The sequence below is a fragment of the Miniopterus natalensis genome, chromosome 18 (assembly GCF_054644295.1).
Source record: "Miniopterus natalensis isolate mMinNat1 chromosome 18, mMinNat1.hap1, whole genome shotgun sequence".
NCBI lineage: Eukaryota > Metazoa > Chordata > Mammalia > Chiroptera > Miniopteridae > Miniopterus > Miniopterus natalensis.
This window is the reverse complement of record NC_142098.1, coordinates 19,215,172-19,276,119: the sequence shown is the minus strand read 5'-3', so window position 1 is coordinate 19,276,119 and position 60,948 is coordinate 19,215,172. Positions and strand designations below refer to the sequence as shown.

Genomic DNA, 60,948 nt, shown 5'->3' with positions numbered 1-60,948 from the left:
TTAACTAAGCAATTATCCAACTTGGATAAGAACTTAATGCTTTCTGTGGAACACCAGTAAATAGTGACCTAGTTATTCCTATTCTTATGAATTAGGAACCACTTTTTAGGTTGAAAATACAACCATGTCACCTGTCTGCACTATCATATCACAACAAAGAGCAACTATGTTGTAGTGAGTTGAATGCTAGCACCCCAAAAAAGGTATGTCTATGTCCTAATCCTCAGAGCCTGTGAATGTGACCTTATTTGGGAAACCAGTCTTTGCAGATATAATTAAATTGAGGGTCTGAGATGAGACCATTCTCGATATCCAGGTGGCCATAAATACTCTTACAAGTGTCCTTATAAGAGACAGAAGTGGAGACACAGAGACACAAGGAGGAGACTATGTAAAGAGATCTGAGTGATGCCAACAGCCACCAGAAGCTGAGAGAGACGAGGGACAGAATCCCCTCTAGAGCCTTCAGAGAGAGCACAGCCCTGCCAACACCTTGATTTCATACTTCTGGCTCCCAGAACTATGGGAGAATAAATTTTGCTGCTTTGAGACACCTGGTTTGTAGTAATTTGTTATAGCAGACACAGGAAACTAATACACATGTTCTCAAAAAAAGACAATCTGACAATAACCACACTGGACTCTTTAAGACCTTTCCCATTAATATTTGGTTTCCTCCCTATTTGTGGGTTTCCTTGCTAGTACTGATAGCCAACCATCAGGGTGGGCTATGAATGTTTAAGTAAAAATAGGAGGAAAACTTAAAATTGAGTAAATTAAGAAACACTTGAGTTTCGGGCTGATTAGCAAATGATTGCTGTGTGCTTCCATAGCAACCTATGTGGTAGTTAGAATGCTGCAAGACGATGGAAAATCCAATCCAAAGGAACTTAAACCTCAAGAACATTTACTGGCTCACATTCTGGAAGAGCAAAGGTGGGCTGGGCTTCGGAGCCGGAGTGATACGGTCGACAGATGGAATAATCTCTCCACTCTGCCATTTACAGGGCTGGTAGCTTTTTAAGGCTGTCCCCTCACTGCTGGAGGAAGGCTGCCATAGGCAAGCAGGCTGGCTACATGCTTCCTCTTTTAGGTCCAGGAAGAGAGTCAGAGAATGAGAGACAGAGATAGAGACAGAGACAGAGACAGAGACAGAGACAGAGACAGAGACAGAGGAGGCTTCCTGCAGCTCTAGCCTTAGAGAAGGTGCTTCCCAGAAGACTTCAGCAAACCTCTCCAAGTTCATTAGCCCCAATTGAACCACATTAGCCCTTTTTTGAACCAATTGCTGGTAAGAATGATGGGTCACCCTCAAACCAATGAGGGTGGGTCAGCTTCCTTGAGGCTCCCATAGGATGCATAAAATGGGGTGTGGCTCAAAGTAAACAAAACAGAGGTTCCATCAGGAAGGACAAGGAGGGGAACAGGTGATGGGTAGCTATTGTATATAAATGATAACGCAACAATACTAATGTGCCCACCATCCCATTTACCTTAAAATATAAAATACAGCCATGGTTGAAGATACCTGCATTCCCCTGCACAATTACATTCCTTCCTCCTCCTTAGAGTTACCTGCTGATTTAAATTCAGGGCTTATCATTCCCAAGTATTTGATTCTATTTTTACTATATGTTTGTATGCCTAAGCAGTACGTTTCATTCTTTTGTGTTTTCGAACTTAATAAAATGGGATCATACTGTACATACACTATTCTGCAACTTGCTTTTATTGTTCATCAGGTTTGTGAGACATGTCCACAGGAATATGTGAAGTTCCAGTTAGCACCTTTTCACGGATGCCTCCCAATGTGCGAACGCATTCATTCATTCTCCTGTTCGTGAACTTGGGTTAATGCTCCCCCCCCTTAAATACTACAAAAAAGCTGCTGTGACCATTGTCAGTACAGGATTCTGTGTATCCCTGAGAGTGTCTTTTGGGTATATAAGTAGGAGTGGCATTATTGAGGTATAAGGTATGTACATCTTTAACTTTTGTTATTCCACAGAGGCTATACCAAGTTATGTCTCCATCAGCTGTGTGAGAGTTCTCCCCCACCCCACACACACACCCTTGCCAACATAGATGAATTCAACTTTAAAATTTGTTAGGCTTTTGTTGTTGTTGTTGACAGTATTACAAATGTCCCCCATTCCCCCTCCCCGCTCCACCCCACTTTGCCCCTGTCCACCCAGCCCCTGTCCCAGCCCAGGCCTTCACCGCACTACTGTGTCCATCGGTTAAGCATGGAAGTTCTTGGTTAATCTCTTCCTACCCTCCACCCCCCTCGCCTCTGAGATCCGTTGGTCTGTTCCATGCTTCCATGCCTCTGGGCCTATTTTGTTCCTCAGTTTATTTTGTTCATTAGATTCCACATATAAGTGAGATCCTGCGGTATTCGTCTTTCTCTGGCTGGCTTATTTCACTTAGCATAATAATCACCGGGCCCATCCATGCCGTTACAGAGAGCCTTCCTTTTTACAGCAGCATAGTATTCCATGTGTAAATGTCCCACAGCTATTTAACCCACTCATCCGTCCACTGTTGGGCACTTGGGCTGTTAGATTTTTATCTTCCTTAAATAGTCTGTCGCTCTTACTACTCTCCAAACTCCGTGTGGGCAAAGACTAAGTTTGTTTCATTCATTCCAAGCCCCCACACAATGCTTAGCGCTTGATAGGTTTCACCAGGGAGGGCAGGGTCCCAGCCTCACTCTTCTCAGTGTAAGTCCTTTACTAAGTCGTTAGCAGTAAGAAGGGTCAGTGGACCAGGTGGCCCCAGTAAGATAACTTTGGAATTAATTGGTGTTAAGAATAGGCACCTGGCCCTAGCCAGTGTGGCTCAGTGGTTGGAGCATCGGCTCGCACTCAGGTTTGATTCCCAGTCAAGGGCGTGTACCTGGTTTGCAGGGTCAATCAGGGTCAATCCCCAGCTCCAATCAGGGCAAGTGCAGGAGGCAACCAACCGATGTGTCTCTCTCACATCGATGTTTCTCTCTCCCCCTCCACCCTTTCCTTCCTCTCTCTCTCTTTCCTTCCCTTCCTCCCTATCTCCCTTCCATCCACTTTCTCTTAAAATCAATAGAAAAAATATCCTCGGGTGAGGATTAACCAAAAAAAAAAAAAAAAAGAATAAGCATTTAAATCACTGAAACAGAACAGAAAGCCCGGCAATAGACCCACTCACATATGGTCGATTGATTTTTGACAAAGGCACCCAGGCAATTTAGCGGGGAAAGAACAGTCTCTTCAACAAATGATGTTGGAATAGTTGGGTATCCATAGGGAAAGAAGGAAACCTTGACTCACCATACACAAAAATTAACTTGAAATGAATCACGGACCTAAATGTAAAAGCTAAAACTATAAAATTTCCAGAAGAAAAATTAGAAAACCTTTGTGACCAGGAAATGTACAAAGATCTTTAGAACACACACACACAAACCATAAACAATAAAAGAGAAACTGGTAAATTAAACTTCATCACACGTTGCTAACAGGAAGGAGGGGGGCTCCAGGGGAAAATCTTGCTATTAGCTGAAGCAGCACACACCCAGGGTCTAGAGGATGGGAGAACGTGTCTTCACCCTTGCCCTCAAGCTGCTATGGGTCTTATCAAGGAGCCCTCCACTCCTCTCTCCTTCCCCCCCTCCTGGTCACTTAACCCCTCACTAGGCCTCCTGGCCAGGGTCTTCCTCCGTCTCTGGCTCACGCTCAGTTATTCAGGTCCATCTGGTTTACCCTTTGGTGGAGACTGGGGCTAGGGAGCGGTAGTGAAGTAGGTGGGTAAGCAGGGAGGAGGGGACGAAAAACACAAGGAAAGCAGCCTCCCTGGTCCCACCTCTGCGGGGAGCATATAAACACATCAACTTCTCAGTGCAGGACGCTGAGAAATGGATTTCGTTTTCCCTCTGCTTTTGCAAATACCTCCTTCTACTGTCCTTAATATGAGCCAAATTTCTAGAAAAGGACAAGTGTGTACCACACCCACAACGGTGGGGACAGCATCCAAACTTTTCCTGCTTGTTCCAAATCTCTTCCCTGCAGTGGTTCTCAACAAGGGGAAGTAGCGCCCTCTGGAGGCATGTGGGTGCAATGTGTGCGGGCATTTATGCCATCCCGCTTGGGAGCTTACTGGGGCCGGGCCAGGGATGTTGACCAGCCTGCAATAAGCAGGACAGACCCGCACAGTGAGGAACTGGCTGGCCTAAAATGCCAATAGTGCCTTCATTTAAAACACTGTGGATGCTGGGAGGCAGAGTGAGGCCTGTCATGTTCACAAGTATGTCCCCAACACATAGCGCAGGGCCTGGCACAAAGTGGGAGCTCCATAAATCCTTGGAGAGTGAAAGGCATACGTGAACGCGGCATTCTGTGGCACCAGCTCACAGAACTCAAGTGCCTGCTGCACTTCGAAAACGAGGGCGTTAACTTATAAGTCAGGAACACTAAATATCTGAAGAAAAAATATCCTCCCTGCCCAGAAGTGAAAATTTTATTTAGATGTAGGGAAGATTTTGTTCTCTATCCCTGAGAAGCTACTGAATCCTGTCTCCTCTCCCATTCAGAAATCTGAGTGGCACTGAATAGTTACAGTAAAAAAAATAAAGAATGCAGAAATGCGCAGGTATCACAAAACAGCCAAAACCTTATGCACTTTAGCCCTCCCCAAGGACAGCGATCAAGATTGAACACAGCAGAGCAAAACTTGCCACATGGGCTTTTGAGAGGAAGTAAAGGGAGCTCTCAAGCCCATCTTACTAGAGGAGAGGGCAAGTGACTAAGAGCTGAGCTCTAGATCAGAGGTCATGGATTCAAACCTCAGCTGTGACACCTAGTAGACTAGATACCTAGACTTTGGGTAAGTTGCCAAATTTCTCAGTGCCTCAGTTTCTTCATCTATAAAATGGGGGTGATGATACCCTATAGGGTAATGTGAGGATTAAATGAGATGATGCAAGTAAAAGCACAAAGCACAGTGCCTGGCACTTAATAAATGCATTATTATTGTTTTAATTATTTGAAAAGCAACCCTAGAAAAATGGCCAGTAATAAAACCACTGACCACTTGGGGAACAAGGAGACACTCAGCCATTTAACCAGAGGACATGAGCAGATGAACAGAACGTGGTGTTCTTCAGTGACACAAATGAAGTGATTTTATTCTGCCTCGAAGTCATTTTGTTCCCTGGTTGAACAACACAGTGTTATGACTCACATTAAATTATAATTGTGTTTCTATATCCCTCTGCTGATAAATATTTCATTTTTAGGACTCTTTTGCAAAAAAAAAAAAGACTTCCAGTCAGCTCATTCCTCATTCAAACTTGACAAATCCATTTTTCTTCCTCCACCCCCTGCCCCAGGCCACTGTTGACATTTTACTCTATCACGGATTAGATTTGTGTTTTACTCCAATAACTGAACATCGATAATAATGAAAAGACTTGGCATCTGTTTTCTGTTGAAATGTGAAAGCTTCAGAGCAATATTTACAAAACCCACTTCCCCAATCACTGCTCTCAGATTTAATTAAGTAACAGTAAAATATGACATTCCAAATCAGAGTTACAAGCTGTTCTTAGCTGTGGCAGGCCAATCCTTTATATGTTCAAGTTTATTAGTACGCTACTTGAGAAACATCACTTACCCAGCTGATCCAGCAAATGCTCTCTCCTCTCAATCACATGCAATACAGTTGGGGTTTTCCAGACTCAAATCCCAAAACCCCCTTCCACATGTTTTAGAGGCTGGGGGTGATATGGGGAGTATTTCAATATTGGTAGTGTATAAATTGAGGTATATTCATGAGCTAATCAATTGTTTAGTAAAGATAGTCTGGTATTAAATCAATCGAAGTAGGAGCAGGAAAGAATTATTTTTTATTAAACTCAAGTCCACATTCAGAAAGCTGAGAAAATTTTCCCTGGGAGAGCATGTGACAGGCAGCAATGCTCACACACCCAATTACACAGCCACAGTATGTAATTTAAAGCAAACTCACTATTATTAAATATGACTAGGTGTGGTAATATTTACACAAATAAAAAGCAAATCACAATAGAGTCAAGAATTTAGCACTGGAAAGAATGTAATCCAATCTTTCTTCTATTCCCATTTTACAGATCGGGAAGCTAAACAGGGGAGATCAAGTGCCATAAATGCACAGGCACAGTGGGAGGCAGAGTCAGGACCAGGTCTTCCGAGTCTTAGCTCTTTCTTAAGAAGGGAAGTCATGCCTTTGGCCTGCTTGGGTGCCCTTCTAACTTTCTCAAAATGTTTCCAGCACTGTCTAATATGGCAGCCACTAGCCACATGTGGCTATTTTTAATAAAATCTAAAATTCAGTCCCTCAGTCAGAGTCACAATTCAAGAGCCCAACATGTGGCTACTGGCTACTGAATCACACAGCACAGATACATGAACGTTTCTATCACAGGAAGGTCTACTGGACAATACTGGACCAGGTACATGGAAGGCCCCTGCCCACCTTTCTCCTCTCATCTCATTCCAGTGTCTCCCTTGCTCCCAGTGCTCCAACTCCACAGCATTTTCTCTTTCTCAAACTCCTTTCCCAGAGGGAGCTAAAAAGGTAGACAGGCCTCATATTGCCAAGGCCTTGAGTGTGTACTTTATTCTACAGGGATCAGGAACACCTGGAATATTCAGAGTAAGACCTTATCAGTCGTGTGGGGTGTTTCTCTGGCAGTACTGTGAGGGTTGTATGGAGGAAGGCCAGACAGGAGCAAGGAGAAAAGTTCTGAGCAGGACTTTGTGACCTTCTATATTTAGCCTTAGTGCTCTTGACGGATATGATACACTCCTGTAAGTAAAGGTGGCCATCCCACAGAGGTAAAAGAGGTGAAGATGGGGAGCTGAGACCAAGATGGGATGGAAATTTAAAGAAAAAATGACACAAAACAACAACAAAGCCTCGGGTAAGATTGCCTTTACAGTTACAGCATCTTTTATTGCAAACAAAGTTATCCCCTACAGATTATTTAGTGCTTAGGCCTGATATACTAAGGATTCAGTGGTAAACAAAACAGTAAACTAGTCCAACAATCTCATTTTAAAAATAAGAGTTGAAATCCAGACTGAGAACCCTGTCAGAAGTCATACAGCTAGGTAACAACTTATAGTTAGCCCAAGCCCATCTTTGCAGGTCCCAACAGTTCTTGAGATGGCTGGCTATCAAGGTGACATGATTATAAAGAAGAGGATTGTGCTCAGCAGTGGAGCATCGACCTATGATACAGAAGATACCGGTTTGATTCCGGGTCAGGGCATATGCCTGGGTTTTGGGGTTGATCCTCAGTAGGGGACATGCAGGAGGCAGCCAATCAATGACTGTCTATCATTGATGTTTCTCTCTCTCTCTCCCTTCTTCTCTCTGTAATCAATAAATATATATATTTTTTTAAATAAAGAAAAAAGAAGAGGGTTGAGGGCATCTGAGCTCTTGAACTCTGCTGCCAGGGCACAAATCCAACCATCCATAATGGCATAGGCAGGTCTCACTTCCTTCCTAATCTACCTGACATATGGTTATTTGCTCTTCTAGAAAATGACATGCCCCTGGAGACTCTTTGAACTCCAATGGTCCTCAACTACAGCTGCTGTCGCACAAGTCATAACAGTATTGCTTTAGCATACATTTTATATTACAGGTGCTTCAACTGACAAAACATTAGCGGTGAGAAAGGTGATCATCAGTGGGCAACCATTTGACTTGATTCTTTGCAATTCCTTCTGCACAGCAGTGGTGTGCCATGGGGGGCTGGACTCAGCTGGTACCAGCTCAGGAGAGCCTACTAAACATACATCTTCCCAACTACACCTTCGGTGACATCAGCTTGGTAGCTTGAAGTCTGCCTTGGCAGGAATATTTACAACACAAAAAATGGCAAATAGTACAAATTAGCACCTTTGATTTTGAGAGCCAGTCATTAAACATTTACCGGCATATCACTGGTTATTGGTGGCCATATTGGTGTATCTGAGATTCTGGTCCTCAGAGAGCAGAAACAGAGCCTTGCTCTTAATTCTTTGTAGAAGAAACATTACATCCTGCACAGAAAGGCACTTATTGCTCTCTGAAAAGAATACTTTACATGTCCTACAGTGCTTCAAGTTTTCAGTTTCTAATTTGTTTTCTAGAAAAAACATTATCACTGTCACCATGGGCCCTGAATCTCATGCATTTCTGCATCCTCAAATATTTCACTCCATAAATTAGTCACTCCCTCTTTTCTGGCATTCTTTCAACATACACGAATTCCCAAATGTCACTCACCATTTTCTTTTGGTTTTGTAAGAAGTCCTTCTCTCAATCCTACACTGTCCTTCCCTTCAGAGCCAAGCCTTTTCAAATGTGCTTATATCCTCCAGTTCCACTTCAGCTTCTACCCACTCCTTACCACACTAAAGGGCTCTAAGGTCACAGACAACAGAGAAACCCAATCAACTGCCACTTCAGCCCTTACTCTGATCCAGTGACACTCCCTCCTCCGTAACCCTCTTGGTAATCTATGGTACCAATCACTGTGGTTTGCCTTCTACCTCTATGCCTGCTCCTTCTCCATATGTGGGGCTCCCCCTCCAGTCCTGAAATATTAATATAAATGCCTAGAAGCCCCACCCAACTGTCAACTATAGATACTTCTGGGAAATTGTGATATTGGGATATACAGGATAACTTTTAATCTGTAAAACTTACAAATTGACTGTTCCATAAAAATGTAGTACTTATACAACTTAAAAATTAAGTACCCCAAAACTTTCATTCTGTTCTACAAAACCCACATGGTCCACTATCGACATTGGCCAAGGATTGTTAGCTCTGATCTGCATGCTGCTGTCGCCCAAGTCTGTTCCAGTCCAGGCGACTCTAGTAAGCTCCAGATCTGAATACTCAGAAGCCTAAAAGCCATCTCCACCCAGAGCATCCACACACCTCAAACTCAGCACTTCACACCACACCTCTCCTGTACTCCCTCCCCTCAGGGCAAGGCAGCAGCAGCTAGCAGGCAAAAACCAAACAAATACCTGAGACCTCCTAGGCTTTTCTTATATGCTACACCTTGTCCATCATATTGATTCTATATTCAAATTCCCTTCAAATCTAGTCACTCCTCTTGATCCCAAGCCACTGCTTTAATTCAGGCCCTCATTTTTTACCTAAACTAGGGCAAAATCTAATCCGTCTCCCTGGATTTAATCTCCAAACTATAACCAGAAAAATCTTACTAAAAATACAAATGGAAAATATTCGCCCCCCCCCCCCCCCCCCAACTAACCCCTCTCAAGAAACCCAAATCACCATATTAAAATTTGCAACTGGTCACCACAGTATTGAAGAAAAAATTCCAACAGACTTAAAAGCCATTTCTGATGTTCCTCAACCAACAGTTCTCGTATTCCAGTCATGCTAAATGACTTGGATGTATTCCATTTTCACTCCATCTGTCAAAGGTCACCTGTGCAAAGCAGCTTTCTTGGAATGGCTCCTTCTTCCTGAGGGCTAGGCATGGATGCTCTATGTTTTCTATGACACCTACCTAATCATGGCTCTTACTACATTACTGTAACAGTCAATTTGTCAGTTTACTACAAGCTTCTAAAGACAAAATGTCTCATTTCTGTACCTGTACTGCCTGACACAGGAGAACACATGACTGAATAAATATTCATAAACCTCCGTCTTGAAAGCGACCTCAGAATTAATTCTGCACTCTGCTTCTTCCTCCAACCCTTCATCAAATGTCTGTTATCCTGTGTAAACACCTCGCTAAGTGAATGTCCAGTCTCTTAAACACTTCTTGTGATGGGGAAATCACTCATTAAACACTGACACCACCAAGGTCTCATGCTGAACATACAAAGATATCACGAGAAGTTCACAGTTCACAGTCTGTTGACAACTTATCTGACAAGATCAAGCCCTGCTGTCATGTGGCTGGAAGTTGCTGACTTTCAGATTCTTACAGGCTCAGAAACACCAGGCAGAGAGAATGCTGCTAAAAATGAGTATGGGAAGAAGAGCCCTGTACCCAGCAAGAGAAGGCATGCTGGCCTAAGGTTAATGCCCAGGAGTTAACTGGCACCTAGGGTGGTGGGCACATCCAACCAAGCAAGAACCAAAGTCTGCCAAGACTTAAATCCTAATTAGAAATAATTTCATCAATGTTAAACATTTAACCTTTCAGAAAACAGTTCTTTAAAAGCAATAAAGTTGAAACATTTTCATATAGTTAACACAGCTGGGAATTTTCTCAAACTCTTTTTGCTTTAGCTTGTATCTTCAATGTTTAAACTTCAGAATTGCCACGTTGTCAAAACGGAAAGTCTAATGGGACCATTTTGCCCTAATTCCAGGAAAGTCTAAGAGAACAGAGAAAATAGGATTCAAGTCAATTATTTTATTAAGGGAGATAGGTTACTCGGATATTAACTGTACATTAAACATATTAAAAGTCAGGTGCGTTGGTAAAGGAATCAGAGTACTAAGGCTCTGCCCAACATATATTCTGAATCCAGGGTTTCCATATTTCTCCATGGCATGATTTCTCATGGGTCACTTGCTATTCAAAAGATTCTGGAGACCGAATGAGATAGGATTCTTTTGGTTTTATCAACCAAGAGTCTTCAGGTGTTCTCTCAGCCAAGACATCCAGTGAAAATACAATTTATGCTTCAGATTCTCCTGAAGAATTAGAAAGTCTCTTTCGCATCTGATTGCCATGCTCCCTGCTCCTGGTCCTCTTTTCCATGTACTAGAAAATAAAAGGAAGGGGGAGAAAAGAGCAGATTATAGTGCCATTTACATCAATTAAGTTAAATATTTTAAAATAATTGCAAAATAAAAATGTTTTTGCTGACAGAACTCGTCTTTTATTTCCCTGAATCTGAGACTGGAAACTGTGACCTTAGAGTCTAGTACAATTTTATTCAATACAGTACAGTATTTACATCCTAACAGATGCTGAAGTCTTTTCTGTACTGAATTAATTTCCTCTCAAAATATGAATTCAGGAAATATTTAAGATGAATGAGTTTTGTCCCTTTTCTCCAGGAGCTCAAAACCTATTGAATCACCCAACTTCTGATTGAATACTTCTAGTTATAAGGAGCTCACTATCTATTTAATTATTGTTCCAGAGTTTTTTATGTTGAACCCGTGTTTCCCAGTAAATTCTCCTACTGCCCTTTATTTCGTATTGCCTGCTATAGTCTTTCAAATATCTGATTACAGATAACCCACTCACAATCTCTGGAGGATGAAAGGACAGAAAAATGTCAATATATCAGGTAATGAAGCAACATAAAAACCATACAGAGGACATAGAAAATAAATTGAGGAGAAAATCTGAAATTTATATGAAAATATACTCAGACAAAATAAGAGTATGTACAACATTCTATCAAATAGTCACTAACAGCTCGGAACTACCTCAGAAGAAAATATCCTATGATCTAATCACCAAACCAATGGCAAAATCATTAAACAGTAAGGAGAAAAAAAATCTAAACTTAGGAAAAAAGCTATGTTACACAACTGAAAGCATGTGAGAAACAAACAGCTATACCAAATAAAACAGTGTGGGCTTCATCCTTCCATAATCTTATTAAAAAGGAACACAGCTCTATGTTTAGTTGCCATCTAAATGAGCCTTTGCATATAAGGAAAAACTCTTCTCAAATATCAGTTTAAAACACTTAAACACGTACATGTTTGTTCACACAAAGAAAATTATCACCCTTAACTCAGAACTCTGGAAAGTTCTTCAAACAGTAAAGACACTTTGGAAAGGGATTCCAGGAAGGAAGGGGGAGACCAAAGTAGAAAATATAAAAATGAAAGATAGATGCTGGACAGCTTCAAATATTATATCTAATACCTTTCAATACAAAGCTAATGGGGGTAAATCATTCAAAATCACAGAAAATGAAAGAAAATTAGAAGGCAGATTTTTAGTAGTTATAGATTTTTAAAGGTTCTAGATGTAAAACATCTGACGTACAAAACAAAAATGACATTAAATTTCTTTTCAACAATTTAAAATGCACCTTGTTTTGTTAGCAGTACCTGTAAAAAGACAATGAATTCAGTATTTTGGCTATCTACCCAAGTCCAAATCTTAGCCTAAAATTGGGTTCAGGAAATGAGTCTTTGCAAATAGTCAAACTAGATCCCTATGGTTTATACAGACCATAATTATAAAGAAATTCAAAATTTTAAAGCTGTAAAGAGCCTAAGTCCAGCCTCACCATGTTATATAAGGAAATTGAGGCCCAGAGAGTTTTAGTTACCTGCTGTAGCCAACTGCTGATTGACAGGTCCTTTTTGCTGAAAAGAGATTCAATTTCCCAATTTTTTTTTAATTGAACAAAGACAATTATAGATTAAGTCCTATGAAGAGAATCCTCTTTTCCCATTGCATCTATATTTTTTTCAGTTAGTTTACATTCAATATTATTTTGTATTAGTTTCAGGTATACAGCATAGTGGGTAGACAATCATATACTGTATAAAGTCAGTTTCCCAAACTTTAAAATTCATCCAGAGGAATTACAGTGATTATAAAAAGGAAGTTGTTTTCATTTATGTGCATGCTTAACAACAGTGATATTCTAAAATTGTCCCCAAAGGGGCTTTCATTTCTCCCCTAGGTTTTAGGGGGGTATATACATATAAAGTCAACTATTCTCTATTATACTAAAATTTTAGGGGGGAGGGGAATATAATAATAGCAGTAATATATAATATTGTTTAAAAATGTTCTGTTCTATTGGTAACCATTTCCATCCCGCAACACTTTTCTTACCTCATTCTTCAAGCATTTTCTCATCTCCCGATCAAGGTCATTGCAATGACCAAAAAATTTCAGAATGCTGTGCTAAAAGGAAGAAAAAGTGTAAAATACTTCATCCCATAATATGCTAAGGTCTCTGGCACATAGAATTTAAATACTTATTCTTATAGCATGGGTTTAATGTGTCACCTTGTTAATAAGCAAATAGTTAAATCACAAGTATAATATATACAAATAAACAGGCTTACCCTGGCATTCCTAAAAAAGAGGAATAAACACTCTATAGGTAGAAATAAAATAAAAAAAATACTTTTCCTTGCTAAATGGGAAGCCTACTTAGCTGCCAAACCTCATAGAGCAGAGTGTGAATTTTATTTCCTAATGTCTCTTTAAGGGCATGTTAAAGTCGCAGCACAGTTCACCCTCCATTACAGGGAGAAATGTCAAAGAGCAGTGGGGCCACATTAACGTGAACTTTCTTCACTAGCAAACACTGCCCCGTAGAAGAGCTACTAAATAAACACTTGGTGCCAAAGCCATTTTCTCATTTACCTCCTTTCAAAATGTTATCAAAATAAATCATAAACATGTAACACTGTTATTAGATGGCCTATATGGGTTACATAAATAAGCCACTAATTCACAATATAAGGAAATCTATGTCTGAAGTTCAGTCTGCTCTGTTTGAAAAGCAAAAATAAAAATCTCCTAGTGGTTTCAAGTCCTATAACTATTATCATGGCAAAAAGTACGCTCCAAGTAGATTATGATGAAGACTTAAGTCAATAACCTCAATTTTAGTAGGGCCATATCTAATGTGTTTGCATGTCGCCATTTTTAAGGGTGGATTGAAGAGAATGGTAATCTCCTATAATGATACCGTAAATGCTGAACTTGTAGTTGTAATAATAAGCACGTCTTTTCCTTTTCTCTCTAATTAAGGCTTTCATGAAAACAAGGCAACACATAATTAGTAAGCTATGCCTCATGCTATGACTTTTTTTCCCTAATTCATTACAACTTTAAATGTACTTTTCTGGTCCACACTGGAAAACCACCAAAGTTTTTCTGGCAATCATTTAAGATAGACTGACAGCTCCTACTGGTTACCTAATGACCTCTTCAGAATGAATAGTTTCTGTGTATTTTTCCTAAACTACTTCCTTAAAAACAAATAAGCAGGGACAATGCAGTTTCAAAACACACCTTCTGTCAAGTAGAAATAACAGAAAGGATTAAACTTTTAGAATGCAAGGCAATATTTCATAGTTTAGCTTACATTTATTCCTATCATCCCATATACATACATCTTATTTTAAAAATCCAAGAAAAACAACCAATTTATATTTTTGCTTTCACCTGAACATTAAGACCAAATAAGAATTATACTCTTGTGACATTACGTGAAAAACCCAAAATGCTCAATGGAATTGGTAAAAGACATGCCCATGTACTGCAATTCTCTTGTACACACATAGCACCTCTCACTAGTGCCTGATGTCTATTTCTAGAGAGCCAAACTGGCTAAGCAATTGACTGAATAAGTGAATCAATTAATCAATGTGTGGAAGACAATGGCCCAGGTGCTAGGATACAACAGTGAGCAAGGTGGGCCTAGGTTCTACTGTCATAGCAAATAGTCAAAGGGAGGAGACAAATAATGAAGTGATTGCTATAAAGCAATGGTTAGCAAAGTGTAGTCCAGGGATATCCAGGAGTCCTCAAGACCTTTCCAGGAGATGCATAAGGTAAAAACTATGTTCCTAATAATCAAATATCTTATTTGTTTTGTTCACTTTCATCCTCTAACATGGGTACGGTAGAATTTTCCAGAGGCTACATGAAGTGTAATGTCATCACAGATTGAATGTAGAGGCCGTTATGAGAATCCAGCTGTATTCTATTAAGTCAGACATTAAAGAGAATTGTAAGAATGCAAAAGTAATGTCACTCTTGTTCGTTTGTTTTAGAAACTAAGAGCTTTTATGAAAAATAACTATGTTAACATATGAGTTTATTATGTTTATGAGTTTATTATGAGTTTATTATATAATGATTTTTAAAGAAATCATTTTTTAATTTCTCAGTTTTAATTTCTAAATTCAGTAAATATTGATAGATACAGTCCACATAAACAAAGTTATGGTCCTCAATAATTTTTAAGAGTGTAAAGGAGTCCTGAGGCCAAAAAGTGTGAGAACAACTGCCACAAAGTAGGAAATGTATTATGTATGGTGTTACAGAGCGACTATCCCAAGAGAATCTAGGCCAGGAAAGAAGAAAAGGAAGAGGAAATGACAAATTAAGCTGAATAAAACCTGGAAGGTGATAAACGGGCATAGCAAATGGGAAGTGAAGATAGTAAGAAAGGCTCTAAAAGATAAGCAGAGGCCAGTTTCATGAAAGGTTTTATTCTATAGACAAAGGAAGCCATTACAGGGGATCAATGATTAAACTTACATTGGAGAGGTCACTCTAGATGCAGTGTGGAACATGAATTAGGACAAAGAAGAATACAAATCTGTCAGGGGACCAGTTGGCCCCAGTAAGAAAACTTTGGAATTAACTGGTGTTAAGAAGAGACATATACAGCGTGTCCCAAAAAAATGTATACACACTTTGAATAATTATAAAGGCAGTATTTCTTAAAACACATTTCATTTTCAAAATGTAATAGAATCAGCTGTTAAAGTGTGTATAAATTTTTTGAGACACCTTGTGTGTATGTGTATACATATATACATACATACATACATATATATATGGTCATGGAGCAGACCAGAGAGCCCAGGAATAGCATATCTATCAAGGGAGCAGACCAGAGAACCCAGAAATAGACCCACTCACAAATGGTCAATTCATTTTTGACAAAGGCACCAAGGTAATTTAGTGGGGAAAGAACAGTCTCTTCAATAAATGATGTTGGAATAATTGGGTATCCATTGGGAAAGAAAGAAACCTTGACTCATATCTCACACCATACACAAAAAATAACTTGAAATAAATCACAGACCTAAATGTAAATGGTAAAACTATAAAACTTCCAGAAGAAAAAATAGAAAATCTTTGTGACCAGGAAATATACAAGATCCTTAAAACATAAAAAACACAAACAAAAGAAAATACTGGTAAATAAGACTTCATCAAATTTACAAATTGCTCTTCGAAACACGTCCTTAAAAAATGAAAAAGGATGCCACAGACTGGGAGAAAATATTCACAATACACTTATCAGACAAAAAGAACTTGTATGCTTAATGATAAAAGTAATTCTGACAACTCAATAATAAGACAACTCAATTTTTAAATACTGCCAAAAGGCTTTATATGAATGGCCCAATAAGTACATGAAAAGATACTCAAAATGATCAGCCATCAGGGAAATACAATTTAAAACCAAATGAGATACTACCACATACCTATAGAACAGCTAAAGCTAAGAGGATTTACAATATCGATTCCTGATTTAAATGGATGGTGAATACAGTTTTCCTAAAGTACATTATCAACAACATTCTTTGAACCAGTCAAAATATCTGACTTCACATGTCATAGGTTTTACTTACTATCTTACTTTTATTCTTAAAATTTTGCTCATTTAATTCATACTTACTACTATTATAATTTGGTACACCTACAGTTTATGAATATCATAAGAAAATAATGCAGCATGCAAAATTAAAGAATACCACAAATGCTCCTTATAACAGTCTCATGCATCAGCTATATGAAAAAAAAAAGCTAAATAGTCGACATCTGTAAAAATAGCTCAATTTAATGCATTCCAAAAATGGGCTTCTTTCTATTTTGGTTTTAACTATGGAATTTTACTTCTAGTCCACTAACAAGTAAACCTGTCAAGTTAGGTCGATCATAATTTAAATTAATATCTAATTATAAAAATGTTTCCATTTCCTTTAAACACAGAATGGTAGACATCAAGGAACAGAAAAACCTTAAGACTAATTCCATTATAATCAGAAGAAGAGTCAGAACTGATCATAATTGTTCTAGTGCCCTGTACTTAGGAAAAGTATTTCATTGTAAGAATATGGATTCTAACACATATCATTTCAAAAGATCCCTAACAAACTTTCATCCTTGATTTTTACTAATCATAAAAGGAAGTGACTTCTGAAAAATTACAAGCATCAATTGCTAATCTTTACTAAGCTAAGACATTATCATTCCCTTCCATTAGTGAAGATAACATTTCAATTACATCAGTGTGTCAAAGCTAAGTTTCACTTTTACTTTATGGCCATTTTTCTGAACTCTTACATTTTTGTGACATTCCTTAAGTAAGTTAATCAAGACGTTGCATTCTTCAGTGTGCAAGTGTGGAGATAAGTCAGGATGCATCTTTAGGAGAAGGTGATGGAGCACAGCAGAGCAACCTGTGGATACAAGAGTGTCTTGAATATGTGTGACTATATTTGTTAATGCAACCTAAAACTATTTTCATATTTTCAGTAACAACCTCCAGTGACCTTTATCAGAAAAGAATGTTGACCTTAGGCAAATTATTAAAATTGAGCCTCGGGTTCCTTATCCAATGATTTAACAGATTCAGTAATTTATCAGGTGTTTAGAGAACATGGAAGTTCAGAAATAAGCAGGACTCCTTGACAGACCTGATCCTGGAAACAAGTGATCAAGCAGAAACAGCTTGCCTATATTAGTAAGCCCCACAGTCCTGAAACTGATTACAGCTCATTTTGTTCAGATGAAATTCTACCAATTAAGAGAACTGGCTTATTAATCCTTTAAAAATGTGTATTCCTCTGAGAGGTTAAAGAGAAAATTAACCCTCTCACATTAGTGTGAAATAATATAGACTACTTTCTTCCTGACAGCTGGCTAGGAAAATCTAAACAATGAAAAGAAACAAAAAGCAGGTGGAAAATAAATTTTTCAAATTTAGCAGATATACCCAGAAAATGCAATTATTACCATGAAAACAAGAAGCTGAAATCCCTGAAATTGGTTTGTTTCATTTACATAGAAAATTAGCAGCCAAGGTCAAAGGAAAAGCATTATTATGAGGTGTGTGCTATAGTTATGTAGCACTATACACCTATTGTTTTGTTGGTTTTTTTTTAAACTTGGGAGACATTTACTTACTTTCCCATATCACTAATTACTGATGAGTACCTAAATCTTATACCTCCTCTGGAAAAACCTATTGTCTTTTTAAAACCTATTCTTTTTAACTCAGAAAAGATTACCAAAAGAAAGGACCAATTAATTGCTTTAATCTTTTAAAAGCTCTAAAAAAGAAAACATTGGAGAAAATTATGACCTTAAATTGGGCAAAGAGTTCTTAGATATATAAAAGGCACAATCCATAAAAGAAAAAAAATGATAAAAATTCGTAAAAATTAAAAACTTTACAGGCCACCCACACTTTGGTGACATGTCAATGTAGGTTCATCAACTATACCACTCTGGTGGGGGATGTTGATAGTGTGGGAAGTTGTGAGTGTGTGGGGGCAGAGGGTATACGGGATCTCTCTACTTTTTGCTCAATCTGGCTGCAAACCTAAAACTGCTCAAAAAATAAAATCTACTACAAGCCACAGAGTAGGAGAAAATATTTACAAATATTACAAATATATCTAGAATAATATAATATAAAGAATGCTTACAAACAACCCAATGTTTAAAACGGACCCCAAAAATGGACAAACGATTTGAGTAAATATTTCACTAAAGAGGATACAGAACTGCTTAAGCACATGAAAGATGCTGAACACCATTAGTCATTAGGGAAACGCAAATTAAAACCACAATAAGATACTACTACACATCCACCAGCATATCTTCAACCAAAAAGTCAGACAATACCAAGCATTGGTTAGAATATGGGGAAAATGGGCCTCATGTATTGCTATGGGGAATGTAAAGCAGTACAGGCAATCTGGAAGACAACTGGCAGTTTCTTAAGAAGTTAAATGCAAACTTACCATATGACTGGAAACTGCACTCCTAAGAATCTACTCATGAGAAATGAAAACATACAGGGTGGAGCAAAAGTAGGTTTACAGTTGTTTGTATGGAAATAATACAAGAATAATTAATACAAGAATAAATTGTTTCATGTACTCACAACTGTAAACCTACTTTTGCCCCACCCTATATATCCAAAGATATGTATGTGAATATTCATAGCATTATTCATAACAGCCAAGACTGGAAATAATCCAAATGTCCAATAACCAAGTAAGTGGATAAACAAATGTAGTATATTTACACAAGGAATACTATTTCTCAATTAAAAGAAATTAACAGATGTGTCAACATGAATGAACCTCAAAAGCACTAAGCTAAAAGAAGCCAGCTTCAAAACACTACATTGTATGATTCCATTTATATGCAATGTCTAGAAAAGGCAAATCTGTAGACAAAAAGCTGATCATTAGTTGCCTAGGCCTGAAGGTGAGAGTGGAAAATTAATTTGCTAATGGACGTCAAGGAATCTTTTTGGGTGATGAAAATGTTCTAAAATAGGATTGGAGTAATGGTTGCGCAATTGTATACGTTTACTAAAAACACTGAATTCACTTATAATGGGTAAATTTTATAATATGCAAATTATACTTTAAAGCTGTTAAAAAGAAGTTCCGAGAAATTCATACTGCCCATCCACTTTCCGCTCCCAACAAATAAAATCCTTAAAAATGTCGACAACTCCAAATAATCACAACATACCTATTTCAGATTTCAACTTAAAAAAATAACATCATTATTTCACTGAGTAACTCACACACACACACACACACACACGCTATACCGCAGGTGAAGACTGAAAATCAGGCTTTCACCCAACTGAGCATTTGAAATGGAAACTGGAAATGCAGCCTAGTTCAAGTTTTCTTGCCTGTCACTGATTAAAGTCTTTTTAATAATATAAATTTTTTGCCTCAGAAAAATGAGGTCTCATACAGTACAGCAATTTAAGTATCAATTATGCACGTATATTTATGTATAGTATCAGTTATCTGGTTTCTTCCTCACTTATTTTTTCTGAAGGAAGATGTACACTGGTTCAGTCACCTAGCAAATGTCTTTAACATTTTATTTTGTAAATATATTTGACAAAGTATTTTTGCTTATTTCTATCAACCAACCCTCAAATTTGTGCTTTTGCAGTTCAGAAACAAGCTGATGATTTACTGAAATGACTTCTTTAATTGGCAAAGTAAACACCTGAGAAGACACTTGGCTGCAGAGATAAAAAACATACACGTATGTTGTATATAAACATAAATGTATATCATGATATATATAACTCTAAAACAATAGCACTGTTCTTAGAACACACTTAAATGAGTGTTGCTACCTTCCACTAGTCATCTTAAGAAGCCTATTCTAGCCCTGGCCAGTGTGGGACAGTTGGTTGGAGAGTAGTCCCATACACAGAAAGGTTGCGGGTTTGATCCCACCAACTGATGTTTTATTCTCACATCAATGTTTCTCTCACTCTCCTTCTTCCTTTCCCCCTCCCTCTCTCTTTCTCTCTAAAATCAATAATTAAAAAATTTTAAGCCGATTCTACTAACACTATTATAAACTCAAAGTAATTTTTATGAACTAAAGAAAAGCTAAATAGCCCTGGCTGGTGTGGCTCGGTGGATATAGTGTTGGACCAAGCACCAAGGTGTTGCGGGTTTGATTCCCAGTCAAGGGCACCTACCTGGGTTGCAGGTTCGATCCCGGCCAGGTCTGGGTACATGTGGGAGGGAGCCAGTCAATGTATCTCTCTCACATCTCCCTCTCTCTCTCTCTCCCCTCCCTCCCTTTCACTCTCTCTAAAAAAAAAAAAAAAATCAATGAAAAAAATATCCTCCAGTGAGGATTGACAAAAAAAAGAAAAAGAAAATCTAAATATATGTTCCAATTCTTATTTGAAATTTCTTCAAGGCCATAAGAGCATATCTACATTATTAGTGTGCAAAATAATTTGTTAAACATTATGTGCTAGGCACAAGTCTAATAATCCTCCCAATAACTATAGGAAGCAAGTACCTTTCCAAGTACTATAGGAAGTAAGTACCTTCAGTTGAATCATAAGAAATTGTCTTTTTGTAGGTCAAAATACACATTACCCACATTTTCATGGCAAAATTAAGTCCCAGTCACACAGTAAGTGGCAGAGTTACTACCAAGGTAATCTCTCACAACAATTTTTTTCCCATGTTCAAAAAGGAAAGACATACCTTCCCAGTAGTTTGTGAATGAAATAAATTCAGATAGAAATTTCCCAAAAGGCTTCCAGTTAGCTACAAGTTCAACAGGCACTAATTCTAGGCCTAGTTTCCAAAGATGTTAATGTAATATTATCCTGTATTATTAGAAATAGAGGGTCTGTCTACATCAAGAAAAAAAGCAGTACTATACTAATCCTGATCAGCCATGTCCAGAATATTTACAATTTGAATATTCCTGGGGAGAGTGCTCAGGATAGTGACCGCTCTGATGCTAGATTTAAACAGGAAACTATTAATGAAATTGGTAATATTTGCCAACTTAGGGGAGCCCCAACAGAGGAGACAGATAAAAGGAAAAACTTGGTTAAGTTGGACAAATAATGAATTTGAAGGGAGAGGGTGGTTTGAAGGCAAAAATTGTAGACTCAGCTATTCGTAAGTTATATCACTTTGTTTACTTGATCTGAGACCTAAGTCTCTTCTTTCTTTCTTAAAAGGGAATTAACTCTTAACCTATATATCTCCATGTTTGTCATAAGGTTTAAAATAACACATGTGAGAATCTCTGAAACAGTGAACAGTGCATGTGACATATGTAAAATGTTATTTGTATGTCTGAAATGCTCTGTCACATAACAGAAAAGGCTGAACTGAATTTACTCTGAGGTGTTTCTGAGAACAGGATTAGAAACCAAAGGGTGGAAGTTACAGAGGCAGATATCATCTTCATGGAACTGTCCAACAATGAAACAGGATGCTATGTGAAGCTCTTGGTTATCTGTCCAAAAGTGCGCAAAAGAGACAATTAGGGATGTCACAGAGTATATTTTGGCATTGTATTCTTAAGTTTCTTCTCAAATCTAAGCTCGCAATTAAATGACTAAGACATTTCCAAAACCAAAATTCATATTCAAATGATAAACACCTGTTACTACTAGGAATACAGAAAACAATTTCTAAAGGGTACTGCCAAGGTACTTATGAACATCAGCTGCACCACTGAAACAAAGAGGGAATATTCATTTGTGATAAGCCTTCATGCAAGGGTGTTTGCAATGAGAAAGAGAGGGATAAATCTCATTATTAATCAGTTAAAAAACAAAATTTCAGTCCCACTGGCATTTAGAAAACATCAGAAGGGTTAACTTGTCACAATTACAACACTTCCCTCCCCATGCCAACTCCACCCACAAGTAGGCACCCATTGATACCAAAACAGTCAGCTTAAAAATAAATGTTCATTAATAAATAAATAAATAAATAAATAAATAAATAAATAAATAAATAAATAAATATTCAGCTGTGACAATTTGATGTTTTGATAACTGGCTAATAGGTCCATAACAAGAAATTTAAAATTTTACTTGAGGGTAAGCTGGGAGGGTAGAAGCAGTAGGGTACTCTTACTAACAAATATAAAAATTAGTCATATTGTATTCACTCCTTTACCTTATCCTACAAAGACTTAAAGGTAAAATATTTCTAATGAGTATTCTATGATAGAAGATTTCAACCACCAGGTGGCACAATGTCAGAAAATTAACCAAGAGTAAGCAATACATTAACTCATAAAGAAAAGAGAGTAAGCCTTCCAATAACACATTTTACCAGTTCTATGATTACAAGGGGGAAACCCATATTTTAATGTCACTTTTGTTTTCTTTGGAAAGATTCTTCTATTGTGTGGCTGTGCCAGAAAGAAATTTTCACTACAGTCGCAATTTCTAATGTCATTTTAAAACAAGCAGAAAACAAGACCAGAAAAGTCTCTGAAAAAATCTGTTCTCCAGAAAAACCTGTAAACTAATATTTAAAGCTTTCTAAAACACATTTTTAAAGCCTACATTTCAGAAAGCATTGGGATGAGTTAAACTGGTTTTTCTCCAACTATCTTAAACTATGCATCATATTCAGCAGAGGTAGCAGGCAGCAGGTAACAGGGAACTACCTACCCTACCCACTTCTACTTATCACAGCTGCAAAGTGACCAAAATCTAAACACATGCTATTAAGTGACTGGTACAGACCACGCCCCACTGCTACTGAGAGCAACCGCTGGGCCTCCGGGAGGGCTGTACAACTCTAACTTCCACCACATGGCTTCTTAAGAAATGGGCCAAGCTGTAGCTTTCCCTGAACACTTAGCAGCACTTACTCGGTACTGAGCACCCTGCCAAATCACGCGAATTTCAGGGGAGAAAAAATTAGTCCATACACCTCCAAAGAATGCACAGGCTACTGAGGGAATATTCTTATAACTGCACATAGTAAATGCTCAATAAATGTTTGCTGAATGTTGAGTTTAGGATTATCATAGACGTGAAAACTGGTTCAGACCCCAACAGGTGTTTTTTTTTAAAAAAAAAAAAAAAGGAGGGGGATGGAAACCAGGCTCATTTTAAATCAACTAAACAAGTACAGAAGCCTGTATTGTATAGGAAAGGGGATACAAAGGGTGTCACAACAAAATTCCTTTGCCAGCGCAAACTTCTTTTATGCATTTAAATTTTTTAATGAAGGTTGCCAGAACTCGGATTTACTTCAAGCACCTATTGCGCAGCCACAGGCACGGTCACCGAATAAAAGGGACATGAACGTTTACATTCCTGGAAAAGTGGACTGGTGGCGATCTTAGGGGCCTCTCCCATCGCGAGACGGATTGGTGGCAACTTTGGCTGCAGCTGAGCCGCGCCCGGACAGCCTCTGCTCTCCTACATGCAAATTCTAAGCTACACAACCAGCAACGACGAGCATACGATGCACTGAGCGCTCACCACGCGAACGCCGTGCCCGGGGCTCCCCTCCTCACGGTCGGCGCGATGGGTTTACGCCCTCAGTCACAAGGCTCGAGCGTGGCGGGACAGACCGCAGGGGAGTGAAGGATCCAGGCCAAAGCCTGCCCTCTACTAGCAGGTCCTCGGCAAAAGCCTGAGGGCGGTCAGCTCAGGACGCACCTGTAGCCACCCTGACCAAACCCTCGGCGCGGAGGCCACGGCCGCCCCGGGGACCGAGCGCTCCAGGTCCCAACCTCCAAGGACGACGGAGAGTCCCGACAGGACGCGGCACGGAGGGGCGCACGCGAGCAGAGGACAGGAGGGCACAGGTGGGTGTCCCGCGGCCTCCCCGGTCGGAGAGAGAGCGCTCCTCTGAGCCCCCCGGACCCTCAAGACTCACCCGACTCGTTGCCACACGAGGACGGTTGAAGATGCCGCACGCCAAGGCCGGCCCGCCGGGGCGCAGAGCCGGGCCAGCTCCCGGGCGGGAACGCTCCTACGCTCTCCACAGCCGACCCGCTCCGTCGGCCCCCGCCGCTCGCGGCCTCTGAGGCGCATGCGCCACCGGTCCAGGACGGGCCCATTTTTCGGGAGCTGGAGGGGAAGCGAGTCCACAGAGGCCCTGCAAAAAGCAAGCTGAACCAACAAGTCAGATGTCGCGGCTGAGGTTAACTGCATTTAGACAATATTTTCTGCTGAGAAGAGCGACGTGGGGGCTCGCCGAGTTTCGCTTCGGTCGTTCCTCCCACTCGGCCCCCCCTGCGCTAGAGGTATAGTCCAAAGTTTGGGCCCCCCCCCGTGGGCGGGGCTCAAGGGCGGTGGGAACTGCAATTGGTGGCTTTGAAGGCGCAGCGGGCGGGAACCGCGGCTGAGGAGTGAGGCGCTGGCGATGTGGAAGGTAAGGGAGCCCCTAAGGGCGTGGAATCGGGACCCGGAGGGCGGCGGGAGCCTTGAGGAACCCGCATCCCAAGGCTCTGGGGCGACTTTTTCGTGACTGCCATACGTCCCACTGGTTCGGGATTGACGCTGGGTCTCGGCCAGGGGCGGCGGGGCAGTGACTAGGTTGAGGCTTAGAAGAGGGCAGTGACTCCTGGTCGTGACCTCACATCCGCCCGCGTTGGGGCGGGGCCTGCAGGAGCTGGCGTCTGCGCAGAGCCGCCCCCGAATTGTCACGTGATGGGCTACTCCTCTCTCCCAGCCTTGCGTTGCCGCTTTACCCGGAGTTGGGCGTTTTGGTTTTTCAGTTAAACTTAGCTTCTGTCTTTTTTCATTCATGCAGCCTCTCGCGTTACTTCTTATGCTCCTTGTTGCAGCTCTTCAACGGTGTAGCTCTACAGGAAAGTTACTTGAATGGGCTGTTCTTTTTGTCACGCGTTCATTCAACAAATATATCTTGAGCACCTTCTGTAACCCAGGCACTGAGGTGCTAAAATGCTAGGAAATAAAATTAGATCCTCACAGGGAATCAGAGTTTACTCAAGAATTTTCCAGCTTTGTTGGTGAGATTGAGTGCGCTCTTTCTACTAAAATTCTTTAGAATGGCATTCCACAGACTTTACCCGAAATTTAGAATCTTCTGAGGCCCTCTAAAATGCAGAATCTTAAGCCCTACTTGGTGACCCCACATCCCCAGTTTAAATAGATAGGGCGTAGGAATCTGCATTTTAGCAAGGCCCTCCCCCTCCTCCATTGTTTTTGATGTTTCACTGACTTAGTTGGACCCTAATCCTTCCCAGGCACACGGCTTAGGGAAAATAATACTTCATTCCACAAGTATTTGTCATCTAGAGATATAACCATGAATAAGATGAACACACAGTTTCTACCCTCGTGGAGCTCAATAAAATATTGTTAAGCAATACAGTAATCAATAAGCAAGATAATTTGAGATAGTTCTGTAAAGACAAGCAGTGGAAGGTGGGTAAATAACTCTAGATTGGATGGTCGGAATAAGCCTCCCTGAGAAACGTCTAAACTGAGACCTGAAATACAAGAGTTGCCCATGTGAGTATGTGCAGGAAGAATCTTCTAGGCAGGGGTCATTGCAGATACAATAGACTTTGCTAGATGAATCATTTTGTATTAGAGGAACTAGAAGGCCAATGTAGCTGGAGCTCAGAAAGCCAAGGAGATAGTGGTAGATGATGGGGACCGAGGCAAGATATCAAACAATGCAGGGCCTCGCAGACCATGGTGTCAGGATTTTAGTCTTGATGTTAAGGCAGTTTGCTTCTGTATCTGGACAAGGAAACAAATCAGGCCGAATTTTCATGAGACTGATTCTTTTCTCATGTTCTTAACTCAGTTATTTTTCTCTTTCTAAATAACTCGTAATATTTCCTGTTTATTTTTATTTTAACTGTTGTTTTCAGTATCTTTTTAAAATACTGTCAACATCCATACCCTTTTGGAAGTAGTCAGTGGTAATAAATTATATGCAGTGTTCAACAAACACTTAAATGGTAGAAATAAATCACAGGATTCTTGGATACTCCTCTGTTTGTCTTTGGAAATCCTGTAGTTATAGTGGCAGCAGATGAGACTGACTGACTGACTTTGCCTCTTGTCTTAAACACAAGCACCAAGGTCTGTACACTCTTTCCTAGAAGATAGGCTGTTAAAGGAATCTAAAGTCTGAGGATATCTTTGTTTAGAAATCATGCTTGCTTGCCTTTTTATGTTCTGTATTTTGAGAGAGAGATACCCATTAGTGTTCCCCAAATGAGGTAACAGAGTTGAGATCAGCTGTCACCCTTGGCCTACAGTTTCTGCTCTGAAGAAAGTAATAATAGGGCTTAGAATCCCCTTCCCTATGCCACAGCTCTAAGAGAGCCACTAAGTTATGTCTGGAAGATCATTACCCTGTCTGTTGCTGCGGGAACTACACCAGATTTGGGGCTCAAGACCTTTTGGGCAGTTGAAGCATCTCGCCTTCAGGCATGGGGCAGGAAAAGTGAAGTAATAGTTTTATGTTAATTGGCAGTGCATTAAAGGAGAAACTGCAATCCTCTCTACCTCCAGCTTTTACTGTGTCTTGTAAGCTCATAAATCCAGCTGTTTATTCAGTTTCTCCACTTTAAGGTTACAATTAACCTTAAAATTTACATGTTCAAGGCAGAATTCTTGAGCTTTCCTCTGCCTTCTCATTGCCCCCATTAGTATTCCCCATTTGGGTGTTTGACCTACAAATCAAAATCCCAGCTAAAAATATGATGCTGGAAAAAATTCACTGTTAAGTTAAACTTCTGTGCTTGGTTGATTTTTTTTTTTTGATTTTTTATTCCTCACCTGAGGATATTTTTCCACTGATTTACTGAGAGTGAAAGGGAGGGAGGGGAAGAGAGAGAGAAACATTGATGTGAGAGAGACACACATCAACCAGTTGCTTCCTGCACGAGCGCCAAGGGGGACAGGGAGTCAACTGCAATCTAAGTATGTGCCCTTGAGCCGGACTCAAACCCACGACCTCTCCATCCTTGGGCCAACACCCTAACCACTTAGCCACACCAGCTAGAGCTGTGCTTGGTAATATTTTGTTGTGCTGTTTTTGTTTTATTAAAGTGCCAAAGAAATGGATGAAGTTGTTGCTGAGTTTATCAAGAGGACCATTTTGAAAATCCCAGTGAATGAAATGATGACAATCCTAAAAGCCTGGGATTTTTTATCTGAAGATCAACTGCAGACTATAAACTTCCGGAAGAGAAAGGAATCTGTTGTTCATGACTTGGTTCTGCTTTGTGAGGTAATAATGTTCAAAATGATTAACCCTGGCCCAGCTGGTGTGGCTCAGCGGTTGAGCATCAGCCTATGATCCAAGAGATCGAGGTTCGATTCCCGGTCAGGGCACCTGCCCGGGTTGCGGGCTCAGTCCCTGGTAGGGGTGGTGCAGGAGGCGGCCAATCAATGACTCATCATTGATGTTTCTATCTCTCTCTCCCCCCCTTCCTCTCTCTGAAATCAATAAAGATACATATTTTTTTTAAAAAGATTAACCCTGAACATCATGCTACCCACTTTGGTTTTTTCTTTCTTTCCTTAGTCCAAAAGAGACTTAAGGCAGCTGCTAAGCTATGAAGTGATGAGGCTATGTACTACTATAATGGAGAAGACACTAATTTTTAATTGGTTTTTCAGCTTAACAAAACTGCTTACAAATCACTAAGAAAAAAAGTGAATACCATGGGGGAGAAAAAAGAAAAGATAACCAATACAAGTTAAAGTAATGAGCAGTATTCTTTTTTTACCTGTCAGATTGTCAAAGATGAAAAGATAATACTCAGATGTATTGGTCAAGTTGTGCAGAAAGAGACACTCTTTCACATGTGTTTATTGTTTGCTTTTTGTTTTAAAATGATTTCAGACTTTCAGGAAAGTTGCTAGTACAAAGAACTCCCATTCCCTTGTTCACTTTTTTTTAAAGAACAGTTTATTGATTTTGATTTTTAGAGAGAGAAGAAGGGAGAGGGAGAGGGGGAAAGAGAGAGAGAGGATCATTGATATGAGAGCATGACATTGATTGGCGGCTGTCTCCTATACGCCCCCTACTGGAAGCCCCAAAACTCAGGCATGTGCCCCAACTGGGAATCCAACCCATACCTTTTAGTGCACAGGATGACACCTGACCAAGTGAGCCACATCAGCCAGGGCCCTTAAGTCACTTTTTTTTATCTTTTTAAATTTTTTTAATCTATTATAATTACTTGTTTTAATCCTCACTGAAGGATATTTTTTTCATTGCTTTTCAGAGAGAGTGGAAGGGGGAGAGAGCGAGAGAGACACCGATGTGAGAGAGACACATCAATTGGTTGCCTCCCGCACGCACCTCAGCAGGCTGGGAATTGAGCCTACAACCAAGGTATGTGCCCTTGGCTGGAATCTAACCCAAGACCCTTCAGTCCGCAGGCCAACGCTCTCACCACTGAGCAAAACCAGCTAGGGCCCTTTATTCACTTTTAAATAAATATACTTTATGGCCCAATAATTCTACTTCTGGAAATTTATGTGGAAAGACCATAAAAAATAAAGATAGATATGTAAATATAATTATTAAACATTTACATATATATAGTTATAAACATGTAAATACTGATATATAAATAAAAATGTTCACTAGTATTATTTAAAAAAAAATTGCAGACAACTATACATAGAAGATCAGCTAAATAATGATACATCCACATAAAATATTCTTCAGCCATTAAAAAGAATAACCTAGAGCCTGGCTGTTGTGGCTCAGCAGTTGAGCATCTATCTATGATCCAGGAGATCATGGTTCTATTCCCACATGCATGAGCTTTGGGCTCAATCCCAGTAGGGGGCGTGCAGGCGGCAGACCATTAGTGACTGTCGTTATTGATGTTTCTATCTCTCTCTCCCACTCCCTTCCTCTCTCTGAAATCAATACAGATATATTAAAAAAAGAAAAAGAAGAATAAACTGGATCTTTGTGTACACACTGAAAGAAACCATGTGCTATGCATGCATATAAATGTGTATGTATAGAACAGTGGTTCTCAGCTGGGATGATTTTGTCTTCTGGAGGACACACTGTCTGGAGACATTTTTGGTTGTCAAAACTGTGGGAGTGGGGTGCTACTGGCTTCCAGTGGATAGAGGCCAGGAATGCTCCTTAACATCCTACGAGAACTCTCCAAACATGGGATTATCTAACTCAAAATGTTAGTAGTGCCTAGTTAAGAAACCCTGTTATAGAGGAAGTCCAGAAGGACAAAACAAAAAATTGAAAGTGATAAATGAGGACTAGATTGTGGGAGAACAATTGTGAGTACCTATACTAAACATTAATCAGAAGACATATTTATTCCTCAGTGGGAGAGCATAGATCAGAGACAGGTTGTCAGTAAGATATTGAGAAGGTACTCTTACTCTGTTCCAAGCAATTCTAAAATATGCTGTAAATGGGGTAGAATCAAACCTACAGCCATGCATACTGAATATTTTACCTCTCTTTCAGGAGAAGCATGCGAGTGTCAGTGACGCTGCCCTTTTAGACATCATTTGTAAGTTCTGGTGACTTGTATTTACATTTAATCAATCCAGTTTCATCAGAGAGGCAATTTTGTATGTACGGGCTTAGATTCTAGAGTCAAGTTGACCTGGTATGTGAAATCTCTCACTTGCCAGCCTTGTGCCCTTTGTCAAATCACATTACCTTTCTAGGCCTCAGACTTCTACTAAGTAAAATGGAAATAATAATAGCACCTATTAGTATAATAATATTACAATATAGCACAGGATCATTGTGAGGGTTAAATGAGATAATGCTTGAAAGGCTCTTAGCACAGTAACTGGCATATAATAAGCACATAGTGAATATCTGTTAGGTTTTATATTATTAACAATTGAAAATATGTTTCTGAAAATTTGTTCTTGTTATAGTGCACCTTGTAAGGAATGTAAGGATTAAAACTGACTGGACTTTTCACATGGTGTGGTGTAGGGGGACTGAGTGGGAGGAGCACACATGGCTGCAGAGTCTATAGGTGCAACTAGAAAGAAAGTATAGCCCCTTGCTAAGATAGGAAACACTAGAGGTAGACCAAATTTGTCACAAAGATCATGGATTAGTCTAGGACGTGTTCTATTTGAGGAAATGTCTTCATGTGTATTTAAGTTTTACCACTTATCATCATGAACTTTGTGTGATTGTTTAATGGAATCATTAACAACCAAAAATTTTAATTTCTATTATTAATATAACAACCTTATTCATAGATCAGTTAGCAGGCCATTTAACTCTGAAACACAGAACCAAGAAGAGAATACCAGAAAAGAACAAAAACCCGTCAGATGCTGTCTCTTGGGCAGGCATCACGTTGTGCCAGATTACACCTGTTTTAGACAAAATTTAGGGAATCAAGAATTGTCAGGCCATTGCCGTAAATGAGGTGAGAGGGAGAGATGGGGACACCACGGTACCAAATAAAGAAAAAAGAAGACCCTAAACTATAGAAACGACAAGACAGTACAACAAACACAGCAAGTTGATGCCCTTGAGTGTTGGAGCCACAGCCCCTTTTTATGGGGTCGTCCTAGGTGCAGAGACACAGGGATGCAGACAGAGGTCAGTGCAGGGACAGTAAATCCTGGCTGATAATGTGGTGGGATTGAATTTAATAACTTCCTAGGTCCATTTTTACTCCAAGACACTCCTTTATTTTATTTTATTTTTTTAATTGTTCAAAATATTACAGATGTCCCCTTTTTTCCCCATTGACCCTCCTCCCCTCCCCAGTCCCTCACCACACCATTGTCTGTGTCCTTGGGTTATGCATATATGCATATAGATTCTTTGGTTAATCTCTCCCCACCCACCCTCCCACCCCCACCTTCCCTCTGAGATTCAGCAGTCTGATCCATGCTTCCGTGTCGCTGAATATATTTTGTTCATCAGTTTATTATGTTCTTTAGATTCCACATAAAAGTGAGATCATGTGATATTTGTCTTTCTCTGCTGGCTTATTTTGCTTAGCATAACATTTTCCAGATCCATCCATACTGTCCCAAAGGGTACTCTGAGACACTCTTAAGTTTGTAACTTCTGAAGGGTGTCTTCTATATCGTACATTTGTTCATTCAAATATATACGTAGTGCTGATTTCATGCCAGCCAGTGTCTAGACACTGGGAATACAACAGTGAACAAGACAAAGTCCTATATTCCACAGGATTCTACACAAGCAGTATACAGATGACCATCTAAATATATGATGTGATGTCAGATAGTGGTAACTGCTATGAAGGAAACTAAAGCAGGGCAGGATGGGGAATCAGTTTAGGTAGGGTGGTCAGGGTAGTCCACTTCATAGGTGGCATTTTAGTAGAGACTAGATGAGGTGTGGGAATGAGTTGTGCAACAAGCTAGGAGAAGAATGGTCCAGACAAAGGAACAGCCAGCCAGTGCACACGCCAGTTACGGGGAGCATGTTATTCCTGTTATACTCAACAAATGTGGCATTCTGTGTGGAAACAGAATAAATGATCTGACTTAAGAGTAAATGCTAAAGCTCTGCTAGACTGAGTAATTCTTTATGACGTGTTTTATTTGTCTGGAGTATATTTAATACATGTAAAATTTATATTTGAATAAAAATGTATAACCGAACTTGTAAATTACTATTATTTTCTCCACCTTCATGTTGTTAAAAATATGTATTCATAAGCACATTACTTAAAAGTTCTATGATGTAATAGTAAGAAGTTCTTCCTCCCTCTCTCAGATACTCAATTTCATCGACACCAGAAAGTTTGGGATGTTTTTCAGATGACTAAAGAACCAGGTAACATTTTCCCTTTTAAAAGTGAACATTTATATTTGATATTTTGGCAATTTAAAAATGAATAGCAGTATGTTCCTCTGAAATCTGTTTCCTTTCAAAATGAGGTGATTATTACTCATATACCGGAAAATGAAATATATACTTGGTGATGCTGTGTCAGTACCAGCAGCATTTGTGTGATTAGGTCATTATTGCTTTTTGAGGTTATGCAAAATGCTCACCTCAGGGTCTTTGCAAGTGTACTTATTAAAGACATTGTAGCTCCCTTAATTTTTCTTTATTTTTCTTTTCACTTTTACAGGTGAAGACATTGACCTTTTTGATATGAAACAATTCAAAAGTTCATTTAAGAAAATTCTTCAGAGAGCATTAAAAAATGTAAGAATAAAATCTTTCTGAATGTCCATGACATTCAATTTCATGGAATCTGTGCACTTAAAATTTGCTAGTACTTTTTTTTATTTTTAAGAATTTCAATTAGTAATATTCCGTACTATTCTAGTCCATAACAAAGACAAACTTTTTATTATGAAAACTTTCCTTTTCCCTCACTTCTCACTTCAAGGGCAAATGCTTCTTTCTCAAGAGCAACCCCATCCAATAAAACTCTGTGATGATGGAAATGTCCTTTATTGGCACTGTCCAGTATATTAGCTAATAGCCACATTGGCTGCTGAGCACTTGAAATGTGGCTAGTGTGACTGAAGAACTAAAATATTGATCTTATTTTAGTTAAATAGCCATGGGTGCCTATTGGCTCTTGTATGGGTCAGTGTAGCTTGAGAGCATCCACAGAATTTTACTGCCATTCCATTTCCACAAGCAACACCTTACTATCTTTAAAAAAAATATATGTATGTGTATACACACACATATATACGTCTTTATTGATTTCAGAGAGAGGAAAGGAGAAGGAGAGAGAGATAGAAACATCAATGATGAGAGAGTCATTGATCGGCTGCCTCCTGCACGCCCCCACTGTGGATCAAGCCCACAACCCGGGCATGTGCCCTGACCGGGAATCGAACCTCCTGGCCTGATCCATCGAACCATCTCCTGGATCATAGGTCGATGCTCAACTTTTGAGCCACACTGGCCAGGCAGTGTCCCTTTTTTTTCATACACAAATTCCTTAATCTGTCTTTCCATCTCTTTACCTCATCTTTTGTAACTTGTCATTCTTTCTACATATCCAGTTGTCACTGAACATATTTTCTCCTTTCTTATAATGACCTTTCTGTGTGTACTTTGAATCCACCTCCTACATCCTCATAGGGCCTGCATGCTTGGTTTTTCTCTATTCTTTCACATTCTCAACCTCTTCATCTACTGATGCCTGCTCTACTGCTTATAAACATGCCTAAATCTCAGAAAAGTACATCCATTCTCCATGCTCATTCTTAAGCATAAAACTCTTTGGGGGAAATATTTCTTGCTCCTGACGTGTCCCTCAGGTCTCAGAAGAAGTCCCTTCACCACCACCCCTTCACCTTTTTCCAGCAGAGCACTGACTTAACCTGAGTGAGAGCAGCTGCTTGCAGGGGACACCTATTCTGGTCTCTTGCTCCAGGACTGGCTCTGCCCCTGTGAGGGAGGTCACCCAGAGTGATTCTGCCAATCGCCACATGGGCAACTCTGGCTCACTCTGGGTTTTATTGTCCAGAGGGCCACTTGCCTACAGATATGAGCATATCAGTAGTTTCTTTGTAATACAAGTTATATGTTTGCCTCCACCTGCCAACTCTTTTGCCTTATTTCTTAGTTGTTCCAGAAGGATAGAGAAGAGGGGTGTTATTTATCCCTTCAAAGACCTCCCCAAAAAGACCTTTCGAAAGGGTAATCCCTTTTGTCAATTGACTGAGGATTCCCAGCTTGTCTTTAATTTCCTCCTCCTAACTTAACCAGCGACTGGATAACCCCCACTTTCCCAAAGGCTGATGATGGTGATGTCATGCCAAGTAGCATCTCCTGGTACTTAGGATTGAAGAGTGACTCACCTGCTGCTCTAGGACAGGCATCTTAACCCTTTTTGTGCCAAGGACCCCTTTCGCCATTAGTGAAGCTTATGGGCCATTTCTGGGAAGAGTGTTTTTAAATGCTATAAAATAAAATACGTAGAATTACAAGGGAAACCAATTACATTAAATTAACATACAGTTATTAATGTATTAAAATTCTAAATTGTGATATAGTAATGCATGTGCTTCTTTTTTAACATAAATAATCTCATGGTGGGTCTACAAACAACTAGTTTCAAGGTAGTAATGGGTGTAAATACTATTTTTGAGGTATCTGCAACAATTGTAATGTGATAAAAAATATTTGGAATTTCTGTGAACAACAAAGTAACCGATCCTAAAATTCTGTTTTGTTGTCTACCTTCACAGTTGAAGGAGATGATAAATTTCAGTTGAAATTCGTGCAAATAAAAATGTCATTTTTTTCTCCCACCAAGTTCATAGATGCCCTGAATTCTAACTATGTACTTTAGGTTAAGAACTTCTGCTCTTGAATTAATTGGGTATAGAAGGTGGTGTGAGAAGGCACAGGGAGGCGATGGATGGAGCCTGTGGTTCAGGGATCCAGTCCAGAGCCTGAGAGAGAGAGAGAGAGAGAGAGAGAGAGAGAGAGAGAGAGAGAGAGAGGTAAAACTATTCAAAGTACAAAGTTCTTGGAAAACTTACAAAGAAGAGACAAACAAAAAATGTTTCAATTGTAAAAAGCACATTTACTCGTTTTTATGCCTGTATATGCATGTGTAATATGGATACTCTATTAAATATGTGGTAATTCTGTGTGTTCTAAGCTTTATTTGAGTCTCAACACTAAACTTTTTTTACTATGTTCAGTAGCTTGTGGGTGGTAGCCAGTAACTGACAGTTTAGGGGTATGGTCCCAGGTTAGCCAAACCACTGAGGAACCTTGGTGGGATTAGTTACCTGGTTAAGCTTGAGCATTATTAATCTGAGCTATCATTTGTAAAAAGTGCTTTATCCCACTATTGCCGGGCGATATCTATTGCAATAGTTTCTTTGGAAAATAATAGAGCCTGCATTTGGGCCCCACCTCTTCAGGTATCTGAGTATCTTACTGTAAGAATGGGAGACGGAACACCTGAAAGCCAGCCGGGTCAGCATTATACTGACTCTGTGGACATCCTTTTCTCTTAGCCCATTGATTTTTGTTAACCTTTTTTGGATCGTAGACCCTCCTGAAAATTTTGATAAGCGATACAGTGCCTCTCCAGGAAAGCATACACTTAGACATATACACATGACCGTGCATCCAATTCAGGGAGGTCACAGGCCTCTTTGAGCCCCTCCATCAGCCCTCACTTAAAAGGTTCTCATTCTAGTTCTGGCCGGTATGGCTCAATGGTTAGAGCATCGGCCAGTGCACAGAAGGTCGTGGGTTCGATTTCTGGTCAAGGGCACATACCTGGGTTGTGGGTTCGCTCCCCGCCCCTGCCCCTCCCCCCCCAGTCTGGGTGGCTGGGGAAGGCAACAAGTCAGTGTTTCTCACATCAGTGTTTCTCTCTCTCCCCCCACCTCTCTCTCTCTGTCCTTCTTTCCCTCCCTCCCTCCCTTCCACTCTCTGAAAAGCAATGGAAAAAATATCCTCAGGTGAGGTTTAACAAAAATAAAAATGTTTTTAAAATAAAGACAAGGCTCTCATTCTGGGCTAGAGAGACTACCTGAATATGTTGAGTGCTACCAGTTTTCCCCCTCTAGTTAAAGTGTGCTGTCTATATACTTTATTCAGTCTTGATTTTACAGGTGTTTTTGCTTTGGTAATGTGACACAAAGAGGCTATTCAGAATAAGACCCTATCTTCCATTCAAGGCAGTAGTGGTCCCCCTGTTGGGGCTAATTGCTCTGCTGCGCACTCAGTGAAGGCCAGACAGCTGTGCAACCTCTCTGCCTGGGACTGGGAAGGGTTCCTTGTCTGATGCACCAAGGAAATTTGGAAAAGCAGGCAAATAAAGAGTGGACAGAGTCAAAGTGACTGCCTTCTTAATGCCAGCAGCCACTTTACAACCTGCTTTACTGAAGTAAGATACAGGAGGGAGGAAATAAAGGGACATGGGCCAGCCAAGTACACCTGTCTCAAATGCCTCCTTTGCAGGATCTGAGCTCTAAGAGGGAGCTAATCCAAAGTAGGCTACTGAATTCCAGACCAACTGGTAATCATATTTAAACATTTAGAAACATCTACATTTTATCCATGAAATGGAAACCAAGTAGAATTTTCTATATTCTCACCACATAACTTTTCTTTAATTTTTAGCATCTCAACTAAATGCATAAAAGCATTAAGATTAGTATATTTTTAAGCGTATTACACGTAAAAATGTTACTATTAAGTTTACAGTGCATCCTGGGTCTATGCTCCATGCTAAAAAGGCTCCATTTTATAACAAATAGATCATTTGTAAGGCTGCCTTACTTCATAAACTCTTACAGATAGAGAGGAACAGTTTTTCAGGACAGGCCCAGGAAATTACTGACAAATTTTTATATCACCCTGATTGTAGGTTTTTTAAATTTTCTTCTTCCAAAAGACTGCAAAGCATATATATGTCTACAGAACAACCACAAAATATTTTCTCAAAGATTCCCAAAACACTAATGAAACGTAGAAGAAAAGACTGGAAGATTACAGTGAAATCCGTCACCCTTAGAAAGCACATGTTGTTGGTGCCACAAGATTTTAATAAGGAAACTTAAATATTTTTTTTAATAAGGTCTCGGTCACCTTCAGAGATGCAGAAGAGAATGCAGTATGGATTCGAATTGCCTGGGGGACACAATATAAAAAGCCAAACCAGTACAAACCTACTTACGTGGTGTATCATTCCCAGACTCCATATGCCTTCGTTTCTTCCTCCCGGCTGAGGAGCAGTATTCCCCTTCTGGGTCAGGTACGGAACCAATTACTAGAGCTATAATATTTTATTATCCTCTCTCAGAGGCCCATGTGGGTTTAAGCATTGTATGTAAAATGCCACATGTAATTCTTGATTTCCTAAAATAGGGAAGTGTGGCTCTTCTGCAAATGGGAAAGCAGCATAAGCATTGGTTTGGAGCTTTTCATTATTGTCTTTTAATCTAGAAGTAATGCATGTTTAATGTAAAAATTCCACCAACACACAAGTCTCTAAATCAACAGTCCTTTTAAACTTGATACTCTTTTTCCCAGTCCCAGTTACCCAAGATAACTACTGTTAACAATTTTGTTATTTGCTTTCAGAAGATGTTTTATTATAAAAACCATAGTAGCATAGCATGTATCATTGGTGTGTGTGTTTTTAACATTTCCATGTAGTTCCATATCATATACCTCACTACTTTTTTGTGACTGCATAATTTGCCTATTAATGAACGTTATTTTCATTTGTAATATTTTCCCCACATTCTGTACACATGACTGCTTTAACATAAGAAGGAGCCTCTCTATTCAGAGCTTGCTGCTTGTTACAGCTCTGGCTTCCTAGCAGCTTTCCCCAGAATAAGCCATCCCTACCTAGACCTGGCGGCGGCTGCTGCTTCTACTCTCTGTTAATATTCACAACTACAGTGGCACCTCAGTTGGTTCCAGAGCTGCCACTTGAGCTGGTTGTAGGTGAGCAGCTCCACCATCCTGGCTACGTCATCTCTAATGCTAAGTGGAACGTGCACTCCAGAGTGTGGATCTAAGAGCTAGAGGATACTGGTGGGTGGACTTGCTTGTCATTTAAATTCCTTGGCTGTTTACTGAAATGGCAGAAGGATTTCTACTGCTGCTCACTTCTACTTCCCTTTAGCACTTAACTCTGCTTCTTTACATTTGGGATCTCTTCCCCATAACAGATAGTGGTCGCTCAACCACTTATAGCCAGATGAGTCCACCCTGCCACAGCTAGTTTAAACTTTACCCCAAAAGCTAGTGTTTATTGTCATTGTGTATCTTAAGGCAAACTTACCTCTACTCTCTAGTGCCAGGTAAATATTAATTCTGTTTTAGCCTCCTAATTTGTTTCCCCAGATAATGGGAAGCTTTTATAAACTGCACTTAATATGTACTTTTTTCTTCAATGTTTGTCCTAAAGCATACATATTTGCATTTTTGTGTGGCAGTATCATTATAGTATTATTAGATGACTGGTATTCTAAAATGGTAACATGTGAGTATTCATTGTTTATTCCTAAATCTGAACTTAATTTATTAAAACTCCTAACTTTAAATAGGATCGCATTCCTAAAAATGGTACAGAAGACTTTGTATTTATGAGAATTTTAATGCCATTAACCTTTTTCTGTTTTTTAAGCTGAGTAACAGGACATGAGATTACATTTTCCTGGATTTCTTTTTACTCTTAAGTGGAAACTATTCACTTACTGCAACTGCTAATTTTACTTTAACAAATATTATAAATGTAGGAATAGACACAGTAATCCTAATATTCTTGCTAATTTTCACTTCCAGGCACTGACAATTGCTAGCAAACACCATCGGATTGTGAAAATGGACTTCAGAAGCCGGTATCTGGACTCTCTTAAGGCTATTGTTTTTAAACAGTATAATCAGGTGAGCCAGTTAGTGACTATTTAAAATTAAGTGTCCATTTTCTCTTTACCCCTGAGTTAGAAGCCACTGAGCAAGTGGGAAAATCCACCTCCAACAAAAGAAGATCACTTCAGGTATTATTGAAGTCGAGAAAGCTTTCAGTTAGTTAACATGAAAGGAAACAAAATAATGCCTCACTATCATCTTTTGATAATCGTATTGTGTTTTTTACTGCTCATTAGTCATTGGAGTCTATGTTATAGATCCCAGTTTCCAGGTCAGCTATTCCCATTAGAATTTATTTTCTCTTTAGAATAACTTAGCATCCCCTTTTCAAGATAATTACAAAAAATTAATTCTACTTCTCTCCTATTATGCAAATGACAAGTAGAATTAATTTTTTGTCCCATCAGTCAAGCAGGTGATACAGGGGTTCAAAGTAAAAGAAAAGCATTGGCTTATTAAGTCCCACAATTTATTTATTTATAAAAATTTTTAAATGCATCATTTCCTTTTAATGATAAGAACAGAGCTGGCCTTACTCACGGACTCGGGGTTATTTGCTCCTCTGCATGGCATCTGTGTGCTCATATGGTCAGACTTCTATAGGATGATTGTCAGTGCTCTGTGTATAGCTTTGAGCTCTTAGATATATTATACAGGGTGGGGCAAAAGTAGGTTTACTTGGAAAACAAGTACCATCTTTATCTGTATGGAAAATAATACAATAATAATACAAGAATAAACTCCGTGTTTTGTGTACTCAATTGAAAACCTACTTTTGCCCACCCTATACTTATGTATTTCATCTGTTCTAAAAAGAAAGAAGTGATAGCTCTGTGGGCTACTCTAAGGGACAAAAATCTAACTTTAAGAAGTTATATAATGATTTTTCTCCCATAGCAGGCCCCTCCCCTCTTACCCATCACCCTCCCATCAAATTGATATTAACTGTTTTGCACTGACTGTTGCATTCCTAGGAAAATACACATTGTCAAATACTATAAAAACAGTGGCTTTAGTGGGGGAAAGTCAGAGAAGGGATTTGAGAAATTCAGACTTCCAATAGGGAAAGATATTTTTCCAAAAGGAATCTCAGTGCGTTTTTTAAGGTTATAAAGATATAGCATAAAGCTGAAACATGACACTGCAAATTCTCCCTTGATTTCTCTAGCTTTTGCACTCATTATATATTTTTTCCAGATCCATTTATAATAACAAAGTACAGAGCTCCTCAGGTAGAACAGCCATGTTGCTGGCCCCAGCAGTCTCTGCCAATATCCTGCTCTAGAAGAAATGCTCAACTCAGCCTGGACACGGCCTCAATCTCTTCTTGTTGGAAAAAATAAAGATAAAATTAGACATACTTTTATGTACTAAAACCAATTAATAGCTGCATTTTCAGGTGTTAAAATCAGGAAAACATTCACTTTTTTTCTTCTTTTCCATAGACTTTTGAAACTCACAACGCTACTACACCTCTACAAGAAAGAAGCCTTGGGCTAGATATAAATAGTATGTGTGTTTTAAAATAAAAACTGAAATTTGGAAGTACACTCTTAAAAATGAAAATTTTCCTATCTCTTAGGGATGAGTTGGCAGTGAAGTGAAGTGGTATAGCCATTCTGAAACACTTTTATAACTTTCCGATGGCATAGGAACTGCCGTTGATTTCATATTAAATAAAGCAAGATAGAAAATTGTGTGTATTTTATAATCCCAGTTTAAAAAATACACTTCTTTTTATTCACTGAAAAAGGGGCTAGACAGGAATATATTAAAATGTTAACAGTACTTATTTCTGTGTGGTAGAATTATGGGTGGTTTTTATTTTCTTTTTTATCAGCACACACTTTCCAATTTTCCCACAGTAAATTATTACAATCAAGAGAAGAAACAGTAAACATTATCTTTAAATTACACAAGCAAGTCGAAAGGTTAGGATTGAAGGGGGATACTTGAAGGATGAAGTAGACTCCTAACAGCTGCTGTATTTGAAATCTCCCACCTGTAGTGGACTCGAGGATTATTCATGAAAACAGAATAGAAAAAGACAGAATCCAAAGAGCAACTCAGGAATGCTTCGGAGACTGTCCCCAGCCAAGACTGGAATTCGCACAGTACAAGGTAGGGCTTGGCTGTAAACTGTCTACAGGTATCAATATTTTTTAAAAGAACAAAACCTTTAAGTGAAAATGGTTCAAGAAACTGTTTTTTATTCATTTGCCGCCTTAATTTTGTATAATTGATGAGTTAAAATAGACTTCCCTATCATATGTAGTAAGTTCCTCTATTAGTAAAGAAGAACGTTGGAGATTTTGAATTTGCCTTTTCATCTTTCCAAGTAGTAATCCTTGGATATTTGGTGATATTATTAATTTTTTTATGTGTGGTAATGTTATGGGAGTGAAAAGGGGCCCTTTTTAGATGTTCGGATACATACTGAAATCTTTACAGATGGAATACTATGGTGTCTCTGGCTTTGCTTCCGAATAATCCAGTGGGGGTGGGTTGTAGGGAATGGGAGATAGGGTAGTAAATGGAAAAATACTGACCATTAGTTGATCAGTTTCAGCTGGGCGATGTGCACATGGGACTTGTTATGCTGTGCTCCTTACTTTTATATGTTTTTTTAAGTCTTCTGTAATCAGAAGTAAAAAAGAAACCCTGGTAGTGATTCAAAAGACATGACATTTTTATATTGAAATAGGTTACAAAAGATAGTGCTAATTTTCCATTAAGAATTCAAAAAAGGGCACCTGTGGGTGGAACTGACATCAAGGTCTCCTGTTTGTCGAGCACTGTGCACACTTGTCATTTCGTGTGTGCTATCCTTTGACCTGCTGGCTGCCCTCTACATTTGCAGTTAGCAAATTTATGCTTCCCCCACTCATTAATCCCTATATTTCTTGATGATTATAATTAATGAGTAATCCAATTCTGTTATATTTTGCCATTCCAACCAAAGTATTTAATAGTCATTTATAAATATACTTGTTGACAGCTTGAAACGAAATTCAAAAGTGACTTAAATAGAGGCATCTTGGCTGAAAGAAAAGAACCCCTCCGGTGCCTAGTAAAGTTCTCTAGTCCGAATCTTCTGGATGCGTTGAAATCCTTAGCACCAGCAGGTAAGTAGTTTACTTTGCAAGCTAGAAGAATTAACAACATACTACATTCACTTCATGGCTAGCTGGATAGCTTCTGTCTAAAAAATTGTGTTTTAGACATGAACCCTTAATATTGACAATTTAGAAATGTTCAATATAATTGTTGGGAGTGATTCTTTCCGCTTCCTCTTCGCTAATTTTACCTTTGAGCTTTCTCATAGCCAGTCTGGTATCCCATTGTGCCCTCTATTGCATATTCTGCTTCTGCACTTAATGGGGGTCCATAATCCACACTCTAATCTTGCCCATTTTTAAACTGACTCAAATCTTTGCCCTGTGATTATTTTCATTTTCTCTTCTTTTTCTTTTTTTAATTTCAGGTATTGCAGATGCTCCACTTTCTCCATTGCTCACTTGCATACCCCAAAAGAGAATGAATTATTTTAAAATTAAAGACAAATAAGATGTATATGGTTTTGTAAGCATCGCATCTCCCTGACTATATTACATAAACATTTCACTTCATGGCTAGCTGGATGGCTTCTGTCCAAAAACTTGTTTTTTAAATATGAACCCTTAATATTGTGAACCCTGAATATTAAAAATGTTCAATATAATTGTTGGGAATGATTCTTTCCTCTTCCACTGGGTGCTCCCTCTCCCCCATATCCTGCAAAGCATAGCAATTGTGGGCCTTTAAGAAGTGACAGGATGTCACTTTTTCTCACACTTGTCTCTCTGTCCTAGAGAGGTCTGGTTCCAATTGCTGGTTTTCAGGAATTTTCTCTTAAGCTTTGGATCACATAAAGAAGCACCAAGAAACTACCCAATTCAAAACTTCCTAGAGAATCATAAAATTGGTGCATTCATAGGGTAGACTTGGGTCTATTAAGTTATTATTGCAGAGGTAGCATATCACAGATGATTCAGTTATATAAAATAATGGTCTCATTGTAAATATATTTTTCAAAATCTATTTTATCATATATATGACATTCAAACTGACCAATTTTATACTGATTTTGTGAATAAAGATATTTAAAAACTGGTACATAAGTTACTTTTGATGAAAATCAAAAAGAGGCTTAATGTACAGATACAGTCAGAAAAAGGGTTAAAGTATGCTTTATAATACAATGGCATTTTCTACAGATTGTAGGTATCTTACGTGAAAAATATGTTTTTAGATTTAGCAATGACAAAGATACTTTGATTATCTCAGAGTGAGGCACTGAGTCTTCAGGGGCTTAATAATGCTAATTTCCTTATAGATCATAGTGGTTGTTTAAAGCATCTGTGCGTCCAGGGCAGGCACTTTGGCTTGGTGCCTAAATGCCTGCGTTAGGTTTGCACAAAGGTGCTGCATGTTCCTGGGTCGGCTTCTCACAGCTCACAGCCCTCCCTGGTGATTAGCAAGGGTGTGCAACTGGAACCTGAATGAGAAGGTGCTAATCATATTACCCAGCCTACAGTGGGATCACTTGTGGTCCCACCCTGAGGCCCTCCCAGACAGAGGCACCTGTTTAAGGAAATGAGAAAACACGGAACTCTTACAGAAACACATAGTGTATTCAAATGCAATCTTGGAAACAGATAGAGCAGTAAATATACATCCAAGGACTTCTATAGCCAGAGGAATTTACTACCTAATGTAAAATTAGGTAAGGGGAATTGCTTCAGAATAATGCAGTGGGATTTTTTAATTTTTTTCTAATTAAGAATTTACCTAATTTTACATCAGGTAGGTTTCCAAAAATGAATAATAGCTAACATTTATTGAGCACTTAAATATATGGCTCAATATATGTAAGCACTCAATAAATATTAAGTGTTCAATAAATAAAATACTGTGCTAATTATTTTATATGCGTTATCTTATTTTCATAACAATCCTATAAGGCAGGCAGCATTACTAGTCTTATTCTACTTATGTGAATAACAAAGCTTAGGCTAGTAAGTGACTGAGGGAGCCCACATTAACCACAGGCAGTCGGACCTTAGAGCCTGCTATCTTAGACACAGTATCCCGTGGATCCTATCCCACACATGGATGTGCGGGTTTTCTGGCCCACAGTACTTTTTCAATCAATTAGTTCCTATGGTGGGCAAAATAATACCTCCCTGCTGAAAGATGCCCACATCCTAATCCCTGGAATCTGTAAATATGTTACCTTACAAGTAAAGGGACTTTACAGATGGGTAGAGTTCCTCAATGGACCCAATGTGATCATTAGGGTACTCAAAAGTGAGAGAGTAGAGAGCAAAAGGACATCTGACTACTGAAGAAGTCAGAGTGAGATAACAACTCAACTCACCATCACTGACTTTGAGAAGCTGGAAAAGGCAAGTAAACATTCTCCCGTAGAGCCTCCAGAAGAAATGCAGCCCTACCGACACCTTATCCTAGCCTAGTAGACTCATTTTAGACTTCTGATCTCCAAAACTATAAGATAATGAGGAAGGAGTGAAGATAGGGAATATATAAATTGGAGTCATTTTCATCAAGCTGCTAAAATTATTAACATGAAGGTTGAGGCATGAAAGATTCCATTTTTGTTGTAACTAGCCTGGGAACTTAAATTTTTTTGAACTCTCCAGTCCTGCATCAATTCCTGGATTTACAAAATGGACTTCCAGATAACCCTCTGATTATCCACTGAAGAATTCAGGTACCCAGACTACCTGATTACCCCCTGAAGGACTCACATATATATCCACCTTGACATCCATTATCCAGACCACAGGTTGTGACCAAACCTCCTGGCATCCATCATCCTGACTGCCTGACATCTGACTGATAACCATCCTGGACCAATCCTAGGGCTAAGAATGCAGGACTGATAATTCTCAAGAATCTGCTTTTTACTCTAAGAACTTTTAACTTTTCTTTCTTCTTTGGAACACTTTTTTGCCTTCCTATGTACCCAGTTTGCAAACGCCAAGACCCTTGAATCAATCTATCATTTCTTTCTTTTCTTTCTTTTTTATTTTTAGAGGGAAGGGAGAGAGGAAGGGAAGGGTAAGAAAGAGAGTAACATCGATGTGAGAGAGAGACATCAGTCGGTTGTCACCCGCATGCACCAGGACCAGGGCACGGGATGAACCTGCAACCCAGGTTCCCTTACAGGGAATTGATCCTTGGACCAACACTGCAACCACTGAGCCACACAGGCCAGGGCTATCATTCTAGCCAAAGCCTCCAGGTTCTTTTTGAGTTCCTTTGACAATAACAAATCTGTTTTAAGCCACTAGTTTGGGGTAATTTGTCATTATGGCAACAGAAAACTAAATCAGATGCTAATATATAAAAGTTGGATGTTTTCACATAAAAATCTTGAAAAACAAACCTAGTGATATCAAAGATGGGTAGCAGCTGCTCTCCTTTAAACAAAGGATGTATTTCTCATTTCACTAAAGCCCTCACCCCTCCCTTATGTCTACACCTGACCTACTGTTCTCATTTACATGACCTACCTAGTCTCTCTAGGTACTTAGGTTTTAGAACCCTGCCCTGAGCTACACTGTCTCCCAAATAGTAATTGAATCTCATCTGTTAAAATACAGGTGAGTAAATCCAGCCTCCCTAAAATGAACTCTCATCCCTTCGTTTGCATAGTGTGACCTAGGACTAGTTGGTTCTCGGGAAAATTTATAGTACATGCCTGCTATGGCTGTTTTGAGGGCAAAATGAGACACTAGACGAAAAGTGCATTCCCGGGTGTCTGGCACATGTAAACCCTAAATAAAATACAACCGTTAACTAACATAATGTTGCCTGTCCTGTTGAACATTTGGGTTATTTCCAATCTTTGGGAAGTAAAGTTTCTGAACGCATTACTTTTTCTTCTCCAATAACTGCCTAAGGTCAAGTTTCTAGGAAGGCAGAGAATGGATGAGTGGAACCGATACCTTCTACCTGTTCGTAGGAATACCAGTGAAGTACAGCAACCCGCCCGCCTCGCCTGGCAGCGGCTCCCCAGGTATGCACTTCAATACCGGCAGGGGGCGCCGCGCCCAGCCCGGCCTGGACGGACGCTAATGAGCCGGGCGGCCCCGCCCCCTGCCGGAAGTGGCAGTGGCGGGAGGCGGGGCCTGCGAGGTGGGCCCGGCTGCTGTGCGGGAGCCATGGCGGCTTCTGAGGCGGCGGCGGTGGGACCCGCGGCTGTGGCCTCGGGAGCCCCGGCCGGCCCGGCGGCCGCGAGGGGAGCCGCCGCCGCCTCTGGCCTGTGGGGGCCACCCGGACGGCTGAGGGGCAGCCGGCCTCGGCCCGCGGCGGCGAGGCAGCAGCCCGCGGGTCCGGCGCCGCCGGCCGGAGAGCTGATCCAGCCGTCGGTGAGCGAGCTGTCCCGAGCCGTGCGGACCAACATCCTGTGCACCGTGCGCGGCTGCGGCAAGATCCTGCCCAACAGCCCCGCGCTCAACATGCACCTGGTCAAAAGCCACCGCCTGCAGGTGAGCCCGCCGCCGGACGCCGCCTCCTCAGGCCTGGCGCCGACCGAGCGCCTCGCTCGGGGGCGTGGGCGCGGGTCCTGCCCCCAGGGCGGCGCGGGGTCCGGAGTGCGCTGAGGGAGTCGGCCCTCCGCCGGCCAGCGCCCGAGGGGCTTCCAAGAACCTAAAACTAGTCTGAGGGAGGAGGGCGTCCCGGCCGGGGAAGGTGGGAGCGAGGAAGCGGGAACTCGTGATAATAGGAAAACACTGTGTCATGCGGCTCCGCTGTCAGGCTCCGAGCGGCCGCCGCTGCCGGCCTCGCACCGCGCGCCCCGGGCGTTTACCTGGGCAGTTCTCCCTGCAACCTCGCGAGGCCGGGACCTGCCGTCTTCATTCCATTGATGAGAAGCAGGTTACGAAACCGGGGGAGTGCTGGTCTTTAAACCTGGTCTCCGGCTCTGAAGCCCGTGTCCTTCACCACGCCCACAATGCCTCCTCGGGCCTGGAAGCCCTGCCCTGCTGTTAAAGGGGAGCTGGCTGCAGATCAGGCCGCGCACCGGCGCCTAGGAGTTTCGGTGTCGATAAAATCAGCGCAGGAATGAGACCTAAGGGAGATTTCCCCAGTGAAGGCGGTATAATAATAGTCTGAACATCCCTTCCACCTTTTGTAAAATAGGGCGGTGATTTTCAACTTCTAATGCACATCTGAAAAACTTATTAAAAATCCAGATGTTCAGTCCCACCCAGACCTATTAAATCATAATTTCTCAGTCATTACAATAGGAGGTTTCCTTCCACCACTTAGAGAGCCTTTCTTTGCCAACAGTGACATAATTCAAAACCACAAGTCACTGAAAGCAGTTTTGTGAATGTGTAGCTTTTTTAAAAAGTTTTTCTAAAATATGTTTTTATTGGTTTCAGAGAGAGGACGGGAGAGAGAGAGAAACAAGGATGAGAAAGAAACATCTATTGGCTGCCTCATGCAGGCCCCTACCCAGGTAGGTGCCCCATCGGGAATCCAGTGGGCCACCGCCTGGTACATGGGATGACACTCAACCAACTGAGCCACGCAGGCCGGGCTGAATATGTAGCTTCTGACAGTCTGAACTGATGCAGGAGAAAGTTTCAGTTACCTAGTATATAGCATGTTCTGTCTATTCCCAGGTAAATCCTCCTTGGAAACTTCCTTAGAACCAGGCTTCTGATAAGAAGTAAACAGAAAGTCTGAAAGGGCAGATGTGTTGCCCATTAGGAGTAACCTTTTAGTAGGCACCAACTAAACAGAGATGCAACAACCTTCTCATAGGAAGATCAGGAGCCCCAAACAGGAAGTGTACATGGAGGTATGCTGAGGAAGACCCTGCAGGTGGGGTGTAATTCTCCTCAGAACAGTTTAGGGTTTCCTCCAGGACACAAGTGAAGTAACTCTGGAAATGGGCTTCTCTTTCATGCTAAATTTTAACTAAATCCTTCCTTTTCTTAACCGTATAACTTGACTGGTTGAATATATATTTGTAGGAATTCTGCAGCCTAATCCCTTGGTTCTCGAGCTCACGTACAATAGCCATCACCCACCTTCAATATCTTCCCCTCCCTGATAGACATCTAAGGCCAACATTACATCTCTGAGCACAAATGAAGCTGCCGGTCTAATGAGGACCGTCCTTGTGTTGGCCTGGATCATAGGTCGATGCTCAATTGTTGAGCCACACTGGTGGTGGGGCTAGGAAGCACTTTTTAACAGTTTATATTGTTCTTTTCTCTGGAATTGCTGACTGGAGCTCTACATCTCTCAAGACGTCATGAAGCATCTGTTAAGCATAAAGATAGCACTTACTCTTCAGGACTTTGGTAGTATGTATACAATAGGTTTATTTCTAATTCGTTCTTAAAATATGTAAAGTTCAGGAATTCTGAAGATACCAATACAGAAAATATAATAGGCCTAAGAAGGAGGATTATGTTTGAGGAAAAGACAAACTTTTACAGTCAGGTCTTTACTTGGACTTCAGCATTTCATAGTATCAGTATCCTCCCTTGCTTAGAACCTGTGTAAAGACATTTCTTCCAGTTCTAGTCATATTCATTTTTCAGATTTCTCTTTTCCGAAGACAGCATAGTGTACTCAAGATCCCTTTCTGAACTAAAAATGTTGAACAACAAAATAAAGGACTTTTCTGAGTTTCCTTCCTAGATTACTAGAGAGACCCGTTTTAGCAGGAATTAAAGAAATCTCACTGACAACCATCATTGGTTTTTTCTTGTCAAACAGGCTCACTTTCCTGATTGATTCTGCCTTTCTAACCATGGTACACAGCAGCCTCTGAGCATCTGCTGTCTTGGTGGAAGGAGAAGGGGTTCATTTTCTTTAATGAAAGTGGCCTATGTGACAAAATAGCCATATCTGTATGGCAGTACCCCAGTGTGGCAAGTCTATACCCTCATTCTGGATCCTGAATAGAGGCTCTTGAGTTTAAGCATTACTCTTGACACTTGATATTCTCAAAGTATTGGAAGGAAGAGACCTGGGGACAAGGGCTGACTGGGAGTTCCCTGTGGTTTTGAAAGCAGGCTGTGTTTAGACCAGAGATTCCACTGCCAGTCAAGTGTGCACCTGCTTTCTGCTCTGAAGCTACTCTGAGTATATCTGGTTGGCACGTTTGCATAATATTCAGTGGAAATTTTCCCTTTCATTCTCTTAGTTACAGCTACTTGCATAATTGTAATTTCTCTCTTGGTTTTTCTTTTTTTCTAATTATGATAATTTTTTATTCCCTTCCCCATTAGTTGTTGTGTGATTCTTATTCTATTCTAATCATAGAGATACCCTGCCCCTAACCAAATATTCCTTAACCTAAATGATTAGCAAACCCTCCTGAAGGATGATGGATAAGAGTGGGATTGTAGATAAAGGGAGCATGCTGCCTTTTGGTTTTATGTGGGTTCTTAAGATACATGTCTCTATTTCTATCCTATAAGGAAATCTGGAAATATCCTAGTTCAGCCTTGCCTATGGGGGAAATCTATGGAGAAATGAAAGCTGGTGATTTAGGGAAAGGAACAGTAGGAGTAAGTGGGCATTTCTGATGCCCACTTACTCGTACTTTTAGAAATTCTTTTACTCATTATGTTTGAAAGCAGTGAAAAGGACAGGAGGACCCTTAAAGAACCTCTTATCCGGCAACATTTATATTTTTAAAACATGGCTTAGAGGATTTTGTATTGTGTTCAGCCCAGGCGTTTGCTTTTAATGATTTGCCAAGAAGGTTTTTTAAAAGCAAAGGGAAGGAACAGTTCCAAGTTGCTCTATAGACCATATTGTACAAAGACTTCTAATTTTAAATTTACAATAAGAAGACAACAAAGTTTTCTCCTTGGATGCTTTCTGTGAAGGCAGTCAGGTGTTAGAGTAGCTATAATGCCTTTTTCTTTTCTTTTTTTTCAGTTTTTGCTATGATTATTACCATTCTTTCCTATTACCCTCTCCATTTGTTTCCTTCCTCTTGCTTTTCTCTTCTGTATGTTTACTTTTTCCCATCTTATTTTTTTATTGTTCCCCCTCACGAGTTCTTTTTCAAATTCTTTTACTTAAAATTTTTTTTAACATTTTATGAAATGTTTATTTTTATTTTAAAATATTTCATAAATAGGTACTCCAAAAAAGTACACAAAACATGAAGTATTTTGTGTACTTTTTTTTTTCAGTTATGTATGTACACAAAAAATAAAGTACAGCCCTGGTCAATGTGGCTCAGTGGTTAGAGCGTTGACCTGTGCACTGAAGGGTCACAGGTTTGATTCCTGGTCAAGGGCACGAACCTGGGTTGCAGTTCAATCCTGGCCCCAGTTGGGAGGTACTGAGGGAGATAATCAATCGATGTGTCTCTCTCACATCAATCTCTCTCGCTCTTTCTTCTCTCTTCCATCCCCCACCCCTTTGCACTTACTGTCTCAGAACAAGAATGGAAAGAAGGCCCAGAAACTAGGGTGGAGAGGTGGTGATGTCAAGGTGATGACCCTCAGAAACCTGGAAAGTGAACAGTGTCAGGTTGTTGCCATGCCTGTAAATAACAGCAATAGGGAGATTGTTGATGTCTAATATAGCTGTCTTTAGTGTCCTGGTGCATGATACAGTTTTGGCCTTGGTGGCCACTTGAACATATTCAGTATAATGCCACAAGTTTTTATTGAACATTTACTGTTTAAAACATTTCCAGATGCAACAGAAAATACAAATATATTCCTTTCCTTTAAAAGGTTTGGGGAATTTTAAGTAGTTCCATTAGATATAAGAGAAATGACAGAAGAACGTGGTAGTTTGAAGCTATATGATAAGGGACTAGAATGTCCCAGGCTAAAGAAATTTGGACCTGGGTACTATTGGGATGCTGTTGAAAATGTTTAAGTGAGGTAATAACATGATGATAGCTATACTTTACAAAGATAAATCTGACAAATTTAAATGAAAAAGAGATTGAAGACCTAGAAATTAGTTAAGAGGTTGATGACACAGTTCAGAGTCAGAAGAACTTGAAAAATGATGGTAGCAGTGAGAAAGGCAAGGCAAGAAGGTAATAGAAATTTAAAAAGAAGACATGCCAAAACTTGGAGTCAACCAAGATGTCCTTCAGTAGGTGAATGGATATATTGTAGTACATCCAGACAATGGAATATTTTTCAGCACTAAAAATAAGTGAGCTGTCAAGCCATGAAAACACATGGAGGAAGTTTAGATGCGTATTACCAAGTAAAAGACAATCAGGAAAGGCTGCATGCTGCGTGATTCCAACTATATGACACATTTTAGAAAAGGCAAATCTTTGGAGACAGTATAAAGATTAATGGTTACCAGGGTTTAAGGAAAAGGGTGTTATGAATAAGCAGACACAGCCTTGGCCGGTTTTGCTCAGGGGTTAGAGCGTTGGCTTGTGGACTGAAGAGTTCTGGGTTCGATTCTGGCCAAGGGCACCTACCTTGGTTGCAGGCTCGATCCCCTGCCCCTGTCAGAGTATGTGTAGGAGGCAACCAATCAATGTGTGTCTCTCACTTTGATGTCTCTCTCTCTCTGTCTCTCTCACTCCCTCCCCCTCCCCCTCTTTCCCTCTCCCCCTCCCTTCCTCCCTCCCACCCTTCCACTCTCTGAAAAGCAATGGAAAAAATATCCTTAGATGAGGATTAAAATTTTTAAAAATGAGCAGACACAGGATTTTTAGGGCAGTGAAAGTATTTTGTATGATACTATAATGTGGGTACATGTCATTATATATTTGTCAAAACCTATAGAATGTACAGCACCAAGAGTGAACTATAATATAAACTATGGATTTTGGGTGATAGTGATGCGCCAGTAAAGGTTCATCAGTTGTAACAAATGTATCACTCTAGTAGTTGTTAGTGGAACAGGCTGTACTGTTTGGGGACGGGGTATATGGGAACTCTGTACTTTTCACCCAATTTTGCTGTGAACCTAAAACTTCCCCCCAAAATAATAAAGTTTATTAATATTTTAAAAGTGAACAGGTATATGAGAACATGATAGGGAGTCTGAAACAGGATAATAAAAAGATTTCTAAGTAGAATTGAGGATGTACTAGAAGTGAGCATGAATTTTGTAGTGCCCCTGTAGGAAGAGTTTCATGGAACCGTTGACAGCGTAGAACATAGAAGGGGGCCATCTCCCTGGCGTATAACTAAGAAGAATTTGATAATGCTCAAGTGAAGGAAGGATTTTAGAGTCTTTCTTAATATTCTCCCCACATTTCATTTTCTCTCACTGATAACAGTAGATAGAAAATATAGAAGTTAATTAAACTTACTTCATTAAAAAGCACTGGATGAGTTGGTGAATGGGATGAGTTTGGTAATGAGAGACAGTGTCAGTTGTTAACGCCAGCAGATGCCAGTTTAACAAACATTTCAGAAGGCTTTTATTTTTTTAATCCTCACCTGAGGATATTTTTTCCATTGCTTTTTCAGAGAGAGTGGAAGGGACAGAGGGAGAGAGAGAAACATCAATATGACAGAGACACATTGATTGGTTGTTTCCCGCATGAGCCCCAACCGGGGCTGGGGATTGAGCCTGCAACTGATGTATGTGTCCCCTTGGCCAGAATTGAACCTGGGACCCTTCAGTCCAAGGACCAACACTCTGACCACTAAGCCAAACTGGCTAGGGCTCAGTAGGCTTTTAAAAGGACAGTATTTAAGTTAAAGCACTAGTTTAAATTAGCTTATTGGCATTAAGTTGGTTGGCAAAAAGCAGTAAAAGAAACAAAACTCTCTGCAGCAAATATCTAATAGCTATAATAATTAATTGAATAATTATGTAATAAGCATTTTTCTAAGCCCTGTACATTAACTAAATCCTCACAACAACCCTACAGCCCTGAAGTAGGTTCTGTTATTATACCTACTTTGCAGGTAAAGAAACCAAAACAGTTAATTTTTTCAAGGTTGCAGGAAAGTGGCAAGGTAGAAAATTCAAACTCTGGCAGTTCATATTCTAGAGCCCATGGGTTTAACCACTACACCAGTGGTTTGTCGTCTTCCTTTTTTTCTTGACTCCTGCAAGCCCCCTACTGGGGATGGAGCCAGAAACCTGTACATGTGCCCTGACTGGAATCTAACTGTGACTTCCTGGTTCATGGGTTGATGCCTAACCACTGAGTCATGGCAGCCCGGCATATCAGTGGTTCTTAAGCTAAGGCTATTCATTAGGATCATCTGGGGAGATTTTAAGATCAAATATAGATCCCCAATCCCCAACCAAATCTAATTATATCAGAATAACCTGAAGTTGGGACCAGGCATGAGTGTTTTTTTAAGTGCCTCAAGTGATTGACTTTTTACAGGCCAGGGTTGAGACCACTGCTCTACACTGGACTGCCTTTCTAAAAATGCTTTGCTTTTAGCATGCAATTGCTCTCTTCTTTAAGCATGAAGGCAATACCAAGAGGTATATAAAATAGTTTATGCTCCTAAGAAATTTAGTTGGGAAGACTAGAACTCTAGAAGAAAATGATAGTATTTAAGATAGCTTAAGTTAGTTACTATCTTGGAATTCATTCAAGGACTAGATCTTTAGATCTGGGTGGTGAGCAGAACAAGGAAGTGCTGTGTATTGAGAATGTGATCTGGGCTAGGCACTATGCTAATCCAATTCAAGATAATCCTGAGAATTAACTATTTTGTTCTAGAAATGAGTAAACTGGCTCAGAGAGGTTAGAGACCCTGTCCACGGCCATACCACAAATCCATAGTAGAAATGGCTTACAGCCACAGCGCTGTTTCCACCATTGCATTTTGCCTGAAGGGAGACAGGAGGATGTGGGACAAACTAGGCTTTTTAAAGGACAGTCTTCCAAGAATGCATATAGAAGGTGGAATTGGAAGTGGGAAGAATGTTAGGCTGAGTAGGGTAGTGTATGAAAAGGGAACAGCAAGATACAGTTATAATGATAGACTGAAGGCATAGTGAGTTGGGATTTATTTTACATACCTTTTTTTTAAAGAGCATTAGGTGAGCCCTGGCCGGTGTGGCTCAGTTGGTTGGAGCTTCATCCCGTGCACCAAAGGGTCATGAGTTCAATTCCCAGTCAGGGCACATGCCCAGGTTTCAGGTTCAGTCCCCAGTTGGGACTCTTGCAAGAGGCAATAAATTGATGTTCATCTCTCCCTCTCTCTCTCTAAAATCAGTGGAAATATATCCTCAGATGAGGAGTAAAAAAAAAAAAGAGCATTAGGTGATATATACATATAATTTTTTGGAATGTCAAATTTGTTATAACATTAGAATAGGAAGTAAAATTATTTAGGAGACCATTTAAATATTCCAGATGCTTATGAATATCTAGATAGTGTACTGCAGTAGGATTATAAAAGGACCTGTGTGGAAGACATAGAGGAATAACTGACTGAATATAATATCATTAAAAGGTAAATTATGTTGTTTAAAACAAGAATGGCTTCTTCTCCCCTCTAAATGAATGGACTCAGATGCAACAAGATCAACATGTTCTGCTTGAGATCCAGTGAGAAAGCAAAGGGACAGAGTCCTAGCCAGGCAGTTATTAATTTCTCCCTTCTTTGGTACACACTGAAGGGAAAGAAGGAGGTAGGTATGTTCCAGAAGTAATGAATCCTTTCTCATCAGAACACTAGAGGACCAGAACATCTAAGGTGCTGCATGCAGTAGCAGCTGAGGCCTGAGCACATGTCCTATTGTTTCCAGTAACCTGTAGAGAGGTCCAACACTTTCTTTTAGGGCCACCTGGAAGGAAATTAGACAAGAATTATACTGCAGGTAATCAGGGGTCTCACACCTAAGGTATGTCAACAAACTGTGTCATCAAGGGCAACAAGAAAGAGCGCTTCAAGCTAAATTAACTTACCAGTTACAGTGGAACATCGGTTCTTGAACTTAACTCGTTCCCAAAGGCTGTTCGAGAAGCTATTTGTTTGAAAACCGAATCATGTTTTCCCATTAGCAAATGTTCTCATCACAATTTCCTGAGATGTTAACAACTTGAGGTTTAGCAATAAACTGACTCATACTCTTGCATTCTCTCCTTTGTTTCTCACCTGAGAGACCCATGACTGATCTAACAGGTATCAGTATGAAAGGGTTGTTCTAAAACTAAGACATCTTTTTCATGAACAACTTGGTCAAGAACCGAATTGTTCGAGATGGGAGACATTCGAGAACTGGAAAACTAGTTTTGAAAACTCCTAGCCAAAAAGTCAATCACATACAAGATTATTTACGAGTTAATATATATAAAGTGCTTAGAACAGTGCCTGACAGAGTAGTAAAAGCTATGTTAGTACTGGCCATTATAATAATTATTCAATTTCAAACATAGCATGCTATATAAAAGTTGTACCAACTAGCTTTAGCTACTTTCGGGGCAGTGTGATAATCAGAGAAAGTCACAGTATTATTTATCTGGAAGGCCGACACCAGTCGATGGAGGTTTTTACAGGAGTTCATACTAAGGCACTGGGTGTGGGATAAAAGGGAAAGGAAGGGAAGACTTAAGGATAATACAGAAATCTTGAGCCTGATAAACTGTAAATATACGACTTGCAAATAGAGAAGGTGGCTTTAAGGTGTTAACTAAACTTACAGAAAAAAAAATTTATGAGTTTTTTAAGAGTTTATGTGCCCCAAACAGAAGACATGCCTGGAAGCAAAATCTCAACAGTGAGAAAAATGCTTCCCAGAATGACAGTTTTCAGTTTCTTTTAAACATTTGGAATAAAGAAGGGAAGTGAAAAAGATTACATGAAAATGGGAAAAAGCAAGGCAGGGAAATCTTTATGATAGGATTACAGGATAGTTGAAATGCTTTCTTGAGATTACATATCTGAGGGATGAAAAAGGTATTTCAAAGGTATGTTAACCTAGATACACAAAAACCATGGACAGGGCTTGCTTAAGGCAAAGGTAAACTTTCACTAGGTAAGTTATAAACCTGAAGCATGACTACCCATCCTGATCTTCCTAGTTAGGAATTTATGATCAGACCACCTTGTGAAGTTACTGTTAGTTAGATTTATTACAGAGCCCCTTTTCGTCCACACAGGGAAGAAATTGTAGGTTTAGAATGGATAGAATTTTAAGCAACGTAGTTTGAGCTATAGTTTATATACCATAAAATTTACCCATTTTAAGTGAATAAGCAATTATTTTAGTATTGTGCAACCATTACCACAATTCAATTTTAGAATATTTTCATCTCCCAAATAAGATCCCTTGTTCCCATCTTTAGTCATCACTTATTTTTACTCCCAGCCTGTTGTATTGATTTTTTTGAAAATAATTATTTAAAGTAATTTTTCTTTTTCAGGATGGCATAGTAAATCCAACAATAAGAAAAGATTTGAAAACCGTACCGAAATTCTACTGTTGTCCAATTGAAGGATGTCCTAGAGGCCCTGATAGGCCATTTTCTCAATTTTCTCTTGTAAAACAGGTATTTTACTTATCTTAAATATACTTCTCTGAGGATGAACTGCAAATGGTATAAGCCTAGTGTGCATTCTAATTACTTACCAAATATAACTAGAGAATTGAACAGAAAGTTGCTTGTAAGGATAGCCATCCAAGAGTCTCCAAGAAGCCCGGAAGTGGATTCAGAGAGAAAGGGAAAACGACCAATTCAAAGAATGAGAACGTGTGTACTTCATTTCTCTTGTGTAAATCTGTATGCCTCCAAGGCCAGACAAGCAAAGGCACAAAGGAAAAGTTCTCTCAAAGGATTAAGAAACTGCAGAATTTCACAAGCAGCTATCTTAGGAGGGAGGGGCCCAACAACTGGGGAAAGGGATGATTCAGGACTAGAAATTGGCAGTTGAAATACATCCCTGAGTATTTGCTGGAGGGGGTCCTATGGAAAGCATTGCAAAGACTTTTTCTTCTGTCTGCAGCACTTATTTATAGATCAGAACCTAAAGGCTGGGTACTATGGATTGTTTCCAAAACTGTCTCCACACTTTTCACAAAGCAGAAGTGATAGGGAAAAGAGGCTTATGCTAAACTGCCTGCTTTTACATTCTTTTGATTTGGACTGCTCTGTTTTATCATGTAAAATCATTGTTAATTTGGGTATGTTGATGATTTTTTAAAATGTCTTGAGCAGTTGCAGTTTTTCATTCTGGTCCCTTTGTGTTCTTCCTAGCACTTTATGAAAATGCACGCCGAAAAGAAGCATAAATGTAGTAAGTGCAGCAATTCATATGGCACTGAATGGGACTTGAAAAGACACGCAGAGGATTGTGGGAAGACCTTCCAGTGCACATGTGGCTGTCCCTATGCCAGTAGAACTGCATTACAGTCCCACATCTACCGAACTGGCCATGAGATCCCTGCAGAGCACAGGTAAAGGGTGGCTCAGAAGTCAATAGCTGTGGGAAGGATTTCAAATGCAACTTCCTGGAAAGTCATTAGTGTAGAAAGAAAGGAGGAATAAAGGAGAAAAGAGGAAACGTGGAAGAAGGGGTCTTTCAGAAATGGCAGCAGTACTAGCAAAGGAGCCGTGTCTGCTTGACCCAGTTGTTCTTCCTTATTGTTTCTGCCAACTCCTTTTAAGGGTTTCATATGAAAATATATTTCATTTTATTTATTTTATTATTATTATTATTTTTAATCCTCACCGAAGATATGTTCATTGATTCCAAAGAGAGTAAGGGAGAGAGAGAAACATCAATTGGTTGCCTCCCATACACGCCTCAATTGGGGATCAAACCCAGCAACCTAGGTATGTGCCCTGACTAGGAATCAAACCCACAACATTTTGGTGTACAGGAGGATGCTCCAACCAACTGAGCCACCCAGCCAGGGCTGTACTTCATTTTAAAGGTAAAATTTGTATTTGGGGTACTAGCAGCTTCCTACTTTAGAAATGATAAAATTTGCATTATATAATGTTAGTTTTCTTATGCTTACAAATCTGAGTTGAGTTCTAATACTTAGAGCTGCTCCCCCCCCCCCCCCCCCCAAGAAAAGGTATGCTTCCTCCTTCCCTCTGTGCATGTTTCTGAACTCCTGCCTGCCATAGAGTGGGCTGAGTTCTCAAAGAGCTGCAAAAGAAGGGATTTCTCTTCACTGGGTTGAATCTGACCTCTTTTTACTCTGTCATTGTTTTCAGGGATCCACCTGTTAAGAAGAGGAAAATGGAAAACTGCCTGCACAACCAGAAGTTGTCCAATAAGCCCATTGAATCATTGAACAACCAACCAATCCCAAGACCAGACACTCAAGAATTAGAAACTTCAGAAATAAAGCTAGCCACTTCATTTGAGGACTCTTGCGGTTCTAATACCAGAAAGCAGACTCTTACAACAGCTTCAAAATATCCTCAGAAGTTGCTTTTACCAAAGCCCAGAGTGGCTTTGGTTAAACTACCTGTTATGCAGTTTTCTCCTATGCCTGTCTTTGTGCCTACAGCTGACTGCTCGGCCCAGCCTGTGGTGTTAGGTGTCGATCATCAGGGCTCTGCCCCCAGTGCTGTGCACTTACTGCCTTTGTCAGTAGGAACTCTGATCCTTGGCCTTGATTCAGAGGCCTGCTCTCTTAAGGAGAGCCTCCCTCTTTCAAAAATTGTAAATCCTGTTGCTGTTGAGCCAATTAGTACAGGTGTTCAAGTGAACTTGGGTAAAAGTCCGTCTAATGCTATGCAAGAACTAGGGAGCACATGTCAAAAGAACGGTATTTCTTCGATCAATGTACAGACAGATCTGTCTTATGCCTCGCAACACTTTATACCTTCTACACAGTGGTTCAGCCCTGATTCCTCTGTATCGTCTTGTTCTCAAACTGATCTGACTTTTGGTTCTCAAGTTTCCCTTCCCATTAGTGTTCATACTCAAACCTTTTTGTCCAGTTCTAAGGTAACTTCATCTATAGCTGCTCAGACTGATGCATTTTTAGATGCCTCTTTCCAGTCAGGTGGGATCTCCAGAGAAACTCAAACCAATGGAATGCGAAGTCCGACGGATGACCGAGTACAAATGGACCAAGCTGTAATGTGTGGAGACATTTTTGAGAGTGTCCATTCATCATACGGTGTTTCTACAGACAATATTATAAGCAGCACCTTAGTAGGAGAGACTGTCACTCATGGTTTGTTACCTCAGAACCACCCTAAGACTTTAAGTCAAGATATTGAGAAATCTGCACCAGTTATAAATTTCAGTGCACAGAACAGTATGCTTCCTTCACAGAACATGATAGATAATCAGACCCAAACTATAGATTTATTAAGTGATTTAGAAAACATCTTGTCAAGTAACCTGCCTGGTCAGACACTGGACAATCGTAGTCTTCTGTCTGACACAAGTGCTGGACCTGACACCCAGCTCCCATCTGGCCCAACCCAGAATCCTTCAATTGATTTTGATATCGAAGAGTTCTTTTCGGCCTCAAATATCCAGACTCAAACTGAGGAGAGTGAGCTCAGCACCATAACCACTGAGCCAGTCTTAGAATCACTGGACATAGAGACCCAAACTGACTTCTTGCTTGCAGACTCTTCTCCCCAGCCCTACAGTTATAGGGGGAATTCTAATTTCTTAGGCCTTGAAATGTTTGACACACAGACACAGACAGACTTAAACTTCTTTTTAGACAGTAATCCTCATCTGCCTCTGGGAAGTATTCTGAAACACTCCAGCTTTTCCATGAGTACTGATTCATCTGACACAGAGACCCAAACTGAATGCATCTCCACTGCTAAAAACATATCTGCTCTGGAAAGCAAGGTTCAGTTGAACAGTACAGAAACACAGACCATGCATTCTGGCTTCGAAACCCTGGGGAGTTTGTTCTTCACCAGCAATGAAACTCAGACAGCAATGGACGACTTTCTTCTTGCCGATTTGGCCTGGAACACAATGGAATCTCAGTTCAGCTCTGTAGAAACCCAGACGTGTGCAGAACCACACACGGTCTCCAAATTCTAAAAGGAGTCACATGGTGTGGGACGGCATTTACAATTGCCTTCTAGATTTAGAAATGAAGAGTGAAAACAACAGTATTAACTCTGTTGAATGTAGTTAATATGCAGTTGCTTCAATTCTTTGAGGTTCTTTGCCTTTTGTACTTGTAAAACATGAAATTTGTGTATAAATGTGAGTGTATTATAAAGTGAAAATGTTGATCTAAAAAGTATTATATTGTGTTGCCTACATTTGCCCTTCCACAGCTAGTCTTCCCATCTTTTAAAAAAAAGGGGGGGAATCTCACACCTTTTAAACCCATCTATCCATTTAGCTGAAGCCAAGCTTACCAAGTACTAGGGTACAGACTTTTCAAATCTCCAAAATATTTTAGTCCAAGTGTGACTTACTTAAATTGCACCTAAAATATTTTTGACAGTTCTTGTTAGAAATTCCTGTTCCCTGATAGTAACACCTAAAGAATTCAATGCTGCGCCATCAGATTAAAATGCCGGTGCTTAGATGGTTTGAGACTCCTGCTGCCTGCAGCTTCACCTGCTTTGACATCTTACTGTCTTCTGACTTGCAGACACAAGTGAAAACTACATCTGTCTTTAGCTTTCCAGACAGTTTTCATGTAGTCATTGCCATCTCTCCCTTTACGTGAAGTATTATTGATACCAATGTAAGTGTACAGTACTTTCCTTACAAGAAATGTGTTGTAAAATTACTGCTTAAAGTAGTAGTGGCAAGCAATTAGTGTAAATAGTGATCCTTCTAGCCTGAATAACTGTCATTCCAATGGGTTGTGGAACCATGCCTATTAGCTCATACCGAGTGTGCCCTATAAACACCCTCTCCTATTTTCTAGAGTAGGCCAGGGTGGTGCTCCAAGGCTGTTTGTCAAAGTACACAGGCTGGATCTGAGTTTTGTCACTAAATGTTTAAAAAACAAACCTGGAAAGGGAAAGGGACATCCCCTCTTACATTTCAATGCATTGCATTAGCTTGAAAGAGAAGAGTGCAGTGAACAATTATTTTAAAGTGAGTCTTTTCACCCACCTCTCATCTTTTCCTTGAATAAGGAAAGACATTAGTCTAATAAGGATATTATTTGTGCCTTGAGGATAGCAATTATAGAATAGGTCCAGCTTCTGCATTTTGTTGCTTAATTTTTTTAGAAAGGATAATACCAACCAGTCTTCTTCAAAGAAACAGGTGAAGACCAATTGCTTCAATAATCAAGGACATGTATGTTTTGAGGTGGGAGCATGGTCAAAGGTGCTTGGGGGGCGGGGTGTCTGTATTTAAGAGATCCTGAATTCTTGAT

The 60,948-nt window shown here is 40.0% G+C and overlaps 3 protein-coding genes across 5 annotated transcripts in view; 2 read left to right on the top strand and 1 right to left on the bottom strand.

The window, feature by feature from the left end:
- Nucleotides 1-10,405: 10,405 nt before the first annotated feature.
- CMC2 (C-X9-C motif containing 2) lies at nucleotides 10,406-24,304 on the bottom strand. Of its 2 annotated transcripts, none has more exons than XM_016196879.2 (4): nucleotides 24,199-24,304; nucleotides 17,096-17,211; nucleotides 12,827-12,898; nucleotides 10,406-10,774 (listed from the first exon to the last, which is right to left on the bottom strand). In XM_016196879.2, the coding sequence occupies exons 2-4, from the start codon at nucleotides 17,174-17,176 to the stop codon at nucleotides 10,688-10,690; spliced, it is 240 nt and encodes a 79-aa protein (XP_016052365.1). In that variant the 5' UTR covers nucleotides 17,177-17,211; nucleotides 24,199-24,304; the 3' UTR covers nucleotides 10,406-10,687. The 2 variants fall into 2 exon arrangements, with proteins under 2 accessions (XP_016052365.1, XP_087683265.1); XM_087827139.1 differs by having other exon boundaries at nucleotides 10,774-12,348; nucleotides 24,199-24,275.
- Nucleotides 24,305-24,681: 377 nt separating this feature from the next.
- Nucleotides 24,682-42,505, top strand: CENPN (centromere protein N). Of its 2 annotated transcripts, none has more exons than XM_016196899.2 (11): nucleotides 24,682-24,696; nucleotides 27,360-27,540; nucleotides 29,773-29,818; nucleotides 32,038-32,097; nucleotides 32,399-32,475; nucleotides 36,842-37,018; nucleotides 38,563-38,664; nucleotides 40,095-40,158; nucleotides 40,658-40,770; nucleotides 41,648-41,774; nucleotides 42,134-42,504. In XM_016196899.2, the coding sequence occupies exons 2-11, from the start codon at nucleotides 27,370-27,372 to the stop codon at nucleotides 42,214-42,216; spliced, it is 1,020 nt and encodes a 339-aa protein (XP_016052385.1). In that variant the 5' UTR covers nucleotides 24,682-24,696; nucleotides 27,360-27,369; the 3' UTR covers nucleotides 42,217-42,504. The 2 variants fall into 2 exon arrangements, with proteins under 2 accessions (XP_016052385.1, XP_087683240.1); XM_087827114.1 differs by lacking the exon at nucleotides 24,682-24,696 and adding an exon at nucleotides 25,788-25,802 and having other exon boundaries at nucleotides 42,134-42,505.
- Nucleotides 42,506-45,878: 3,373 nt separating this feature from the next.
- The window catches only part of ATMIN (ATM interactor), a 15,720-nt gene continuing 650 nt past the window's right edge, over nucleotides 45,879-60,948 (top strand). Inside the window, exons 1-4 of the mRNA XM_087827112.1 lie at nucleotides 45,879-46,205; nucleotides 56,030-56,155; nucleotides 56,861-57,060; nucleotides 57,830-60,948. The exon at nucleotides 57,830-60,948 is cut by the window's right edge and continues 650 nt beyond it. Of these exons, the coding sequence (XP_087683238.1) occupies nucleotides 45,879-46,205; nucleotides 56,030-56,155; nucleotides 56,861-57,060; nucleotides 57,830-59,642 (2,466 nt within the window). The 3' untranslated portion in view covers nucleotides 59,643-60,948. The remainder of the gene's footprint in view (nucleotides 46,206-56,029; nucleotides 56,156-56,860; nucleotides 57,061-57,829) is intronic.

Coding starts and splice junctions, on each gene's coding strand:
- CENPN (XM_087827114.1), top strand. CDS start 27,370: ATGGATGAAGTTGTTGCTGAGTTTATCAAGAGGACCATTTTGAAAATC. Junction 32,098..32,398: donor TCAGATGACTAAAGAACCAG/GTAACATTTTCC, acceptor TCACTTTTACAG/GTGAAGACATTGACCTTTTT. Junction 40,771..41,647: donor TGGAATTCGCACAGTACAAG/GTAGGGCTTGGC, acceptor ACTTGTTGACAG/CTTGAAACGAAATTCAAAAG.
- CMC2 (XM_016196879.2), bottom strand. CDS start 17,176: ATGCATCCTGACTTATCTCCACACTTGCACACTGAAGAATGCAACGTC. Junction 12,899..17,095: donor TTAAGGAATGTCACAAAAAT/GTAAGAGTTCAG, acceptor TCTTCCTTTTAG/CACAGCATTCTGAAATTTTT. Junction 10,775..12,826: donor GAAAATGCTTGAAGAATGAG/GTAAGAAAAGTG, acceptor TTTATTTTCTAG/TACATGGAAAAGAGGACCAG.